A 72,089-nucleotide genomic window follows, 5' to 3' on the forward strand; every position below is an offset into this window, starting at 1 on the left:
AGAAGATAATCTACTACGACAGCGATGCCTCTTCATCTTCACCGAAGGACGACGACGACGATTCCTCTTTAAAGAAAAAGATGATTAACCAAAACTATTCTTTTGATTATTATCATATTCCATACAACTCCAATGCTCATTTATTATCTATTCCTCTTGGCAATCCCCCTCAATTTGATGGGAAAGATTATTCTTTTTTGAGTAATAAAATGCGTAGTCGTTTATTTTCTCTTCATCCTAGTATTTGGGAAGTAGTAGAAAACGAAATGCATTTTGATAGTAATGATAATTCCATATTTATTAATGAGCAAATCCATAAAACTGCCCAAGCTACTACTGTTCTTTTAGCATATCTATGTAGTGATGAATACAACAAAGTTAGTGGTTTGGACAATGCCAAGCAAATATGGGACGCCCTCAAAATCTCTTGTTGGTTACTTGTTCTCAAATGCTGTGAGTTAAGAACAAGGCAACACAATTGTTAATCGTTAAGGACCTTCGTCCCTCGAAGCATTATCTCCTTATGGGTATAATGCTTCTCGGACGAAGGTCAAGAAGGACCCACCTTCATCATATTAATACAAGGATAGGAATGTGAAGGAATGAATATGATAGTCATATTATAATCATTCATTTATTCTTTCATTCCATAAAACATATATGAATATAAACAATGTTAATATTACATTGATACCTTCGGCTTGCTCGAAGGCGAGAATGCGAGAGAGTGAGTACAATCCAGCGTGAACAGTACAGGGGTACTGTTCATCTATTTATATGCACGGGACGTAGCCCAAGTAAAATTACATCCATGTCATTGAACATTAGTTTATAAGCAATTTAAACTAAGGTCTAACTAGTCCTTTTTTACTTCTTTGCTTTGTCTCAACCGAAGCTACCGAGCTTCAGCATTCCGCATTGTAACTTCTACAAAAGATCTTCGTCTTGAGGACATTCGGTAGAGTAGAAGACCCCCAACAGTAGCCCTTCACGGTGCTAGATTGTTCTTTTCGTAACGAGCTCGATCCGCGAAAAGCACAAAGGCTTCGGAATGCCGAAGGTCCGAAAACACCTTCCCTGAGCTCATTATCAAAAAATGATTAAAATATTCCGAGCGCCGAACGGTCCACTGCTCAGCCAGTGTGGACGGACTAGCGGTACACCTTCTTCCCCTGTAGCACTATATAAGCAGACAGGTTGGTGAGGAGTTACCACAGCATTCATTGACATCGCACTGTTGTGCTGTTAAAATTTTTAACCAAAGCCAAAGCTTTCCGGTTTGCTCTTTCCAGACACACTGTTCATCATTCGAAGTTAGCTCATTTTAAGAGACCGCGATACTTGAAATGGCCCGAGTGAGATCCACTGCTACGGTATCCCGTGAGGGGGATGATGCTGAAATGAAAGAGACGACGTCAATATCAGAAATGATGAGGCGATCGGGTTTAGTTGTGCCGGAAGAGCCGTTGCCGAAGGTGACATTGTCGAAGCTGAGCAAATTGTAGCTGAGGATGGGAGCGATGATGAGTATGAAGAGGACAACATTATCTTGAGCCCATCGAAACCAAGCCACATTGAATTTGGAAAGTCTACCGTGTCAGCGGAAGACCTAGATATGATGAAGAAGCTGGGCTATTTTGGGGAAGCTGAGAGTAAGCTTATTCGTTTTGCTGCCGAGGAGGTGATTCTGGAGCCGAAGGAGGATGTAGTTGTTGTCTTTAAAAGCTTCTTCAGAGCAGGGCTTCGGTTCCCTCTATACGATGTAATAGGAGAGGTTTTGAAGAAGTTTGAAATATACCTTCATCAACTAACGCCAAATGTCATTGTTAGGCTAAGTGTTTATATATGGGCTCTCCGAAGCCAAGGCATGAGCGCCAATGCCGAAGGCTTCTGTCAAGTGCACGATTTGCACTGTCAGACGAAGGTTAGGGTGGATGGCCTTCACAAAAACTTTGGATGGTATAACTTCGCGTACCAAAAAGACACCAAAGCCCGGTAATCGGCTACCGCACCAAGTGGCCAACCGGGTAGACAAATGAGTGGTTCTACGTGAAGATTGACAAGAAGAAAAGGGAGAAATTGATGACCATGGTTATGAGTCCTATGTGATTAAGCTTCGGAATGACAAGGTCATTGTGCCATATGCAACTCGGCTCCCCATGCCAGCTGGCCGAGGTTTAATTCAGAGTGGTGGCTGTCGAAATCAGCACCAGGGATTTAGTACAAGAGTACTTGGCAAACAAGACTTTTCCGACCTCTAGCAGCTGGGGGATGCCAAAGAAGAAAGAAGGGGGAAAGAAATATGAGCTTGTCCGGCTCCCCTATCGTTTTAAATTTGAGAAGCAATTCAAGAAACCATGCATTGAATGGCTAAAGATGATCGAAACTATGTGCAACGAGATTCTTGGCAATTATACGAAGAAAGAGGATCAACTAATGACTGCTACCTTCGGCACCCGACCGAAATGAAGGCTAAACCGAGTAATGGATGCATTGAACTTTGAATATCCAGATTATGAGAGACTTGACAAATGGGTCGAGGGAGCGAAGAGGAAAAGGGTTGCCAGCATTCTAAGCAGGGAAGTTGCCCGGTCCGTAAAGGCAGACGAAAGGGCTCTGAAGAGAGTGAAAGTAGCATCGTAGCCGAAGGTGCAAGCCCCTAAAAAAAGAAAACTTTGATGAAATACCTTCTGCCGAACCAAAGGTAGATGAAGCGTCGAAGGAGACCTTGAACCCTTCGTCGCCCACTGCTGTCGAGGTGGCGGAAATTTTGAAGGTAATGACTGAATCCTCACCATTCAAGCTGATAAGTCCTCTGAGATCGGAACTAACCAACCTTTTACAGAAGATGAAGGTGCCTTCGGCTGCGGAGCAGAAGGCTGGAGGGCAAAAGAAATGGTGGATTGTGAACGTAATGCAAGCAATTGAGCAAACGCCACCTTCAGCTTCGGCGGTGAAACCAGCAATTCCTATGGATACCGAAGATGTTGGCGGAGCCAAAGCTGAAGAACTCGCAACCACAATGTCAGAAATTGACAAGCTTATATCAGATGTGGTTGCGTAGGAGATAGATGTGGCTGCGGAGGAAAGCATGGCCTCAGTGCCTAACAAAGGGAAGAAAATTGATGATACTCCTTCGAAAGAGAAAAGTTTTGACCTTTAGCACTTGGGTGGCCAGGAACTTTCGGAGGAAGATAAACTAGAGCTGAAAGAATTTGCTATGGCTTGCGGTTACCAACCGGGGTCCGTGCTCTTCTGCGGGCTCGATGAAGAAATCTTATGATGCATTCGCGACCGCGCCGGGGTGAAGATTGTGGGCACTTTATCCAAGAGTGTTGGATTCCTGAAGTTGGAGTCTGACATTAGCTGTTACAGACGACAACATATTGTCGGCAGCTTGTTTTATTCCAATTTCAAGGTAAGGCTTTTTTCTAAACTCTCTTTTTTATATTACCTTCGTAACGGTTTGAGTATTCTAATTTTCACTTGTTTTGCAGAGTATGTATTAAGCAAGGCATTGAAAATGCAGCAGGATACCGAAGATAGAAAAAACGAAGTTATTATTGAAGGCTTAGAAGTTAAGATTAAGAAACTTGAAGATTCTTTAAGAGAAAAAGACATCCTGCTGCAATCGGTCGAAGGCTCTCTCGCAGAAGCAAGATCTCAGAATGATAAGCTGAACAGAGAGCTAGACAAAGCTCGAGCAGCCTTGAAGGAAAGGTCAGAGCGCTTCGACCTTGAGACAAAGGAGCTCAAAGCGAAGGTCGAAGCCGAAGCTGAAAGGAATGCGAAGTTAAACGAAACTGTTAAGAAACTTCGGGACAAATGCTCCGGCTTTGCTGCCTGATGCATCAATCGGTTGAAGGAAATATTTAACTCAGTCGGAGCCACTTCTGAAGAGATCACCCCTTCTGCCGAAGACATCCCCAGGGCCTTCGATCATATCGAAAATGAAGTTGAAGCCCTTGATGAAGTTATAACCGGGCATGGAGATTTCTGTGCTCTGGTGGCTTCATGCGACATAGCTGCAACTTTTATGAAGGCCGGGTGCAATCACGTGAGGGCCATCAACAAGCCAAATTTCAATCTTTCATCATCAGACTTGGTTGACGTTCCAACCGAGGCCTGAAGCATAGGAAATAGATTTATTACCCAAATTTGGGCAAAGGACGGGCGTGAATTGGCTGGGGATCAAGCACGAAATCTGCTTAACTCAGTATGAAACTTTACCTTTGTCTTTTTACCTTGATTTTTCCTTTTTAAATTTTCGATTACCTTATACCTTGTCTTGTCTATAGGATGGTGGCGCCGAAGGTTGCTAAGTCGAAGCTTGTGTCGAAGTACCGAAGACTTTAGAATCTCCCTTTGCACTTATCTGTAGAAAGTCTTAGGAACTCTCTGTATCATATGGCTAAGAATTGTAATTGACAATTGGACAAAATATTGTACATATTTGTTAATACCTTGTAATACCATTTTACCTTTCGCTCATGTGTGAATTGCTTTGTTGTGGACGAAATCAATACTTGTAATCTTTTGAGCCCAAGGCGAAAAACACCTTCCCTTCTTTTTGTTCGCATCAAAGCATTTCATTGAAGACGAAGCATCTTCGTATGTAATGAAGTGTTTTCTCATCAAGGACAGGCATTTCCTGTTTTCCCTGTTAATGTCTATGCTTTATGCCATGATAATGAGCCTACGAATGTCTAATGTATGTTCACATGAATGCAAATGATGATGTGATGAAATATGCAAATGTTATGCCAAAAACACACCCAGACTCTACATCCCCTTAGGAACATCTTTTGAGTCTCTTCACCTTTTTACTTAGGTGGTATTTCCGCTCTGCATCCCCTTAGGAACGACTTTTGAGCTAAGCTCTGCATCCCCTTGGGAATGACTTTGGAGCTTCTTCACCCTTTACTTATGTGGCATTTAAGCTCTACATCCCCTTAGGAACGACTTTTGAGCTTCTTCACCTTTGATTTAGGTGGTATTTTAGATCTGCATTCCCTTAGGAACGACTTTGGAGCTTCGTGACTTACTCTGCGTCCCTTTAGGAACGACTTTGTAGCTTCTCCATGGCCTCTTGCACTCAATGGTGCATTCCTTTTTGTTACATTTTACATGTGGGGGAATTTGGCCCTTGTATTGCATAGGGCTAAACAAAAAAATGAAAATTGCAACCTATGGCCCCATTAAAAACATTTCTCCCCTCTTGAAAGGAAAAGGGTGTCATAGGAAAAAAAATAAGAAAATAACATTGTTTACACATAATATCGACGAAGCTCATCCGCATTCCAAGACCTTGGTATGTCGTTACCATCCATGTCTTTAAATCTGTAAGATCCAGGTCTTGACGAAGACACCACCAAAAAGAGACCTTCCCACTTGAGCTAAAGCTTCCCCACTGTATCAGGGTTGGCCACTCTTCGAAGCACCAAATGTCCTGGTTTAATATTCTTCAATTTTACCTTTCTGTCACGCCATTTGATTGTTTCGGTCTGGTACTTATTGATGTGCTCTATTGCTTGTAGTCTGGTCCCCTTCTATGGTGTCTTTTGTTACTTGGCAATCACCTTCATCCTCTGTCAAGGCTAAGGTTCTTATTGAACCCGTTCTTGCTTCTTCCGATGTTATTGCTTCGTCACTGAACAGAAGCTTGAACGGAGTAAACCCTGTTGACCTTGAAACAACAGTGTTGTGGTTCCACACTACCTTTATTAATTCGTCTGGCCACTTCCCTCTGGGTTGATTGAAGATTGACTTCATTATTCCTGTTATTATGATTTCGTTTGCCCTTTCTACTAGTCCATTTGACTCCGGATGCCTCACTGATGTGAAGTGTATTTTTGTACCAATATGGTTACAAAAGGTTTTGAAGGTTTCAGCATCGAACTGAGTTCTGTTATCAACGGTGATAGCCTTCGGCACACCGAAGCGACAAACAATATTCTGCCAGAAGAATTTCTGTACTATTGCCAAAGTTATTGTAGCTAAGGGCTTTGCCTCAATCCACTTAGAAAAGTACTCCACTGCCACCACAACATACTTCAAGTTACCTTGCGCTGGTGGAAGTGGACCTAACAGATCCAAGCCCCATCTTTGCAAAGGCCAAGTTGGATGTATTAGCTGGGTTAGAGACGAAGGTTGCTTCTGGTCTCTGGCGCATCTTTGGCAATTTTCACATTTTTGAACCAAATCTGCTGCATCCGAAGCTGCCTTCGGCCAGTAAAAACCTTGTCTGAAAACCTTCCCCAGCAGAGGCCTAGACCCAATATGAACCCCACATAATCCTCCATGTATTTCCTTCATCAATTCTTGACCTTCGGCTCTGGACAAGCACTTGAGCAATGGAGAGCAGACTCCATGCTTGTGTAACTCTCCTTCTATGATTACATATAGTCTTGTCCTTGCTTCCATTCTTTTATTGTAAACTTCATCATCCGAAAGACAGTTGCCTTGGAGGAAAGATACAGTCTCAGTCCTCCAATCTTCACTATGTACTGGTGAAATTGTGAGCACCGCTCTTTCCATGAGCTCAACCGAAGGTGCTTTTATTGTTTCGAAGAAGAGCCCATGTGCCGCTGATTTAGCTAGCAAATCTGTGTGCTCGTTTTCTCCTCTCGGAATATTTTTTACAGAAAAACCTTCGAAGGAGGCTTCCAACCTTCGGACTGCATCCAGATATTTTTCTAGCTTTGGATCTCTTGCTCTGCTGCTTTTATAAACATGGCCTGTGATGACCTGTGAGTCAGATTTGAGAACTGCCCTTCTTATTCCCATCGCCTTAAGCTTTCGAAGCCCCAAAAGAAGGGCTTCGTACTCTGCAATATTATTTGTGCAATTGAAGTCCAATCTTGCTGCATAGCAAGTTTCAATTTTTGATGGTGAAATCAAGACAGTTGTTGCTCTTGCGCCGAAGGTTCCCCAAGGCCCATCACAAAATATTGTCCAGGCTTCGGCATCGGTTATGTTCTCTTCGTCCTGAGCCCCTGGAGTCCAATCAGCAATGAAGTTTGCTAACGCCTGGGATTGGATCGAAGACCTATGAACAAAATCAATAGTGAATTCGTTCAGTTCTGCAGCCCATTTTCCAACTCTTATTGTGGCCTCTCTATTCCTCATTATGTCCTTGAGAGGTTGCGAAGAAGGTACTATGATGTGGTATGCTTGAAAATAATGCCGAAGCTTCCTTGAAGCCATTAGTACAGCATATAGTACCTTCTCTATCTCTGTGTAATTTTTCTTTGATGCACTGAGCACTTCGGAAATGAAGTAAACTGGCACTTGTTTTCTTGCCTGGCCCTCCAGCTTCTCTTGCACCAATGCTGCACTAAATCCAGCATGAGAAGCAGCTACATACAACAGCAATGGAGTTCCTGACGAAGGTGGAGTTAAGGTTGTCAGCTCTATTAAGTATTATTTCAGTTCTTCGAAGGCCTTCTGCACTTCGAAGAATGGCAAATTCCTCTCTGCACTTCGAAGAATGGCAAATTCCTCTCTGCTGACCTTGAAATGAATTTGTTCAATGATGCCAGCCTCCCTGTCAATCTTTGGGCACCCTTCCTTGACTTCGATGGCTCCATTCGTAGTATGGCTTCTATTTTACTTGGATTAGATTCGATACCCTTTGTTGATACCAAACAACCAAGAAACTTGCCCTTCACTCCAAAGACGCATTTTTCTGGATTTAATTTAAGACACGCCAGTTTGAAGTTGGCAAATGTCTCTTGCAAATCAGCAACATGATTTTCTTGCTTTGTGCTCTTTACTATGATATCATCAACATATGTCAGCACATTTCTGCCAATTTGGGAGTGAAGAACTTTGGCAGTCATCCTGCTGAAGCTTCCTCCAGCATTCTTGAGCCCCCCGGGCATCCGAAGGTAACAATAGGTTCCACTAGGAGTTATGAAGTAGCTGCTGCATCCATAAGGGAATCTATTCTTGGCAATGGGAAATCATCCTTCGGGCATTCCTTATTGAGATCTATAAAGTCAATGCACATTCTCCATTTTCCATTGGCTTTCTTTACCATGACAATATTAGCTAGCCACTCTGGGTATGTCACTTCTCTGATAACATCGGCACTATGAAGTCTTTTCACCTCATTTCGTGCACCTTCGGCTTTGTCATCGGACATTTTCCGAAGCCTTTTCTTTCTTGGTCTGAAGGTCGGGTCTACGTTGAGTGAGTGCTCAATGATATCTCTATTGACACCATATAGATCATTGGCCGACCAAGCAAAAACATCTTTGTTGTTGAACAGAAATCTCAACAAGGTCTTCTCTTGTTCATCAGATAATTGAGATCCCAATAGCACTTTTTGCTCGGCTATGTCTTCACACAAAGCATGGCTTTGGTTGATCTGCTGAAGCAGCCTTTTCTCTTTTATGCTTATATTGCTGATGAGATTCGGCTTCATCTATATTATGGATGGCCTTCGAATCCGTCTAGCTTCCTTCGGCTCTCCTAGCAGGCTCTTGGCTTCCATGCACAGCAATGGGCCCTTGTTTTGAATGTATCTTCATGCAAAGATATGTTAGATGAAGTATTGCTTCAAAGGCATTCAACGTCCCTCGACCAATGATTGCATTGTAGGGATACTCCATATCAACAATGTCAAAGACAACCTATTCTGTCCTTGTGTTGTGAACATAGCCGAAGGTGATTGGCATAGTTATCTTGCCGAGCGCCACAATCTGTCTTCCTCCAAAGCTACAAAGGGGATGTATTGCATCATGTATCTTGTCATCCGGCTCTTGCATTTGCCTGAAAGCCTTCGCGAAGATGATATATGTCATACTGCCCGTGTCCACTAAGACATTATGGACCAGAAATCCCTTGATGACACAAGATATGACCATTGCATCGTTGTGGGGATAACCCTTCAGCTGAAGATCTTCCTGGGAGAAGGTAATTGGTATATGAGACCATTTCGACTTGATGAAGGGTCCTTGCACTCCAACATGTTGCACCCTTCTATGTGCTTCCTTCTTCTGCTTCTTGTTGGCTGGTTTAGAACTTGAGCCACCTGTGATTGGGAGCACCAGCTTCGTAGCCGAAGGTGCCACAACTTGGTTGACTTGCGAAGCCATTATCGCAGTTGTGGAAGTGAGATTCACCAGAGGTGGGCGCCAATGTTGGTTACTTGTTCTCAAATGCTGTGAGTTAAGAACAAGGCAACACAATTGTTAATCGTTAATGACATTTGTCCCTCGAAGCATTATCTCCTTATGGGTATAATGCTTCTCGGACGAAGGTCAAGAAGGACACACCTTCATCATATTAATACAAGGATAGGAATGTGAGGGAATGAATATGATAGTCATATTATAATCATTCATTTATTATTTCATTCCATAAAACATATATGAATATAAACATTGTTAATATTATATTGATACCTTCGGCTTGTTTGAAGGCGAGAATGCGAGAGAGTGAATACAATCCAGCGTGAACAGTACGGGGTCCTATTCATCTATTTATAGGCACGGGACGCAACCCGGGTAAAATTACATCCATGTCGTCCTTGAACATTAGTTTACAAGCAATTTAAACTAAGAAGGTCTAACTAGTCCTTTTTCCTTCTTTGCTTGGTCTGAACCGAAGCTACCGAGCTTCGGCATTCCGCATTGTAACTTCTACACAAGATCTTCGTCTTGGGGACCTTCGGTAGAGTAGAAGACCCCCAACATCTCTCATGAGGGTAATGATGCCACAATGATCACCAAGATGGAGTTGGTGGAAGGCGAGCTAGGGATGTTCACCATGAAGAGGGGAGAAGAGCCAGCTGAAACGTACAATAGGCTCAAGACCCTGGTGAACAAAATTTGAAGTTATGGAAGCACAAGATGGACGGATCATGATGTTGTGGGCCTCATGTTAAGGTCATTTACTATTGTTGATCCTCATCTTATTAATCATAATCGTGAAAACCCCACGTATGCCAATGTCGCTCGAACAACTGGGGTACCCTTCGGGGTCCACCATTTTTGGAGCGCGGGCAAGATGATTATCTGTACTACTGCTCGGACAATGGGGAAACAGATGTATGCCGTTGCATGGCCGATAATGTTGGCTTCCCGAAGCCGGAAGCAATGTTGTAAACAATATCTGATGAAGACTTTTTTATTGTCTGGCCTCAAGGTAATTTTGTTAACCTTCGTTTTTTTAGGTTCAGGTTGTTTCGACAAAAGATCTCATCTTTTGCATCTTTGTAGGGCCGTTATTAGGCAAAGCCTTGAAGAATAAGAGAAAAGTTGGGAACTGTTGGAACTTGCTCTCTGCCGCAAGGGGATCCAACGGGGGTGTGTAGTGACGTAAATAGGGTTCTCGCGCAAGATGGCAATAGCTCTGTTAATCTAGCCTCTTACGGGCACTGTGCGGGGGTATTTATAGGTGTCTGAGTGCCCAGCGTCCTGGGCTAAGGACGCATGTGCCCTCAGACACCTAGATTATCCCCGGAATATTCACATAAAGCGGGGTTACAGACTGTAATTATAGGGATGCCTTTACAAATTAGGCCTGTAACACGCAGCGGCCACGCAGAGCCTGTTACAATGGGTCGGAACACACGTGGGCCTCCATGCTGGACAAGGCCGCACGGTAGGGTGACCTCGTCACAGGTCTTCGTCCGATGTTGTATCTGGCGAAGGGTGTCCCTGCCCGTTGTCTTGTCTCCATTGGACCAACAACCACGGCGAAGGCTTCGAGCGACGGGTGGCGTCTTTGCCTTCGCCCCAACATTTGCCCTCCGAGGGACCAGTTCGACTAAGTCATCTGGTGCCGAAGACGTCGCTAGATGGCAGAGATGCTGCCCTCGCTCGAAGTGGTTCCGCGGGGGTTTTTGACATGACCGTTGATTGACACCGTACTGTTGGACTGCGGGTTTCCCGAAGCGCCGCGCCCTGTGTATAAAAGGGGGCGGGGGGCGGTGCGTTTTGAACTTCACTTTCCGCGCTCCGTGAAAACCCTAGCCGCCTTTTCCAGCGTCTTGCTGCTCGTCTATCCTCCTTGCTCTTGTTCACCGGAGATCTGGCTCGAGTGAAGCAAACCGCCCGCCGCCGCCGACGGTACGTAGCGATGCCGACCTCTTCTTCTTCCGCTGCCGCTACGCCGCCGGCCGACGCGTCGTCTGAGGAAACGCTGAGTACTTTGGCGGTGGAGGAGTTGCGCGCCGGCGACACGGTTGATTTTGGTGTGTCGCGGATGTCGTCGGCCCGCGTGCAAGATATGCAGCGATTGGGTTACTTTGGCGGCGGAGTCGCTCGTGTCCCGGGGACGGAGGAAGTCCCCGAGCCGGAGGGCGAGTTGGTTGTGTTCGAGGCGTTCTTCACCGCCGGTCTCCGCCTGCCTGCGCACCGATTTGTTGGAGAAGTCCTGCGCAGATTTAACGTTCAGATCCATCAGCTGACCCCGAATGCCGTGGTGGCTCTGTCGAAGTATGTCTGGGCGACGACTTCGTACGGCGGACGGCCATCAGTCGAAGTCTTCGTGAAGTATTATTGTCTGCACTGGCAGAAGAGGATGATTGGAGATGAAGTTGCCCAGTTTGGGTCCTGTACATTTACGCCGAAGACCGGCAAGACAACGATGCAGGTGGTTGAGTTAGTTCCTTGCGCCCGCAACAAGTGGGGCAATTGGCACGAGTTTTGGTTCTACGTTGCGGAGGGTACTGTCGAAGACCATCCGAGGCTCCCCGTGTCCGAGATGTGCTCGCATTTTTACTCAGCGTACCCGCCTTTTGAAGTGGTGGAGGAGGATGCGGACGAAGGGGCCCTTCGGTGCGCTGTCGGCCTGAGCAGTGGGCGCGATTTAGTTGAGGAGTACGTGGCGTACGGGGTATGGCCCTTGGCGCATGGCTGGGCGTTGGGTGAAGTGTGCCCTCGCCGGATGCCTTCCCATGGTGGGAAGCTGGTGCGAAGCCCTGTCTTCGCGCTGGATCTGCAGAGCCGCGATCCGGCCGCCTTTGTGTGTGAGGCGGAGGATGGGGCGGTGCGGATCGTTAGTCGGTACGTGCCGAGGACAGAGGGTCAGCGCAGCTAGGATATCTGCGGGTCGAATGACCGTTTGAACTGGGTTTTTGAATTGAATGGACTGTCGTATGGCGGTTATCCCGGCCAATACGATGTGGATCGTCGCGGGAAGAAACTGGTGGTAGAGTCTGGGGACGACCCCGCGCCGGCGGCTGCCCCGTCCTCTAAGAAGAGGAAACTAGGTACTGCTATGGGAGGACTTGGGGTTTCCGATGGTTTTGCTAGAGAGTTGATGGGGACATGCGCGGCCCCGGGAGGAAGGATGTCTTCGCCCGAGCTCCGGGAGTCTTCGGCGCGGATGCTGAGGGTTACCAGGGGTTGGTGGCCTAGGAATGTTCCTATCCCCCGCGCGGCCGGCGAAGACTTATTTACATCTCGCATGGTTCGTGAATGGAAAGTGTTTCCTTACGAGCGGAATATTGCTGCTGTTGTGTCAGCAGTGATGGACAAGGATCGCCAAGGAGCTGCACAGAAGCGCCAGGCGGTTGTCAGGCTTCATGAAGCTAGGCCAAAGAGGCAGCGGGGGGCTGCGAAGGCTGCTGCCCCCGGCGGAAGACAGCCGCCGCTGGCGGCGAAGACGGCCGTCCCTGCATCCGGCAGGGCGCCGGAAGTTGCGGCTGCCGCCGGTGGCTCCAAGTCTGCGAAGGCTGCACCGGCTTCCAGCAGGGTGCCGGAGGCCACGAAGGCGGCCCGAGGGTTGCCGCCGGCGGGCAAGCGCGTCGCCGACTTCGCCACCGACATTAGTGTGGAAGACTATTTTGTCGGTAAGCCGTTGGCTCAATTTTTTTTTAATTTGTTGATACGTCGCAGGGTCGGACGATGGCCAACTTGTCGTTGTTTCGCCTGCCGCGGCGACCACGGCGGCTGCCGTAGTGCCAAAGGCGAAGGGCGGTTCTCTTAGTGCCGGTGGCGAGATGCCGGCACTCACTGCTGTGAGGGACGAGGCGGGTGCTGTGTCCCGCCGGCTGAGTGAGATGAAGGAGGCGCTAAATCAGGTACGTTGAGCTAGTTTTTTTTGGGTTGTGGTCTTATGTGTGTTTTGCAGGCGGCTGACTTCGCGGACCGCGCGGCGTCGGGGGCCCTCACGGCAGTTGTGTCTGCCGAAGTTGAGAGACTTCGGACGCAACATGCCGACGCCGTCCGGGAAAAATCGGCCGCCGACAGCAAGTGCCGCAAGCTGGCGGACAAGGTGGCCGCGCTGGAGGGGAAGAAGACTGACCTCCGGCGCCAACTGGCGGAGGAGAGGAGGGAGGCCAATGAGGCCCTTGCCAAGGCGCAGGCTGCGCAGGCGAAGGCTAATTTGGCGCGGGTGGAGGGCGGTCTTGCCAGGGAGCGCGCCGAGCAGTTGGAGGAGCGGCTCCGCGCCCTGCAGAGCCGTGTGGAGAGGGCCGAAGCCGCGACGCGCACGGAGGCTGAGCGGACTCGCAAACAGCTTATGGATTCATACCATGAGCTGGGCGCGCGGACTGCTGAGTTCGAAGTGCTGGACCAAGAGCCCGGACTTTGCTGCCTGGAGTGGGTGCAGGCGGAGTTGCAGGCGCTCCCCACCATCGTGGAGGGGTTTATGTCTTATGCTTCCCTGGTCACCTGCGAGGGGGCGATGAACGCGCTCTCTCGCGAAGGGTGCCGGCACTATGAAGTCTTCGACCAGGCTGATGAAGATTTCGAGCGTGATATCTACAAGGTCGAGGACTCTGTAGTGAAGGAATCCGCTGGAGCCCTCTACGACCGGATGTGGGGCCCCCACGGTCGAGAGGTGGTCAGGGAACGGGTCGAGAGGCGAGGGGTCAGGTAATGTCTGGCCTTTGTTTCGTGTTTGTTGGATGTGGGCTATGTATGGGTTTGCTGAATTTGAGTGTTGTGTCTCAGGCGGCGCGTGGTGAGAGGGTGGATGACTTTGGGGCTTTGAACAGCACGCTGCCTGACCCGGAGTCGAACCCGGCGGAGGCCGCCCTGGAGCCGCTCCCGGAGACCGCCGAAGGCGCCCCTGAAGCCCCCGCAGCCGCTGCAGCCGGCGAAGGCCCACCCCCGGAGACCACCGAAGGCGTTTCTGATGCCCCCACAGCCGCTGCAGCCGGCGAAGGCCCGCCGCCAACTACTGCGCCGAGGGTTGAAGATCCTGCGACGGTGGCGGCGGAGGCGACGGCGGAGGCTCCCGCGACGGCTGGGTCTTCGCAGGTGGCGTAGTGGGTGTGGGTAGTTAGGGAATTTTGGATATGTTGCTGAATCTTGGTTGCTGCGCAGGTTCAAGATTTTGGCCCTGCGCACGCAACCGCCACTACTAATTTTTTGGCGGCTTCGACCGTGGATGATGGTAATAAATCGGATGGGTCTACATCTAAGTTTTCTGATTTTGGTGACTCTGGGAGCTCGGTTGAGTGGACTGAGGAGTCGTCGGATGAGGACTTGGACTACTTTGCGGCCTTGGATGTGGCAGCGACGGAGGCTTCACCGCGCGCTGCAGATGCAGAAGATGTGCCTGGTCCGAGTACTGGGTGTAGGCGGCGAAGGGCGGTTGCAAAGCGTAGAGTGAGTGGGGCGGACGGCGGTCGACTTCGTGTGAATAGGGCCGGCCGGCAGGAACTCTTGTCCTTGCCGGCCGCCGTGAGTACAGGTGAGGGGGAATTGCGGAGTCTTTTTGCAGGTGAGGAGCTTAGGATAATGTTATTTAACTATAGGGAGATGAAAATTATTCCGAAGGCTGAGCCGATGTAGAATGTGATGCCCTCGCTTGTACATGTGTAATGGCTTGTATGATGAAGTTGTGTGCCCTCGCACATTCGGCTGTGCTAGCGAAGGCGTTACGTACTTGGTCAGGTGTAATTGTTATGCTGGACTGGTGTGCGTGTGGTCGGTCTTTGCGCGGACTGTTGCTCGGACAGGTGTAATTGTTATTGAGCTAGCCCGGCTGCACCCGTAGGCGACTTCTGCACGGATAGTCTCCGCGGTAGACTTTGGTTTTTTGCACATGTTGTGCTAGTCCGGCTGCACCCTTAGGCGACTTCTGCACGGTAAGTCTTTGCGGTAGACTTCGAATTTTCGCACTTATTGTGCTAATCCGGCTGCACCCTTAGGCGACTTCTGCACGGTAAGTCTTCGCGGTAGACTTTGATTTTTCGCACTTATTGTGCTAATCCGGCTGCACCCTTATGCGACTTCTGCATGGTAAGTCTTCGCGGTAGACTTCGGTTTTTCGCACTTATTATGCTAATCCGGCTGCACCCTTAGGCGACTTCTACACGGTAAGTCTTCGCGGTAGACGTCGGTTTTTTGCACTTATTGTGCTGATCCGGCTGCACCCTTAGGCGACTTCTGCACGGTAAGTCTTCGCGGTAGACTTTGGTTTTTCGCACTTATTGTGCTAATCCGGCTGCACCCTTGGGCGACTTCTGCACGGAGTTGTCGCACGCGAGGGTGGCTAGCGCTGAGCCTCGCGGTGACTTCGTATTGGTCGAATGTCGAAGACCGTCGTCGCGGTCTTTTTTCGACGCATGTTTTTGCGGGGGATTTTGCACTTGTATATTACATGGCTCCGCCTCGTTAAAAACCTCACCCCCCGGGAGGAAAAGAGTGCGGGCCAGAATAAAATTGTTTTTGCGAATTACAAGGGCGAATCAGCCCTGATGAGTTAAACAAAAAATTTGCGGACGTTGTCGATGTTCTAGGAGTGCTCCAAGTCTTCGCCGCTTGGCGTTGTGAGCCTGTAAGCGCTGGGGGAAGCTTTCGTCTTGACTATGAAGGGGCCCTCCCACCTGGGCTCCAGCTTGCCCCTGGACTCTGTCCGAGCTGTTTGGACGAGTACGAGGTCCCCTTCGCTGAATTCCCTTGGGATGACTGCATGGTCACGCCATGCTTTTGTCTGGGCTTGGTATTTGTTTAGAGCCTGTAGGGCGAAGACTCGGTCTCCATCGATGAGATCCTTTGAAGTGGGCTCGTCCACGTCGGGGACAACTGAAGGGACTGTTCGCGGGGACCCATGTTTTATTTCTTGTGGGGTCATGGCCTCTGATCCGTATAGAAGGCGGAAGGGAGTGAACCCAGTCACCCTGCACTCAGTCGTGTTTAGTGCCCAAACCGCCTTGGGTAACAAATCGGCCCACTTGCCCTTTTTTCGTCGAGGAGCATCTTTTTGACAGCTGTGAAGATTTTTCCATTGGCACGTTCCACAACTCCGTTGGACTGCGGGTGATAGACTGAGGCGAAGGCAAGCTTGGTGCCGATGGAGAAGCAAAAATCCTTGAAATCTTGGCTGTCAAACTGCTTGCCGTTGTCGACTGTTAGCTCGGACGGTACTCCGAAGCGGCAAACAATGTTTTGCCAAAAGAATATTTGGGCAGTCTTTGATGTTGTTGTGGAGATAGCCCTTGCCTCGATCCATTTGGTGAAGTATTCGACAGCGACGAAGGCGAACTTAAGGTTCCCCTGAGCCGTGGGTAGGGGCCCGACGATGTCTAGGCCCCAGCGCTGGAGAGGCCATGTGTGGGCGATCAGCTTTGTAAATTGCGAAGGGCTGCCTGATCGAGGGGAAAACTTCTGGTAGGCTTCGCAGGACCTTGTGACCTGATTTGCGGCGCAGATCATTGCGGGCCAGTAGAAACCTTGGCGGATCACCTTAGCAGCTAGGGCCCTTGGCCCTGCGTGAGAGCCGCAGGTACCACTGTGGACTTCGCGTAGGATCTGGACACCTTCGGTTTCGGTGACGCATTTGAGCATTGGCTGACTGACCCCCTTCTTGTAGAGTTGGCCCTCAATCAGTGCGATGTCCCGGCTTCGATGTTTGAGGCGCTTGGCCTCGTTGATGTCGGTTGGGTGATAATACCCTTGTAGGAACAGAGTTATTGGTGCCCGCCAGTCTTCAGTCATGATAAGGTTGACTATGCGGTGACCCTCGTTGTCATTGGTTATTTGAAGCCCTTCGGGGCTCCGGACGGCTGGTGTGCCGATGACGTGGTAGAACACGTCGGAGGGCAGGGGCTCGCCTCTGGCGGCAGCTTTGGCCAATGCGTCGGCCTCTTCATTCTTGGCCCGGTCCACATGCTGCAAAGTGAATCCCTTGAATTGTCTCTCGAGACTTCAGATGGCCGTGAGGTATTGCATGAGTGCGGGGTCCTTTGCTGCATAGTCTTTCTCGACCTGGCCGGCGACTACCTTGGAGTCTGTTTTGATGATGCAAGTGGTGACCCCGAGGGCCCTCAGCTTGCGGAGACCGAGGATGACTGCTTCGTATTCTGCTATGTTATTTGTGCATCTGTCGGATTCCAGAGCGAAGCTGAGGCGAGCCGCATATCTGTGTTTGACTCCGGTTGGTGAGGTGATGACTGTCGCGGCGCCTGCCCCCGCATGGCACCATGCACCGTCGCAATGGATCGTCCAAACCTTCTCTGCGGACGGGTCCGGCTGTGTTATTGGCCCAGTCCAGTCGACGACGAAGTCTGCCAGGACTTGTGACTTGATGGCTGTCCTGGGCTCGAAATTGATGTGGTAGCCGGAGAGTTCGGCCGCCCACTTGGCAATCCTCACCGATGCTTCCGGGTTTCTGAACAATTCGCCGAGTCCCCTGTCTGAGGTGACCCGGACCTTGAATGCTTCAAAATAATGGCGCAATTTGCGCGAAGACATAACGACTGCGTAGGCAATCTTCTCCAGCTCTGTCATGTTACATTTGGATGGCGTCAGCACTTCGGAGACGTAATAAATTGGGCACTGCCTGATCACGCCCTCAACTGTCTGCTCCTGCACCAGTGCTGCGCTGACTGCATGCGGCGAAGCCGCAACATAGAGCAACAGAGGTAGTGAAGAGTCGGGGCTTGTAAGGACTGCCAACTCCGATAGGTACTGTTTTAATGAGGCGAAGGCCGCTGCCTGCTCTGGTCCCCAAGCGAAGTCTTTTGCGCCACAGAGAGTTTTGAGGAAGGGGAGACTTCGCTTAGCGGACCTGGAGATGAATCTGTTGAGGGCGGCCAATCTCCCCGTCAAGCGCTGGACGTCTCTGGCGGACTGCGGAGGCGTCATGTTTATGATGGCTTGAATTTTGGTTGGGTTGGCCTCGATGCCGCGGTGTGATACCAGGTAGCCCAATATTTTGCCTTGGCGAACGCCGAAGACGCACTTTTCCGGGTTTAGGCGGAGTCGTGCGTCTCGCATGTTCGCGAATGTCTCGGCGAGGTCAGTGAGATGGTCCGTCTTGCTCTTGCTGGCGACGACGATGTCGTCCACATATGTGAATATATTTCTGCCAACTTGCCCTTCGAGCACTGTCTTGGTAAGCCTGGAGAAGGTGGACCCGGCGTTCTTGAGTCCCTCCGGCATTCTGATGAAGCAATATGTGCCGAAGGGTGTTATAAAGCTGGTGCTAGCCTTGTCTTCCTCCTTCATGTATATCTGGTGGTAACCGGAGAAGCAGTCGAGGAGTGACATGACCTCGCATCCGGCCGCGCTATCGACTATTTTGTCGATCCGCGGCAATGGGAAATTGTCCTTCGGGCAGGCCTTATTGAGACTGGTGAAGTCGATGCACATTCGCCACTTCCCGCTCTTTTTCTGCACCATCACAACGTTGGAGAGCCACGTGGGGTAAGCCACCGGCTCGATGAATTTGGCTTCCAGGAGGCGGTGCACTTCTGCTTTGGCGGCCTCTGTCTTCTCGTCGGACATCTTGCGAAGCCGCTGCTTTTTCGGCCTCACCGAAGGGTCGATTCCCAAGCTGTGCTCAATTATGGATCGGCTGACCCCGACCAGGTCGAGGGCTGACCAGGCGAAGACATCTTTATTCTTGGACAGGTAGCAGAGGAGCTTCTCCTCTTCATGCGAAGTGAGGTCTTCGCTGATAGTGACTGTCTGCTTAGGCGTGGCCTGGTCGAGGGGGACAGTCTTGGTCTCGTCGTTGCTCTGCATCTGTGCCTTGTCGTGCTGTTTATCGGTTGGGCTGGCGGGCGCGGGGACCTCGCGCTGGGCCGTTAGGCAGTGCACGTTTCTTTGACCGGGCACGAAGTCCCGCTCTATGTTGTGCGCAGTCTGTTGATTGCCGTAGACTGTAATAACGCCTAGCGGACCTGATATCTTCATACATAGGTACAGTCCGTGAATGGCTGCTTCGAACTTATTGATGGAGCCCCGGCCCATGATGGCGTTGTACGGATATACCATGTCCACAATATCAAAGGTCACTTGCTCACTTCGGGCATTGGGTGCTACACCGAAGGAGAGAGGCAGCTCTATTTTTCCGACAGGAAAGGTGCCCTTGCCGCCGAAGCCATACAACGGGTTGTCCGAAGGCTTGAGCAGGCTGTGGCTTATGCCCATGCGATCGAAGGCGTGGAGGAAGATGATGTCCGCCTGACTGCCATTGTCGACTAGGACTTTGTGCAGGTCCCAGCCTGCCACGCTGCAATTGATAACCATGGCGTCGCAGTGGGGGGCGCTGCGCAGGTCGACGTCTCGTGCGTCGAAGGTGAGCGGTATGTGGGACCACTTTGTCTGCACGACTGGGCCAGTGATGGCGACGTGGTTGATGCTGCGGTAGTGGTCCCGCTTCTGCCGCTTTGTGTCGAAGTCAGTGCTGGACCCCCCAGTTATCATGTGAATGACTCCGTGATACGGCTGATCGGCGAAGTCTTCCTGCTTTGGGGTGTGGGGGATGTTTTGATGTTGCTGGTGTGGTGGTGGGGGTGGGGGAGGTACGATTTGTACTTCCTGATGGTGTTGGTAAGCGTGGTGCGGTGGATGCGGGGCGGGGGCGTGGATATATGGTGGAGGGGGTTGCTGGTAAGTGTGCGCGACAACTCTGGGGTTGTCGGCTGGCTGCGCCCGTGCCATCCTGTCTTTGGTGGCCTTCGTTTCTGGGCAGTCTTTGGTTTGGTGGGCGCAGTCTTCGCCATGGAAGAGGCAGTAGAACCGGCGTGGCGGCTACGCACGCCCCCGACCCCTACCGCGAGCTCCATTTCCGCGGCCCTGGGGGGGATATTCCTGGCGACGAGGGGCGTCAGCAGCTGGGTGCTGGTTGGCGATGTTGTGCACTTGCTGTTGATTGCGGACGTCTCGACCGGCGTCTTGCTGCGGAGTCCTCGTCCACGTGCGGCTGGACTGTGGAGCATCTTTGGGCTTCCTTTGGGACTCAACCTTGCGCTGGTGGAGCTCTTCGGATTTGGCGTATTTTTCAAACAGCCGATATAATTCCTGGAGGTTCTTGGGCGGATCTCTGATGCAGTGGCTATAGAGGACGCCGGCGCGAAGGCCACTGATAGCGTAGTGTATAGCGATCTGGTCATCGACTGAGGGCAGCTGTGACTTGAGTGTTAAAAATTTGCGGTAATATTCCCGCAGAGTCTCCTTTTCCAGCTGCTTGCAGAGCGAGAGCTCGGCCAAGGCGTCGGTGTCTGGGCGGTACCCTTGGAAGTTGAGCAGGAACTTGTCCCGGAGGCTTCTCCAGGAATCAATGGACAGCGGAGGCAACCTGGTGAACCAGGTGAGAGCTGGGCCTTCGAGGGCGATGATGAAAGACTTGGCCATTGTGGCGTCGTCCCCTCCGGAAGATGCAACGACGACCTGATAACTCATTATGTATTGTGCTGGGTCGGTGCTGCCGTTGTATTTGGGATGGGTCCCTGCCCGGAAGTTGGCGGGCCAAGGCATCACTTGCAGGTGTGGCGCCAGGGGACTTCGCTCGTCGAGGTAGTTGACCCCTTGGAATGGCGCGGCGTGCGGGAAGGCGTGGTCGCGCTGGGGGAAACGCGGGTCTTCCGGTTGTGCGCGCTATTGCAGGGGTGGCCCATGCTGCAGTCCGAGGGGGCCTTCGCGCGTGTCTTCCAGTTGTGCGCGCTGCTGCAGGGGTGGCCCGTGCTGTAGGCCAAGGTGGCCTTCGCGCTGCATCAGCGCGATCTCCCGCTCGAGGTCCTGGGCCTTCTGCTCTTCGTCGCGTATCATTTGCCGCACCTTGGCTAGTGCGGACACGCTGGCGCTTGGCCTCCAGTATCTCTTTCTGCCTCTGGAGATTGCGGTTCTTGAGGCGCAGGGCGCGCAGCTGTAGCTGTTCTTCCGCTGAGACGCCGAGGACTTCACCGTCCTCGGTGAGGTCCGCGCCCTCCAGTGAGGCGAAGCCTTGGGGTGGCTGCGATTGTCCTTCAGGGCCGCAGGTGCGGAGAGTGTCGTCTTCGCGGGTGCGGATAACGTCGTCTTCAGTGGCCTCTTGGTGGGTGGATTGGGTGAGGGCGAGGGCCTTGCCTTTTCTCGCGGCGAGTAGTGCTGCCTTCGCAGCCTCGTCAGCCTTCGAGCTAGCTTTCTTGGGTGCCATCGCGGGTGGTTCTTTCGTAGCACGAACGGTGGGCACCAAATGTTGGAACTTGCTCTCTGCCGCAAGGGGATCCAACGGGGGTGTGTAGTGACGTAAACAGGGTTCTCGCGCAAGATGGCAATAGCTCTGTTAATCTAGCCTCTTACGGGCACTGTGCGGGGGTATTTATAGGTGTCTGAGTGCCCAGCGTCCTGGGCTAAGGACGCATGTGCCCTCAGACACCTAGATTATCCCCGAAATATTCACATAAAGCGGGGTTACAGACTGTAATTACAGGGATGCCTTTACAGGGCGTGTTCGGCTGGCTACAAGCCGACACTGTTGCAGCTGTTTGGACTGCTGCAGCTGCAATCCATAGAGAGAAAAATACTGTAGAAGCCGCAGCCGCAGCCGGATTGCAGCCGCAGCAAGCCGCAGCGAACAAGTTGACAAATTAGGCCTGTAACACGCAGCGGCCACGCAGGGCCCGTTACAATGGGCCGGAACACACGTGGGCCTCCATGCTGGACGAGGCCGCACGGTAGGGTGACCTCGTCACAGGTCTTCGTCCGATGTTGTATCTGGCGAAGGGTGTCCCTGCCCGTTGTCTTGTCTCCATTGGACCAACAACCACGGCGAAGGCTTCGAGCGACGGGTGGCGTCTTTGCCTTCGCCCCAACAGGAACGAGGTTGTTTAGAAAGAAATTTTAAAGCTTAGATCTAAAGTGTCTGGGCTTCAGTTTGATTGTGCAGAAAAAGGGAAATCTTTCAAGATACTAGAAAAGGACTTTATTGAGAGTGGGACCAAAGTCCAGAGGCTCGAAACTTCAAATGCTGAACAGAAGAAGCACATCACATCGCTCGAAGTTGAGATGGAGCAGATGAAAAAGAAGTATGAACTTGAAATGACAAAGTTGAGGCAATCGTGAAATGACAAAGCTGAGGCAATCGTCTGTCGAAGTGGTTGGCGGTGCTCAAGTGAAGATGGATGACGTGAAGGCCAGAATAAACCACGTAAGGAGCCAGAATGAGAATTATCGGATCTTAGTGGCTAACTGCCATACTCTAGGCAACAGATGCCATAGAGAAATGTTGAAGATTTTCTCAGCAGCCAGAGCTTCGTCGAAAGAAAGAAATTTTTTAAATTTTGACTTAGGGCTTGTTCGCTGCGGCTTGCTGCGGCTGCAATCCGGCTGCGGCTGCGGCTTCTACAGTATTTTTCTCTCTATGGATTGCAGCTGCAGCAGTCCAAACAGCTGCAACAGTGTCGGCTTGCAGCCTGCCGAACACGCCCTTAGAAGGCTTGATGCAGTGGGTACTTAGCGAGACTCGGTCGTTGAAAGACGTGCTCGCTCGAGAAGACTACTGACGTCCGAAGCACTACTTCGGTTCTGCTGAAGCCCGGATGCAAACACGTAAGGCTATCCATAACCGTTACCTCTAAATTTTTCTCTCTATATCACTTTTTCCCCTATTTTTTCATCTCTCGCAACGGTTCCCCCTAAATACTCCCCCTATATCCCACTACCACTATAAAATATCATTTTCTATACCAACTATCAATTTTTTATCTACTAACAATTACTCGTGGACCCACAACACAGTGTTTGGGGAATGAATAGTGACACGCTATATCTGGGGAGAGAAAATGGGCCCGGCGCGTAGGGGGCGCCATAGGGGCACCGCTGCGGCCGTAGAGTGCCCCTACGCGCCGCATGCAAGGGGAGGGGGCTGCCAGGGGGCAGCCTTGCGCATGGCCTAAAGACTCTTTACTTGTACAGATCCAGATTTCAAAGAACTGAAGCACTACTTCGGTTCTGCGCTTGGATAGGCGCTTGCACTGGGCGAAGAGCTAGCTAGCCTAGCTAGCCTTTTGCGTGTCTGGCCAGTTCCCGCTTGTTGGCTGTTGCTTCGTGAGTAAGGCTGGGGAAAAAAATCTGGCCCTGGTTGTGCCGCGGCCACGCGCGGGTGACGAACCGAAGGCGACGATGGATATCTTCGATCGTGGAGGAGGGGGAGCAGGGGCGCTAGATAGACCACGTACGTACGTGTCCAGTTTCCTCCCAAAGCGCCCAGCAGACTGGCCGCCGGCTACAATATCATGATGTAGGGGATTGCGACCGGTCATGGAAAAATCGCCCAAAAGTAGCACGCAGAGCGGAAGCAAAGGCTGGCTGCAAAAGCCCGGCCACTCTCCTTCCCTTCCGATCTCCGCCCCCGCCAGCCAAGTGGTGGCTCTCTTGGCGGTGGCCGGAGGCAGCTGACAACAAAAAAAAACGCGGACGGGGCTGCTGCAGACTGGGGTCCGGCGTCGGCGGGCGGATGAGGACGATCGATCCCGTCGCACCTGTTTTTTTTTTATTTTATTTTTCCTGTTCTTAGCGTGCGGGCCCATCATGCGGTCTGATGAGGACGTCCAGTCACCACTGGCGGGCAAGGTTGATCTGATCGTCGTGGTGCAGTGCAATGCAACAAGCCACGCGGTCCAGAACCATCCGGAACGACCAGGACCAGACCAGTGCAGTACCCCTGTATCAAGAGCAAAGCCCACCTGCCTGCACCCCTGACTTTCTTCTCACCCCTGAGTCCTGACATAGCAGGTACGTGTACAGTGTACGATAGCTGTCCGTTGCGCTTACCCCAGGCTTCGGAAACCAAACAGTCTCATGGACCACACAGTTCCATCATTAGGCACACTACTGACGACGTAGATGTACGTTTGTTTTTTTCTGCGCATCGTTCGACCCTGCCGTCCGCACATCAGAATTAATCGCACTCTAAGACCACTGTGCGGATTTATGGATGGATTTATATGTCTGGATATCGAATTATCCGTATTCGCTTAAAATACTAATATAAATATTTGTATTCGATTTTAATATAGATATTAAATAGATGTATCCAAATTCGATTTCTAATTTTTTTCTCTATCCGAATCTAAATTCATATTCGACAAAACCGTGAAATATCCGATACTATCCGATTCGAGAAAAAAAATATTCCATAAAACCATTAAAATTTATTTTTTATTCCAAATTACAAATTACAAATGATTTTATTTTTCATAATATGCTAGAAAAATTATGTACACCATTTAATAAATTTAAATATTTATAATAAAATCTTTAGATCCAAAGTGGAAAAGGGAGGGAGGTTTTAAGAATGGGTATTGTTCTGTTCTAGAAAATGAACTCAAAGCAAGGCTACCAGGGTGTGGTCTCAGTGCTATTCCACACATTGAGTCTAGAGTGAGGCATTTTAGGACCAAGTATGGTGCTATTGAGGTCATGCTTGCTAAGAGTGGTTTTATTTGGGATGATAACAGAAAAATGGTGCAATGTGAGAAACAACAATATGAAGCCCATTGTAAGGTAACAACATCTCCTATGTTTGTTTCTGAATTTTACACAATTGGGTTTGGCAGCCACTGTTGTCTTCTATTACCATGCATTTTACATGAATGTACACTGTTTTTGGCTAGTCTGAGGATTTTTTAGATGTTGTTATTGGCTGCCAGCTTACAGTTCATAGATGAATTGCATGCTCATGCTACCTATGGAGACACATATGCATCTGTTATGTTAAAGTTTATTTTTTTTCACATATGCATCTGGATACACGTGTTTAAACTTCCAGATGCATGCTGTTCTGTTCTATTCTTAATAGACATGTTATGCTATGTTCTGTCTAAACTTCCATATTGTTATCGTGTTTATACTACACATGTTCTGTTCTCATACACATGTTCTGGATACACAGGTTCATACTGAAAGGGAAATAGGCTTACACCTTTCCCTAATTGATTATGGTGGTTGAATTGCCCAACACAAACAATTGGAGTAACTAGTTTGCTCTAGATTATAAGTTTTACAGGTGCCAAAGATCACAACAAACCAATAAAAAGACCAAGAAATGGTTCAAACATAGATAGCAAAAGACTACCAAAGTGTGCCCTGGTCTGGCGCACCGGACAGTGTCCGGTGCACCAGGGAATTCCAGTCTGAACTTGCCACCTTCGGGAATTCTGGGAGGCGCTCCACTATAATTCACCGGACTGTCCGGTGCGCTAGCGGAGTAACGGCTACACAGCGCCAACGGTCGTCTGCAACGAACAATAAATGTGCTACAGTGCGCGACTGCACGCGCAGAAGTCAGAGCAGCGCTAGAAGGCGCACCGGACAGTTAATAGTGACTGTCCGGTGCACCACCGGACTGTCCGGTGGCCCAGGAGTCAGAAGCTCCAACGGTCGAACCCTAACGGTCGGGTGACGTGGCTGGCGCACTAGACAGTGTCCGGTGGCGCACCGGATTGTCCGGTGCGCCATGCGACAGCAGCCTTCACCAACGGCTATTTTGGTGGTTGGGGTTATAAATACCCCCAACCACCCACCATTCATGGATCCAAGTTTTCAGCCTTCAAACCACATATAAGATCTATAGCATTCAATACAAGACACAAACAAGAGATCAAATCCTCTCCCAAGTCCAAAGATCATTCCAATCAAATAGTGACTAGTGAGAGAGACAATTGTGTTCTTTTGAGCTCTTGCGCTTGGATTGCTTTTCTTCTTCCTCTATTCTTGTGTTCAATTCACTTGTAATCAAAACAAGAGACACCAAGTTGTGGTGGTCCTTGTAGTGGACTGAGTGTCCCATTTGATTGAAGAGAAAGGCTCACTCGGTCTAGGTGACCATTTGAGAGAGAGAAAGGGTTGAAGAGACCCGGTCTTTGTGACCACCTCAACAGGGAGTAGGTTTGCAAGAACCGAACCTCGGTAAAACAAATCACCGTGTCATCCGCCTTTGTTCGCTTGTGATTTGTTTTTGCCCTCTCTTTCGAACTCATTTATATTTCTAACGCTAACCCCGGCTTGTAGTGTGTGCATAAGTTTATAAATTTCAGATTTGCCTATTCACCCTCCCCCTCTAGGTGACTTTCAATTGGTATCGGAGTCCGGTACTTCATTAGAGCCTAACCGCTCGAAGTGATGTCGGGAGATCACGCCAAGAAGGAGATGGTGACCGGCGAGAAGCCCGCCACAAGCCATGGGAAGGCTCCATCCAGGGAGTCCGACAACAAGATGAAGGGATCCCCTTCACACGACAAGTCGTGTCAGAGCGGCGAGAAGAAAAAGATGATGAAGAAAGTTGTCTACTACGAGACCGACTCTTCATCGCCATCCACCTCCGGCTCTGACACGCCGTCCGTCACTTCTAAGCGCCATGAGCGCAAGAAGTTTAGTAAGATTCCCCTACGCTATCCTCGCATTTCAAAACGTACTCCTTTACTTTCCGTCCCATTAGGCAAACCACCCATGTTTGATGGTGAACATTATAATATGTGGAGTGACAAAATGAGGCACCATCTAACCTCACTCCACACTAGTATTTGGGATGTTGTTGAGATTGGGGTATAGGTACCATCGCCGGGGGATGAACACTATGACACAGATGAAGTTGCCCAAATCCGGCACTTCAACTCCCAAGCCACCACTATACTCCTCGCCTCTCTAAGTCGAGAGGAGTATAACAAGGTGCAAGGGTTGAAGAGCGCCAAGGAGATTTGGGATGTGCTCAAAACCGCGCACGAAGGAGACGAGGTGACCATGATCACCAAGAGGGAAACGATCGAGGGGGAGCTCGGTCGCTTCATGCTTCACCCAGGGGAGGAGCCACAAGCAATGTACAACCGGCTCAAGACATTGGTGAACCAAGTGCGCAACCTCGGGAGCACCAAATGGGATGACCATGAGATGGTCAAGGTTATTCTTAGATCACTCGTATTTCTTAACCCTACTCAAGTTCAATTAATTCATGGTGATCCAAGATATAAACTAATGTCTCCCAAGGAAGTAATAGGAAAATTTGTGAACTTTGAATTGATGATCAAAGGCTCCAAAAAGATCATCGAGCAAGGCGCCTCCTCCTCCGTACCCGAGGCACAACCCGTTGCATTCAAGGCAACGGAGGAGAAGAAAGAAGACTCTACACCGAGTAGGGTCCCCATCGACGCCTCCAAGCTCGACAACGAGGAAATGGCGCTCATCATCAAGAGCTTTCACCAAATTCTCAAGCAAAGGAGAGGGAAGGACTACAAGCCCCGCTCCAAGAAAGTTTGCTACAAGTGTGGTAAGCCCGGTCATTTTATTGCAAAATGTCCATTATCTAGTGATACTGACAGGGGCGACGACAAGAAGGGAAAGAGAAGAGAAAAGAAGAGGTACTACAAGAAGAAGGGCGGCGATGCCCATGTTTGCCGGGAGTGGGACTCCGACGAGAGCTCCACCGACTCCTCCTCCGACGAGGACGCCGCAAACATCGCCGCCACCAAAGGCCTTCTCTTCCCCAACGTCGGGCACAAGTGCCTCATGGCAAAGGATGGCAAGAAGAAGAAGGTAAAATCTAGATCCTCCACTAAGTATGCAACATCTAGTGATGAGGCTAGCTCTAGTGATGATGAGGATGATTTATTGACACTTTTTGCCAACCTAAACATGCAACAAAAGGAGAAATTAAATGAATTGATTAGTGCTATTCATGATAAGATGAACTCTTGGATAGCCAAGAGGACTTTCTCATTAAGGAAAACAAAAAGCATGTTAAGGTTAAAAATGCTTATGCTCTAGAGGTAGAAAAATGTGAAAAATTAACTAGTGAGCTAAGCACTTGCCATAACACTATTTCTAGCCTTAGAAATGAAAATGGAAAATTAATTTCTAAGGTTGAGAAATCAAATGTTTGTGATGATTCACTTGTTAATCTTAGAAATGATAATGCTAGTTTAACTGCTAAGATTGACAAATTGAATGTATCTCTTTCTAGCCTTAAGATTGAAAATGTAAAATTAATTGCTAAGGCTAAAGATTTAAATGTTTGCAATGATGCTATTTCCAATCTTAGAGATGAGAATGCTATTTTACATGCTAAAATTGTTGAACTAAAAGATTGCAAACCCTCTACATCTACCGTTGAGCATGTTTCTATTTGCACTAGATGTAGAGATATTAATATAGATGCTATTCATGATCACCTTGCTATGATTCAACAACAAAATGATCAAATAGCAAAATTAGATGCTAAAATTGCTGAGCATGAATTAGAGAATGAAAAATTTAAATTTGCTCGTAGTATGCTTTATAGTGGGAGACGCCCTAGCATTAAGGATGGCATTGGCTTCCAACAGGGAGACAATGTCAAGCTTAATGCCCCTCCTAAAAGATTGTCTAACTTTGTTAAGGGCAAGGCTCCCATGGTTCAGGATAACGAGGGTTACATTTTATACCCTGTCGGTTATCCCGAACACAAAATTAGGAGAATTCACTCTAGGAAGTCTCACTCTGGCCCTAATCATGCTTTTATGTATAAGAGTGAGGCATCTAGTTCTAGGCAATCAACCCATGCTAAATTGCCTAAGAAGAAAACTCCTATAGAATCAAATGAACCTAATATTTCATTTAAGACTTTTGATGCTTCTTATGTGCTCACTAACAAATCAGGCAAAGTAGTTGCCAAATATGTTGGGGGCAAACACAAGGGGTCAAAGACTTGTGTTTGGGTACCCAAGGTGCTTGTTTCTAATGTCAAAGGACCCAAGACCGTTTGGGTACCTAAGAACAAGGCCTAAACTTGTTTTGTAGGTTTATGCATCCGGGGCTCAAGTTGGATCATCGATAGCGGGTGCACAAATCACATGACTGGGGAGAAAAAGATGTTCTCCTCATATGAGAAAAACCAAGATCCCCAACGAGCTATCACATTCGGGGATGGAAATCAAGGGTTGGTCAAAGGATTGGGTAAAATTGCTATATCACCTGACCATTCTATTTCCAATGTTTTTTCTTGTAGGTTCATTAGATTACAATTTGCTTTCTGTTTCTCAATTATGTAAAATGGGCTACAATTGTCTTTTTACGGATGTAGGTGTTACTGTCTTTAGAAGAAGTGATGATTCAGTAGCTTTTAAGGGAGTGTTAGAGGGTCAGCTATACTTAGTTGATTTCAATAGAGCTGAACTCGACACTTTCTTAATTGCTAAGACTAACATGGGTTGGCTCTGGCATTGCCGACTAGCCCACGTTGGAATGAAGAATCTTCACAAGCTTCTAAAGAGAGAGCACATTTTGGGACTAACCAATGTCATTTTGAGAAAGGCAGGATTTGTAGCGCATGTCAAGCAGGAAAGGAAGTTGGTGTTCATCATCCACACAAGAACATCATGACGACTGACAGGCCGCTTGAGCTACTCCACATAGACCTATTCGGCCCGATAGCTTACATAAGCATCAGTGGGAGTAATTACTATCTAGTTATTGTGGATGATTATTCTCACTTCACTTGGGTGTTGTTTTTGCAGGAAAAATCTCAAACCCAAGAGACTTTAAAGGGATTCTTGAGACGGGCTCAAAATGAGTTCGGCTTGAGGATCAAGAAAATAAGAAGCGACAACGGGACGGAGTTCAAGAACTCTCAAATTGAAGGCTTTCTTGAGGAGGAGGGCATCAAGCATGAGTTCTCTTCTCCCTACATGCCACAACAAAATGGTGTAGTGGAGAGGAAGAATAAAACTCTATTGGACATGGTAAGGACCATGCTTGATGAGTACAAAACTTTGGATCGGTTTTGGGCCGAGGCGGTTAACACCGCTTGCTACGCCATCAACTGGTTATACCTACATTGAATCCTCAAGAAGACATCTTATGAACTCCTCACCGGTAAAAAGCCCAATGTTTCATATTTTAGAGTCTTTGGTAGCAAATGCTTTATACTTGTTAAAAGAGGTACCTAAGGCTGTAGAAGGCTTTTTACTTGGTTATGATTCAAACACAAGGGCATATAAAGTCTTTAACAAGTCCATTGGACTAGTTGAAGTCTCTTGTGACATTGTGTTTGATGAGACTAACGGCTCTCAAGTAGAGCAAGTTGATCTTGATGAGCTAGATGATGAAGAGGCTCCATGCGTCGCGCTAAGGAATATGTCCATTGGGGATGTATGCCCTAAGGAATCCGAGGAGCCTCCACAAGCACAAGATCAACCATCTTCCTCAATGCAAGCATCTCCACTAACCCAAGATGAGGATCAAGCTCAAGAGGATGAAAATGAAGATCAAGAAGATGAGCCACCTCAAGAGGAGAACAATGATCAAGGGGGAGATGCTAATGATCAAGACAAGGAAGATGATGAGGGTCCAAGACCGCCACACCCAAGAGTCCACCAAGCAATCCAATGAGATCACCCCGTGAACACCATCCTCGGCGATATTCATAAGGGGGTAACCACTCAATCTCGTGTCGCTCATTTTTGTGAACATTACTCCTTTGTGTCTTCTATTGAGCCGTACAGGGTAGAAGACGCATTAAGGGATTCGGATTGGGTGTTGGCAATGCAAGAGGAGCTCAACAACTTCACGAGAAATGAGGTATGGCATTTAGTTTCACGTCCTAATCAAAATATTGTAGGAACCAAGTGGGTCTTCGCAACAAGCAATATGAGCATGGTGTGGTGACAAGGAACAAAGCCCAACTTGTGGCTAAGGGGTATTCACAAGTCGAAGGTTTGGATTTCGGTGAAACCTATGCACCCGTAGCTAGGCTTGAGTCAATTCGTATATTACTTGCCTATGCTACTTACCATGGCTTTAAGCTATATCAAATGGATGTGAAAAGTGCCTTCCTCAATGGACCAATCAAGGAAGAAGTCTATGTTGAGCAACCTCCCGACTTTGAAGATAGTGAGTATCCTAACCATGTCTATAAACTCTCTAAGGCGTTTTATGGGCTCAAGCAAGCCCCAAGAGCATGGTATGAATGCCTAAGAGATTTTCTTATAGCTAATGGCTTCAAAGTCGGAAAAGCCGATCCTACTCTTTTCACTAAAACAATTGCAAATGATTTGTTTGTATGCCAAATTTATGTTGATTATCATATTTGGGTCTACTAACAAATCTACATGTGAATAGTTTAGTAGGATTATGATTCAAAAATTCGAGATGTCAATGATGGGGGAGTTGAAGTATTTTCTAGGATTTCAAGTCAAGCAACTCCAAGAGGGCACCTTCATTAGCCAAACGAAGTACACTCAAGACATATTCACCAAGTTCAGGATGAAGGATGCCAAGCCCATCAAGACACCCATGGGAACCAATGGGCATCTCGACCTCAACATGGGAGGTAAATCCGTAGATCAAAAGGTATACTGGTCGATGATAGGTTCTTTACTCTATTTATGTGCTTCACGACCGGATATTATGCTTTCTGTATGCATGTGTGCAAGATTCCAAGCCGATCCTAAGGAAGTTCACCTTAGGGCCATTAAATGAATCTTGAGATATTTAGTTTACACTCCTAAGTTTGGTCTTTGGTACCCCAGGGGATCCACTTTTGATTTAATTGGTTATTCAGATGCTGATTGGGCAGGGTGTAAGATTGATAGAAAGAGCACATCAGGGACTTGTCAGTTCTTGGGAAGATCCCTGGTGTCTTGGGCTTCAAAGAAGCAAAATTCTGTCGCTCTTTCTACCGCCGAAGCCGAGTACATTGCCGCAGGGCATTGTTGCGCGCAATTACTTTGGATGAGGCAAACCCTTAGGGACTATGGTTACAAATTAACCAAAGTTCCTCTCCTATGTGATAATGAGAGTGCAATCCGCATGGCGGATAATCCCGTTGAGCACAGCCGCACTAAGCACATAGCCATTCAGTATCACTTTTTGAGGGATCACCAACAACGGGGAGATATCGAGATTGCTTACATTAACACTAAAGAACAATTAGCCGATATCTTTACCAAACCATTAGATGAGAAAACTTTTACCAAACTTAGGCATGAGCTAAATATTCTTGATTCTAGGAATTTGATTGATGTTTTGCACACATAGCTCATTTATATACCTTTGATTATCTCTTTCATTTGCTATGACTAATGTGTTCTTCAAGTGCATTTCATGCTAAGTCATAGATTGAAAAGGAAAATGGAGTCTTCGGCGAAGACAAGGCTTCCACTCCACTCCATCGAATTATTCATCCTTCGCCGTCACTCCGCACCGCTCTCCAATTTGGTATAATCTTCACTCATATATTATTTGCCAAAGGGGGAGAGAAAGTTGACAAAGGGCTTGTATTTCACTCACAAGTATCCGTTTTTGGCGATTCATGACAAAGGGGAGACAGTATGAGCCCAAAGCAAAAGGACCGCACCATCACTAATTTCAAAAATGTAGTCTTTCAAATTTGTGTTAAAAAAAGATTTTTTTTTTTCAATTGGTATCTTATTTTGATATAATTTCAAATTGGTATACCCTCTTCAAAATTAATATCTAAAACCCTCTTGAGCACTAAGAGGAGGATTTTATTAAGGGGGAGTTTTGTTTAGTCAAAGGAAAAGTATTTGAAACAAGGGGAGAAAATTTCATATCTTGAAAATGCTTCTCAAAATCTTATTCATATACCTTTGACTATTTGCAAAAGACTTGAAAAAGAATTTCCAAAACTTTGCAAAACAAAACAAGTGGTGCAAGCGTGGTCCAAAATTTTAAATAAAAATAAAACCATCCATGCATATCTTATGAAATGAATATTGGTTTAATTCCAAGCAACCTTTGCACTTACCTTATGCAAACTAGTTCAATTCTGCACTTTTATATTTGCTTTGGTTTGTGTTGGCATCAATCACCAAAAAGGGGGAGATTGAAAGGGAAATAGGCTTACACCTTTCCCTAATTGATTTAGGTGGTTGAATTGCCCAACACAAACAATTGGACTAACTAGTTTGCTCTAGATTATAAGTTTTACAGGTGCCAAAGGTTCACAACAAACCAATAAAAAGACCAAGAAAGGGTTCAAACATAGATAGCAAAAGACTACCAAAGTGTGCCCTGGTCTGGCGCACCGGACTGTCCGGTGTGCCACCGGACAGTGTCCGGTGCACCAAGTGAAAGGGAAATGTGCCCTTGGGCCATTTCTAAGTATTTTGGTGATTGAGTGCCAACACAAGTGCTTAAATGTGAATTCATGCTTATGGATGGACAAAGTGCAAAACAAGAGCAAAGGTATGTTTCTAAGTCTTAGTACATTGGTTTTGTGTACTAATATACTTGTCTAAGTATTAGAAACAGAAAGAAGAAGAAAAGAGAAGAGTTGGCTGGGTACAGCCAAAAGGCTGTTTCGGTCTGGGGCACCGGACTGTCCGGTGGTGCACCGGACAGTGTCCGGTGCGCCAGGCTGCCTCGAGCGAAGTGGCCACTCTCGGGAATTCGCCGACGGCGTACGGCTAAAATTCACCGGACTGTCCGGTGTGCACCGAACTGTCCGGTGAGCCAACGGTCGGACGGGCCAACGGTCGGCCGCGGAATCCGCGCACGACACGCGGCCGAGCCAACGGTCGGAAGGGGGCACCGGACTGTCCGGTGTGCACCGGACATGTCCGGTGCGCCAACGGCTCCCAGATCTGCAACGGTCGACTGCGCCATTTTTGGAAGGAAATCGGGCACCGGACAGTGTCCGGTGTGCACCGAACTGTCCGGTGCGCCCGATGACAGAAGGCAAGAATGGCCTTCCAGATTTGCTCTCAACGGCTCCTAGCTGCCTTGGGGCTATAAAAGGGACCCCTAGGCGCATGGAGAAGTAGACCAAGCAACCTCAGAGCATTCTTGATCATCCACACTCAGTCTTTGCGCATTCGTTTGTCATTCTCAGTGATTGGAGCTTCGTTCTAGTGAGAGCTTTGAGATAGTCTTTTGAGCTCGATTCTTGGCCGTGTGTGTGCACATTTTGCTGTGGATTTGTGTGTGTTGCTTCCCTCCCTTACTCCGTGTTTCTTTGTGAACTTCAAGTGTAAGGGTGAGAGACTCCAAGTTGTGGAGATTCCTCGCAAACGGGATTGAGAAAAAGCAAGCAAAACACCGTGGTATTCAAGTGGGTCTTTGGACCACTTGAGAGGGGTTGATTGCAACCCTCGTCCGTTGGGACGCCACAACGTGGAGTAGGCAAGCGTTGGTCTTGGCAGAACCACGGGATAAACCACTGTGTCATCTCTGTGTTTGATCTCTTGTGGTATTGTGTTTTGTTGAGACTCCTCTCTAGCCACTTGGCGATTATTGTGCTAATCCTTAACAAGTTTTTGTGGCTATAAGTTTAAGTTTCACAGGATCACCTATTCACCCCCCCTCTAGGTGCTCTCAATTGGTATTGGAGCAGTTCTCTTCACAAAGGGACTAACCGCCCGAAGAGATGGATCCTAAAGGGAAGGGAATCGTGATCAACGACAAGGAGAAGGAGTCCTTCGTCAACGAGCCAAGGGATGACAAGTCCAACGACTCAGGCTCGGGCCACAGACACAAAGATGGGAAGAAGAAGAAGACAAGACGCATCAAGGAGATCGTCTACTACGACAGCGATGAGTCTACTTCCTCCCAAAAGGACGACGACGACTACGATAGACGAAAGACGGTTAACTCAAACTTTTCTTTCGATTATTCGCGCATCCCGCATAGCTCAAATGCTCAATTACTCCCCATTCCACTTGGCAAGCCCCCTCACTTTGATGGAGAGGATTACGGATTTTTGAGCCACAAAATGCGTACTCACTTGTTTTCTCTCCATCCAAGCATTTGGGAGATTGTGGAAAGTGGAATGAAATTTGATAGCTCGGATAGCCCTGTGTTTATTAATGAACAGATTCATAAAAATGCACAAGCTACTACTATGTTGCTAGCCTCTTTGTGCAGGGACGAGTATCACAAGGTGAGCGGCTTGGACAATGCCAAGCAGATCTGGGACACCCTCAAGATCTCTCATGAGGGAAACAACGTCACCTTGCTCACCAAAATGGAGTTGGTGGAGGGCGAGCTTGGACGGTTCACGATGATAAGGGGCGAGGAGCCGACACAAACATACAACCGGCTCAAGACCCTTATCAACAAAATAAGGAGCTACGGGATCACACGATGGACGGACCACGACGTCGTCCGCCTAATGGTAAGGTCATTTACCGTTCTTGATCCTCATTTGGTGAACAATATTCATGAAAATCCCAGGTACACCAAGATGTCGCCCGAAGAAGTCCTTGGGAAATTCGTTAGCGGGCGAATGATGATCAAGGAGGCGAGGTACGTGGACGACGCCTTGAATGGTCCGATCAACGAGCCGCAACCCCTTGCTCTCAAGGCAACACGAAGCAAGGAGGCGCTACCTAGCAAGGTGGCACAGATTGAGGTGACCAGACTTAATGATGAAGAGATGGCTCTCATCATCAAAAGATTCAAGACGGTGCTTAAAGGTCGCAAGGGACAGCCAAGCAAGACCAAAGCCAAGGGGAAGTGCTCATGCTTCAAATGCGGTAAGCTTGGTCATTTTATTGCTAACTGTCCCGACAATGATAGTGATCAGGATCAAGGAAACAAGAGGGAGAAAAAGAAGAACTATAAGAAGGCAAAGGGCGAGGCTCATCTTGGCAAGGAGTGGGATTCGGACTGCTCTTCGTCTGACTCCGACAATGAAGGACTCGCCGCCACCGCCTTCAACAAGTCATCCCTCTTCCCCAACGAGCGTCACACTTGCCTCATGGCAAGGGAGAAGAAAGTAAGCACGCATAATACTTATGCTTCTTCAAGTGAGGATGAGTCTAGTGATGATGATGAGATAGATTACTCATGCTTATTCAAGGGATTAGATAGAACCAAGGTAGACAAAATTAATGAATTAATTGATGCCTTGAATGATAGGAATATACTTTTAGAAAAACAAGAGGATTTGTTGTATGAAGAGCATGATAAATTTGTAGAAGCTCAGAAATCTCTTGCTCTAGAAATTAAGAGGAATGAAATGCTCTCTAGTGAATTATCTTCTTGTCACGAAACTATTGCTAAGTTAAAAAGTTCTAATGATGATTTAAATGCTAAACTAGAAGTAGCTAGTAAATCTAATTCTTGTGTAGAAATTGTTGAAACTTGTAATAGGTGTAAAGATTTGGACATTGATGCTTGTAGTGATCATTTAGTTTCAATTTCCAAATTAAATGATGAATTAGCCTGTCTTAATGCCCAACTTAAGACTAGCAAGAATGAATTTGACAAGCTAAAATTTGCAAGGGATGCCTACACGATTGGTAGACACCCCTCAATTAAGGATGGACTTGGCTACAAGAGGGAAGCCAAGAACTTGACAAGCCATAAGGCTCCCATCTCCGCCAAGTTAAAAGGGAAGGCCCCTATGGCTAGTAGTGTGCAAAAGAACCATGCCTTTATGTACCATGATAGAAGACAACCTAGAAATGCGTATAGGAGTTGTAATGCATATAATGTCTTTGATTCTCATGCCATGTTTGCTTCTAGTTCTTCTTATGTGCATGATAGAAATGTTGGTAGGAGAAATGTTATTCATAATATGCCTAGGAAAAATGTTGTTAAAAAGGTAAATGAACCTTCTACAATTTATCATGCTTTAAATGCTTCCTTTGCTATTTGTAGAAAGGATAGGAAGATAGTTGCTAGAAAATTAGGGGCAAGATGCAAGGGAGACAAAACTTGCATTTGGGTCCCTAAGGATATTTGTGCTAACCTTGTAGGACCCAACATGAGTTGGGTACCTAAGACCCAAGCCTAAATTTGCCTTGCAGGTTTATGCATCCGGGGGTTCAAGCTGGATTATTGACAGCGGATGCACAAACCATATGACGGGGGAGAAGAAGATGTTCACCTCCTACGTCAAAAACAAAGATTCCCAAGATTCAATAATATTTGGTGATGGGAATCAAGGCAAGGTAAAAGGGCTAGGTAAAATTGCAATCTCCAATGAGCACTCTATCTCTAATGTGTTTTTAGTAGAGTCTCTTGGATATAATTTACTATCTGTTAGTCAATTGTGCAATATGGGATATAACTGTTTATTCACAAATATAGATGTGTCTGTCTTTAGAAGATGTGATGGTTCACTAGCTTTTAAGGGTGTACTAGACGACAAACTGTACTTAGTTGATTTTGCAAAAGAAGAGGCCGGTCTAGATGCATGCTTAATGGCTAAGACTTGCATGGGCTGGTTGTGGCATCGCCGCTTAGCACATGTGGGGATGAAGAACCTCCACAAGCTTCTAAAGGGAGAACACGTGATAGGTCTAACCAATGTCCATTTCGAAAAAGATAGACCTTGTGCAGCTTGTCAAGCAGGTAAACAAGTGGGAGGAGCACATCACAGCAAGAATGTGATGACCACGTCAAGACCTCTGGAGCTGCTGCATATGGACCTCTTCAGACCCGTTGCCTATCTGAGCATAGGGGGAAGTAAGTATGGTCTAGTCATTGTTGATGACTTTTCCCGCTTCACTTGGGTGTTCTTTTTGCAGGATAAGTCTGAAACCCAAGGGACCCTCAAGCGCTTCCTAAGGAGAGCTCAAAATGAGTTTGAGCTCAAGGTGAAGAAGATAAGGAGCGACAACGGGTCCGAATTCAAGAACCTTCAAGTGGAGGAGTTTCTTGAGGAGGAGGGGATGAAGCACGAGTTCTCCGCTCCCTACACACCTCAGCAAAATGGTGTGGTAGAGAGGAAGAACAGGACGCTCATCGATATGGCAAGGACGATGCTAGGAGAGTTCAAGACCCCCGAGTGCTTTTGGTCGGAAGCAGTGAACACGGCTTGCCACGCCATCAACAGGGTCTACCTTCATCGTCTCCTCAAGAAGACGTCGTATGAGCTACTAACCGGTAACAAACCAAATGTATCATACTTTCGTGTATTTGGGAGTAAATGCTACATTCTAGTGAAGAAGGGTAGAAATTCTAAGTTTGCTCCCAAAGCTGTAGAAGGGTTTTTGTTAGGTTATGACTCAAATACAAAGGCGTATAGAGTCTTCAACAAATCATCGGGTCTGGTTGAAGTCTCTAGCGACGTGGTATTTGATGAGACTAATGGCTCTCCCAGAGAGCAAGTTGTTAATTGTGATGATGTAGATGAAGAAGATGTTCCGACGGCTGCTATACGAACCATGGCGATTGGAGAAGTGCGGCCACAGGAACAAGATGAACGAGATCAACCGTCTTCCTCAACTATGGTGCTTCCTCCAACTCAAGACGATGAACAGGTTCATCAACAGGAGGCGTGTGATCAAGGGGGAGCACAAGATGATCATGTGATGGAGGAAGAAGCGCAACCAGCACCTCCAACCCAAGTTCGAGCGGTGATTCAAAGGGATCATCCCGTCGACCAAATTTTGGGTGACATTAGTAAGGGAGTAACTACTCGATCTCGATTAGTTAATTTTTGTGAGGATTACTCCTTTGTCTCTTCTATTGAGCCTTTCAGGGTAGAGGAGGCCTTGCTAGATCCGGATTGGGTATTGGCCATGCAGGAGGAACTCAACAACTTCAAGCGCAATGAAGTTTGGACACTGGTGCCTCGTCCCAAGCAAAATGTTGTGGGAACCAAGTGGGTGTTCCGCAACAAACAGGACGAGCACGGGGTGGTGACGAGGAACAAGGCTCGACTTGTGGCAAAAGGTTATGCCCAAGTCGCAGGTTTGGACTTTGAGGAGACTTTTGCTCCTGTGGCTAGGCTAGAATCAATTCGTATCTTGCTAGCATATGCCGCTCACCATTCTTTCAGGTTGTACCAAATGGATGTGAAGAGCGCGTTCCTGTCACACCCGGATTTTAGGGGTCCAAAGCCCGGGCGCGAACATAAACACCAGGTGTGCTGGGACCAAGTCTCACACATATGATGCATAGTGGCACAGGATCGAATGTCACATCTTTATATATAACAGGAGTTCTATACAAAATAAATAATTACATTATAAGGAGACAACGGTCCAGCAACCCAAAGTTGACTGGGAGACGACGACCTAGACCTCTCACGAACACATCGCAGCATCCTCCATGCGCCTCATCCTGCGGTACCTGCTCTTGACCTGTGGGGGGGTGTGAGACAGCAAGAGTGAGCTCACATACGTTCATCGCTCAACAAGTTGTGGGGAATAATGTGCATGAACTCGCCAAAAGTGAGAGCTCACGTGAAGTGTAAGGCTTACCAACAGAGATGGTTGAAGCTGAGCATTGCTTTTAAAGTTGGTCAAAATTTTATTAGCAATTACTAAGTATAAGTAAATACCAACCCAATTAAATAGTAGAACAGAAGTAACAACATCACATGCGATGCAATGCATATGACAAATTGAATTTAGTTCCATAAGTTAATCATGTGAGGGTCCGAGCTGCTCATGACCGTGAGCACGGCTAGTATACCAGTTTTACACTCTGCAGAGGTGGCGCATCTTTACCCACAAGTCATGTTACCCATCTGCCAAGGGATCGCGACTTCCCATACACCTCTACCGAGGAGGCGAGGCAGGGTAACACTACGAGGCCTTTACAAAGTTCCACTAGCTTCAGAAAACCCGCTACAGTTTATAGGAAGCTCCAATGCAGGAATTCCCTTGCAGGACCGCCATCGCAGCAAAATCCTCCCGAGGGCCTCCCTACACTGACCACTCCCCTACTGCCCTTGCCCCTTTCGGGTAAGGTAGTCCTCCACTAGCTTTCCTAATTAATCAGCCAAGGGCGTCCCATTATACCCTTGTGGTAGCACTGTTTTCCCGGGTGGTCGCTCCATGTTCCAATTAACATAATGATCTTATCATGAACGATAAATAACAACGGATAACAAAAGTATAATCATGTGTAATGTATCTTCATACCCAAAACCACATAAAGCACTAGCAAGTACTACCCAAAAAGGTCAGTGGTAACAAGGTATAAAGATAATCAAACTAGGGTAACCTATTGGGTCCCATCAAAATTAACCTATGCAGATCATTATGATTAATGAGAACATGGCTGGGTAAAAAGAAGTGATCAAGGGCACAACTTGCCTGGGACTTGAGATTCCAGGTACCAGGATGATTCTTCAGATCCTCGAAACCTCACTGCTAGTCGTAGCAATACAAACAAACATGGTATAGACAAAATTAACATCACACCAAACATAAGTACAAATTGAATAAGAATATTCTACACGTTGCTACGAGATCGCGGAATCGAGAACTACTAACATCGGAGTTACGATTAAGGAGTTATGATTTTATAGAAGATCTGTGTGAATAATTATCTCAACTTTAATCTAAGTTATAAATTGACCACTGATCATAGTTTAGTAAATAATGATGAACGCATTAACGAGACTAACCAACATAAGTTAAATAAAGATCTAATCATAAAATAATGAGACATGGTATAATAAATATTGCTATTGTGTAATAGATATTTTTACGAGACTAACGCAACTGGAATGAGTCAAATCGGAATTAAAATGAGGAAGTTATGAATTTTCCAATATTAAGGCATTCTTTTTGTACTAAAAATGATTTCTGCCCTTAATTAATTCAATTTCCTCAGTGAACTGTACTGCGCGCACAAAACTGGAAAATTCCAGGGTCAGTCTGCAAAACTGACCCAGACTCAGCATACTCTACGCAGGACTGCGGGTTTGTTTCTCTAAAACTTAGGGCCTCATCTGCAAAAGCGACGCAACGAAGGGGGTACCATGCGCTCAGATCCACACGATTCCCTATCAGCGGTCCAGATTAGACTCTGTTATCTACGAAACAGTACGCCACGCTGGCCGATGGATCTCCCATCGATGGTGCAGAGTTTAAACGAGAGCGCCTGGTCGGATCCGTTCGATCGCAATCTAACGGTTCCTGTTATCTCTATCCGAAGCGTTACGCGGCAACCAAATCTGGGCCATCAAAAGAATATCCAACGGCACCAGGCCTTCTTCTATCTCTGTGGGCCACGGCGAACAGCACGCACCGCGCGACGGCGAGGCCACCGGAGCAACACCCGGCCAACCCCACGGTGATTCTATGGTTTATTACCCAGACTAATCAAACCTAGACTAAGCGGCAACCAACATGAATCCAGGGGAGACATCCATACCTTGAGTTGCGTGCCCAACATCCCTGGCCACGGGACGCCACAGCCCTGCGGCGGCAAAAGAGCGACGACGAGAAATTCGCACTGCACCCAGGCGTCCCGGAGATGCTCCCAGCCCGGTTCCGCGAACTCGGCCCTGCTCAAATCTCTGAATCGACCGCGGCCGTCCCGCCGAAACCCGCTCCCGATGAACGCTCAAAATGCCACCTTCGCGAATCCGCCCAACGGCCGACTGCAGTCGCAGAGGAATCCCGACGGCGGCGGTGGTCAACCCGAGCTCAGATCCCGCCGGTTCGAGCTCGCGATTTCCCAACGTTGCCGGTGCCGTGAGGGGGTTTACGTGATTGGGTTCGAGGGCACGAGAGAGGGATTTCCCCGTCATATAACCAGGAGCCTAGGGAGTCGCCATGCAAGTCCGGCATGCCCGGCCGGTGGTTACGGAGGTAGTTGGTAGGTGGGCAGATGCGGGCGAGTTTGTTGCGCAGCGGAAGGTGGGAGAAAGTCCCCTGGCACCACGGAGTCCGCGCGAGGTGGCGATGGATCCGCCTGGCGCGACGCTTTCCGCGCGGCGACGAAGACCGAGAGGTGGAAGACGGGTCCTCAACCAGTCTACCAGGCCGAGGCGCGAGATGGGGCCCGCGTGGCAGTGGCACGAGCGAGGGGCGCACAGCGCGGCGTGAGACACCGAGGACCCAGGCCCGCACGTCAGTGACTTCACAGAAAAGAAAAAAGGAAACGAGGAAATGGGCTGCCGTGGGTGAGTTTGTGTATTGGGTTGAAAGTGAGGTCAGGGCCCGGTTAGGTTAGGTTTGTTTTATTCTTTTCTGTTTTATTTTTTTTTCTTTTCATTTTTTCAAATTTCAAATTTGAATATGGATCTTGTTATGAATTTCGCCATTGGCCAAATGTTCAACTTCATTTCTCCAGTGTAACAATAGTATTTGTTTTTATATACTTATTTTTATCAACAAAATATTTTATTTCTCCTCCTTTCCAATTTCTAGAATTTCTTTTAGGATTTAATTTTCCCATTGGGGTATTAACATAATTATTTTTTTTGTTTACCATATTTTTATATCATCACAAAATGCACACAAAGTAAGATCCAGCATGATGCACAGGTTGTTTATGTGCCACTTGTTAATTATTCACTTTTCAATGTGGTTATTCACATGTACCAATGAGTAAAGGCAACACATATAGGGAGAATAATCTTAGTTCTTATGCTTTTACAAATTTGGGTATTACAAATCCTACCCCCTTAAAAATAATCTCGTCCCCGAGATTTAGGAGGAAAGAGGATACAAGTCTATCTTGTAGTCTAGATTTCATTTTCTAATTAGTTCTAGTACGAAAAGAATTTTTTTTTATAGTCTATATCAAATTATCAGGTGATTAGGAAGGCATATGTATGGCCACCTTATTATGTAGGATAAAAGATGTCCTAGAAGTATGAGTAGGTGTTGGTAAGAAAGAGTGGGGTAAGGGAAAGACTCCGCCCCAGATTGTGGATCTTGATTCCTTTGGAGGTATGGCTTGAATATTATCATTCCTCAACGAGTTTGATCTTGTTCTTCTCGAATCTTGGGGTCTTCTTCCGGATTAGGGACAAGAGGTCAATATGAGTTTCTAAGACCATGGTAGAATCTTTTGAGATTAGTTAGATCTATTAGGATAAGATGAGAATCTTTTCGAGACGAGATGAATCTATTAATGTAAGAGAGTATCTTTTAAGACAAGATGGATCTTATTAAGAGAGAGTCTTTTAAGATAAGAGGGATATATATGAAATAGGTACACTTTTATGGAGGATAATCTAAGTTGTCTAGTTACCTTATGAATTCTATTTATGCCTATATGTATATGCAGATGTAATTGTGGACATTACTCCACCACTCATCACACTCAATCAAAGATCCAAATCAGACAAATATCATAAGAACAAACATTCAAGCATACAAATACCTATAAAAATAGTTTTGTTTTTGTTCCTAAGAGTAGGTCTCCTATTCCTAAAGTCACTTTAGGCACAGGATTTCAAAGTGTGAAATCCACATTTGTCTTTAGAATGAAAAGGTAAGAATAATCAGAGTAAAGCGGAAATAGATGAGAAAAGATTAAGAAAAGTTTAGAAAAGAATCAGAGTAGCAAGGTTAAGTAAAGAATGCTTGTCCAGTTCTATCTAGGTTTCGTCCTACAGTCAACATTCCTCTGATACCACTTCTATCACACCCGGATTTTAGGGGTCCAAAGCCCGGGCGCGAACATAAACACCAGGTGTGCTGGGACCAAGTCTCACACATATGATGCATAGTGGCACAGGATCGAATGTCACATCTTTATATATAACAGGAGTTCTATACAAAATAAATAATTACATTATAAGGAGACAACGGTCCAGCAACCCAAAGTTGACTGGGAGACGACGACCTAGACCTCTCACGAACACATCGCAGCATCCTCCATGCGCCTCATCCTGCGGTACCTGCTCTTGACCTGTGGGGGGGTGTGAGACAGCAAGAGTGAGCTCACATACGTTCATCGCTCAACAAGTTGTGGGGAATAATGTGCATGAACTCGCCAAAAGTGAGAGCTCACGTGAAGTGTAAGGCTTACCAACGGAGATGGTTGAAGCTGAGCATTGCTTTTAAAGTTGGTCAAAATTTTATTAGCAATTACTAAGTATAAGTAAATACCAACCCAATTAAATAGTAGAACAGAAGTAACAACATCACATGCGATGCAATGCATATGACAAATTGAATTTAGTTCCATAAGTTAATCATGTGAGGGTCCGAGCTGCTCATGACCGTGAGCACGGCTAGTATACCAGTTTTACACTCTGCAGAGGTGGCGCATCTTTACCCACAAGTCATGTTACCCATCTGCCAAGGGATCGCGACTTCCCATACACCTCTACCGAGGAGGCGAGGCAGGGTAACACTACGAGGCCTTTACAAAGTTCCACTAGCTTCAGAAAACCCGCTACAGTTTATAGGAAGCTCCAATGCAGGAATTCCCTTGCAGGACCGCCATCGCAGCAAAATCCTCCCGAGGGCCTCCCTACACTGACCACTCCCCTACTGCCCTTGCCCCTTTCGGGTAAGGTAGTCCTCCACTAGCTTTCCTAATTAATCAGCCAAGGGCGTCCCATTATACCCTTGTGGTAGCACTGTTTTCCCGGGTGGTCGCTCCATGTTCCAATTAACATAATGATCTTATCATGAACGATAAATAACAACAGATAACAAAAGTATAATCATGTGTAATGTATCTTCATACCCAAAACCACATAAAGCACTAGCAAGTACTACCCAAAAAGGTCAGTGGTAACAAGGTATAAAGATAATCAAACTAGGGTAACCTATTGGGTCCCATCAAAATTAACCTATGCAGATCATTATGATTAATCAGAACATGGCTGGGTAAAAAGAAGTGATCAAGGGCACAACTTGCCTGGGACTTGAGATTCCAGGTACCAGGATGATTCTTCAGATCCTCGAAACCTCACTGCTAGTCGTAGCAATACAAACAAACATGGTATAGACAAAATTAACATCACACCAAACATAAGTACAAATTGAATAAGAATATTCTACACGCTGCTACGAGATCGCGGAATCGAGAACTACTAACATCGGAGTTACGATTAAGGAGTTATGATTTTATAGAAGATCTGTGTGAATAATTATCTCAACTTTAATCTAAGTTATAAATTGACCACTGATCATAGTTTAGTAAATAATGATGAACGCATTAACGAGACTAACCAACATAAGTTAAATAAAGATCTAATCATAAAATAATGAGACATGGTATAATAAATATTGCTATTGTGTAATAGATATTTTTACGAGACTAACGCAACTGGAATGAGTCAAATCGGAATTAAAATGAGGAAGTTATGAATTTTCCAATATTAAGGCATTCTTTTTGTACTAAAAATGATTTCTGCCCTTAATTAATTCAATTTCCTCAGTGAACTGTACTGCGCGCACAAAACTGGAAAATTCCAGGGTCAGTCTGCAAAACTGACCCAGACTCAGCATACTCTACGCAGGACTGCGGGTTTGTTTCTCTAAAACTTAGGGCCTCATCTGCAAAAGCGACGCAACGAAGGGGGTACCATGCGCTCAGATCCACACGATTCCCTATCAGCGGTCCAGATTAGACTCTGTTATCTACGAAACAGTACGCCACGCTGGCCGATGGATCTCCCATCGATGGTGCAGAGTTTAAACGAGAGCGCCTGGTCGGATCCGTTCGATCGCAATCTAACGGTTCCTGTTATCTCTATCCGAAGCGTTACGCGGCAACCAAATCTGGGCCATCAAAAGAATATCCAACGGCACCAGGCCTTCTTCTATCTCTGTGGGCCACGGCGAACAGCACGCACCGCGCGACGGCGAGGCCACCGGAGCAACACCCGGCCAACCCCACGGTGATTCTATGGTTTATTACCCAGACTAATCAAACCTAGACTAAGCGGCGACCAACATGAATCCAGGGGAGACATCCATACCTTGAGTTGCGTGCCCAACATCCCTGGCCACGGGACGCCACAGCCCTGCGGCGGCAAAAGAGCGACGACGAGAAATTCGCACTGCACCCAGGCGTCCCGGAGATGCTCCCAGCCCGGTTCCGCGAACTCGGCCCTGCTCAAATCTCTGAATCGACCGCGGCCGTCCCGCCGAAACCCGCTCCCGATGAACGCTCAAAATGCCACCTTCGCGAATCCGCCCAACGGCCGACTGCAGTCGCAGAGGAATCCCGACGGCGGCGGTGGTCAACCCGAGCTCAGATCCCGCCGGTTCGAGCTCGCGATTTCCCAACGTTGCCGGTGCCGTGAGGGGGTTTACGTGATTGGGTTCGAGGGCACGAGAGAGGGATTTCCCCGTCATATAACCAGGAGCCTAGGGAGTCGCCATGCAAGTCCGGCATGCCCGGCCGGTGGTTACGGAGGTAGTTGGTAGGTGGGCAGATGCGGGCGAGTTTGTTGCGCAGCGGAAGGTGGGAGAAAGTCCCCTGGCACCACGGAGTCCGCGCGAGGTGGCGATGGATCCGCCTGGCGCGACGCTTTCCGCGCGGCGACGAAGACCGAGAGGTGGAAGACGGGTCCTCAACCAGTCTACCAGGCCGAGGCGCGAGATGGGGCCCGCGTGGCAGTGGCACGAGCGAGGGGCGCACAGCGCGGCGTGAGACACCGAGGACCCAGGCCCGCACGTCAGTGACTTCACAGAAAAGAAAAAAGGAAACGAGGAAATGGGCTGCCGTGGGTGAGTTTGTGTATTGGGCTGAAAGTGAGGTCAGGGCCCGGTTAGGTTAGTTTTGTTTTATTCTTTTCTGTTTTATTTTTTTTTCTTTTCATTTTTTCAAATTTCAAATTTGAATATGGATCTTGTTATGAATTTCGCCATTGGCCAAATGTTCAACTTCATTTCTCCAGTGTAACAATAGTATTTGTTTTTATATACTTATTTTTATCAACAAAATATTTTATTTCTCCTCCTTTCCAATTTCTAGAATTTCTTTTAGGATTTAATTTTCCCATTGGGGTATTAACATAATTATTTTTTTTTGTTTACCATATTTTTATATCATCACAAAATGCACACAAAGTAAGATCCAGCATGATGCACAGGTTGTTTATGTGCCACTTGTTAATTATTCACTTTTCAATGTGGTTATTCACATGTACCAATGAGTAAAGGCAACACATATAGGGAGAATAATCTTAGTTCTTATGCTTTTACAAATTTGGGTATTACAGTTCCTCAATGGGCCGATCAAGGAGGAGGTGTACGTAGAGCAACCCCTGGCTTCGAGGATGAACGGTACCCCGACCATGTGTGTAAGCTCTCTAAGGCGCTCTATGGACTTAAGCAAGCCCCAAGAGCATGGTATGAATGCCTTAGAGACTTTTTAATTGCCAATGCTTTCAAGGTTGGGAAAGCCGATCCAACTCTTTTTACTAAGACTTGCAATGGTGATCTTTTTGTGTGCCAAATTTATGTCGATGACATAATATTTTGTTCTACTAATCAAAAGTCTTGTGAAGAGTTTAGCAGGGTGATGACGCAGAAATTTGAGATGTCGATGATGGGCGAGTTGAACTACTTTCTTGGGATCCAAGTAAAGCAATTCAAGGACGGCACCTTCATCTCCCAAACAAAGTACACGCAAGACTTGCTGAAGCGGTTTGGGATGAAGGACGCCAAGCCCGCAAAGACTCCGATGGGGACCGACGGACACACCGACCTCAACAAAGGAGGTAAGTCCGTTGATCAAAAAGCATACCGGTCAATGATAGGGTCTTTACTTTATTTATGTGCTAGTAGACCGGATATTATGCTTAGCGTATGCATGTGTGCTAGATTTCAATCCGATCCTAAGGAGTGTCACTTAGTGGCGGTGAAGCGAATTCTTAGATATTTGGTTGCTACGCCTTGCTTCGGGCTCTGGTATCCAAAGGGGTCTACCTTTGACTTGGTTGGATACTCAGATTCCGACTATGCTGGATGTAAGGTCGATAGGAAGAGTACATCGGGGACGTGCCAATTCTTAGGAAGGTCCCTGGTGTCGTGGAACTCTAAGAAACAAACTTCCGTTGCCCTATCCACCGCTGAGGCCGAGTACGTTGCCGCAGGACAGTGTTGCGCGCAACTACTTTGGATGAGGCAAACCCTCCGGGACTTTGGCTACAATCTGAGCAAAGTCCCACTCCTATGTAACAATGAGAGTGCTATCCGCATGGCGGAAAATCCTGTTGAACACAGCCGCACAAAGCACATAGACATCCGGCATCACTTTTTGAGAGACCACCAGCAAAAGGGAGATATCGAAGTGTTTCATGTTAGCACCGAGAACCAGCTAGCCGATATCTTTACCAAGCCTCTAGATGAGAAGACCTTTTGCAGGTTGCGTAGTGAGCTAAATGTCTTAGATTCGCGGAACTTGGATTGATTTATAGCATACATGTGTTTATGTCCTTGATCATGTTCATTCTGCATTTTGTTGCTTATTGTGGTGCTCAAGTTGTACAAACATTCCCCGGACCTCACAAGTCCTTGTGTAAGTGATGCACATATTTAGGGGGAGTTGTGCTACAACTTGACCCTTTGAGACTAACCATATGCTTGAGTTTGGTTGTTTTAGTCTCCAAGGAGGATTGAAAGGGAAAAGGTGGACTTGGACCATGCAAGACTTCCACTGCACTCCGATGAAAAGAGTAACTTTTCCAAGTTCATCTTTATACTCTTATTGCCTTTGTGTTCTTATTTGAAGATTTTGGTGAGGCAATGGGGTTAAAGGGCCAAGATTGATCCCGTTTTGGTGCTTGATGCCAAAGGGGGAGAAAATAAAGGCCAAAGTGATAAATGGATCAGCTACCACTTGAGAAATTTTGAAAATAGTAGAATAGAGCTTTTGGTTTGTCAAAACTCTTGCATTGTCTCTTTTGTCAAAAGTTGGCCTCTTGTGGGGAGAAGTGTTGATTATGGGAAATAGGGGCTTTTGGTTTGTCAAAACTCTTGCATTGTCTCTTTTGTCAAAAGTTGGCCTCTTGTGGGGAGAAGTGTTGATTATGGGAAATAGGGGGAGTTTTTGAAATCTTTGATCAATCTCTTTTGGAATGACTCTCTTTATGCTTCAACATGTGTGTTTGACTTAGAGATAGAGATTTGAGTTTGATTTGCAAAAACAAACCAAGTGGTGGCAAAGGATGATCCATATATGCCAAAAATGAATCAAAATAAATTTGAGTTTTATTTGAAGTGATTTTGCACTTATTCTAGTTGCTTTATGTTGTGTTGGCACAAATCACCAAAAAGGGGGAGATTGAAAGGGAAATGTGCCCTTGGGCCATTTCTAAGTATTTTGGTGATTGAGTGCCAACACAAGTGCTTAAATGTGAATTCATGCTTATGGATGGACAAAGTGCAAAACAAGAGCAAAGGTATGTTTCTAAGTCTTAGTACATTGGTTTTGTGTACTAATATACTTGTCTAAGTATTAGAAACAGAAAGAAGAAGAAAAGAGAAGAGTTGGCTGGGTACAGCCAAAAGGCTGTTTCGGTCTGGGGCACCGGACTGTCCGGTGGTGCACCGGACAGTGTCCGGTGCGCCAGGCTGCCTCGAGCGAAGTGGCCGCTCTCGGGAATTCGCCGACGGCGTACGGCTAAAATTCACCGGACTGTCCGGTGTGCACCGGACTGTCCGGTGAGCCAACGGTCGGCCGGGCCAACGGTCGGCCGCGGAATCCGCGCACGACACGTGGCCGAGCCAACGGTCGGAAGGGGGCACCGGACTGTCCGGTGTGCACCGGACATGTCCGGTGCGCCAACGGCTCCCAGATCTGCAACGGTCGACTGCGCCATTTTTGGAAGGAAATCGGGCACCGGACAGTGTCCGGTGTGCACCGGACTGTCCGGTGCGCCCGATGACAGAAGGCAAGAATGGCCTTCCAGATTTGCTCTCAACGACTCCTAGCTGCCTTGGGGCTATAAAAGGGACCCCTAGGCGCATGGAGAAGTAGACCAAGCAACCTCAGAGCATTCTTGATCATCCACACTCAGTCTTTGCGCATTCGTTTGTCATTCTCAGTGATTGGAGCTCCGTTCTAGTGAGAACTTTGAGATAGTCTTTTGAGCTCGATTCTTGGCCGTGTGTGTGCACATTTTGCTGTGGATTTGTGTGTGTTGCTTCCCTCCCTTACTCCGTGTTTCTTTGTGAACTTCAAGTGTAAGGGTGAGAGACTCCAAGTTGTGGAGATTCCTCGCAAACGGGATTGAGAAAAAGCAAGCAAAACACCGTGGTATTCAAGTGGGTCTTTGGACCACTTGAGAGGGGTTGATTGCAACCCTCGTCCGTTGGGACGCCACAACGTGGAGTAGGCAAGCGTTGGTCTTGGCCGAACCACGGGATAAACCACTGTGTCATCTCTGTGTTTGATCTCTTGTGGTATTGTGTTTTGTTGAGACTCCTCTCTAGCCACTTGGCGATTATTGTGCTAATCCTTAACAAGTTTTTGTGGCTATAAGTTTAAGTTTCACAAGATCACCTATTCACCCCCCTCTAGGTGCTCTCACCAAGGAATTCCACTCTGAACTTGCTGTTGGGGCGAAGGCAGAGACGCCACCCTTCGCTCGTCGCCTCTCGCTGCAGTCGCTGGTTTGACGAAGACAAAACGGGCAGGGACACCCTTCGCTTCATTCAGCACCAGACGAAGGCCTGCGGTGACGTCTCCCCGCAGCACGGCCTCGTCCTGCTCTGAGGCCCACGTGTGATCTGGCCCATTGTAACGGGCCCCGCGTGACCGCCTTTGTGTTACGGGCCTAGTTTGTAAAGGCATTCTTGTAAGTACAGCTTGTAACCCTGCTTTATGGGAATATTCTGGGGATAAACCAGGTGTCCGAGGGCACATGCGTCCTTAACACAAGGCGCTGGGCACTCAGATACCTATAAATACCCCCGCACAGTGCCCGTGAGAGGCTAGACATTAACAGAGCTATTTGCCCCCGTGCACGTATCCCTGTCGACACCACCGTTCATCCTTGTTGGCCTCTTTACTACTGAGAGCAAGTTCCAACACTTGCCACCTTCGGGAATTCTGGGAGGCGCTCCGCTATAATTCACCGGACTGTCAGGTGTAGCACCGGACTGTTCGGTGCACCAGCGGAGTAACGGCTACACAGCGCCAACGGTCGTCTGCAACGAACAATAAATGCGCTACAGTGCGCGACTGCGCGCGCAGAAGTCAGACAAGCGCCAGAAGGCGCACCGGACATTGAATAGTGACTGTCCGGTGCACCACCGGACTGTCTGGTGGCCCAGAAGTCAGAAGCTCCAATGGTCGAACCCTAACGGTCGGGTGACGTGGCTGGCGCACCGGACAGTGTCCGGTGGCGCACCGGACTGTCCGGTGTGCCATGCGACAGCAGCCTTCACCAACGGCTTTTTTGGTGGTTGGGGTTATAAATACCCCCAACCACCCACCATTCATGGATCCAAGTTTTCAGCCTTCAAACTTCATACAAGAGCTATAGCATTCAATACAAGACACAAACAAGAGATCAAATCCTCTCCCAAGTCCAAGGATCATTCCAATCAAATAGTGACTAGTGAGAGAGACAATTGTGTTCTTTTGAGCTCTTGCGCTTGGATTGCTTTTCTTCTTCCTCTATTCTTGTGTTCAATTCACTTGTAATCAAAACAAGAGACACCAAGTTGTGGTGGTCCTTGTAGTGGACTGAGTGTCCCATTTGATTGAAGAGAAAGGCTCACTCGGTCTAGGTGACCGTTTGAGAGAGGGAAAGGGTTGAAAGAGACCCGGTCTTTTTGACCACCTCAACGGGGAGTAGGTTTGCAAGAACCGAACCTCGGTAAAACAAATCATTGTGTCATTCGCCTTGTTCGCTTGTGATTTGTTTTCGCCCTCTCTTTCGGACTCATTTATATTTCTAACGCTAACCCCGGCTTGTAGTGTGTGCTTAAGTTTATAAATTTCAGATTTGCCTATTCACCCCCCCTCTAGGCGACTTTCACATACACAATTCGGTCTATTGTATTATTGATGAAAAGTTTGTTTCTTTATAGGATAATCCTGATGCAAAGGGACTTTATGGTATTGCATTTCCACATTTCGATACCTTGGCTGCTATATATGGCAAGGACATAGCTACTGGAGAAGGGGCTGAGGGCTTGGTGAGGTTGTAACTAACATGGAGAAAGAAATAGCTACGGGAGAAGATTGTCAAGTAGTGTAAGAAGATAGGATTTCTATGGATACACCACAATGTTCTTTGGATAATAGGAACTCAGATCATTCAACTTCATCGAGCAGCAAAAGAAGGAAGAAACACAAAGATAGCATGTCAAGTGACCCATTCTTGGATTTAGCAAGTGGAATCCGTGGTGATCTTAACAAAGCCTCACAACACTTTGGAAGGATGGTAGAAGTGATGGAGATGGAAGCAAAAAAGGATCAAATGCAAGAGTTACAAGAGAAGTCTGTTGTTGAGTTGACTAGACTTGGTTTTGGGGGTAGTGAACTGCTCAAAGTCGTTGCTGTTTTTGTGAAGGTCCCTAATCAGATGACGATACTTTTCACGCTTCCTGAGACTCTTAGGAGAGAATTCATCCTGAACATGATTGCAGATAATAACTAATTGAATTTCAGAATAAATCTCTTATACTAGTTGATGCATGCATGATCCAGTAAGATATGTTAATAAAGAGTCACTAGCTTGCTTATAGTCTCGCATGTACTCATGTTTATAGACATGTATGTTCTCATGTTTATAGACCTGTATGCACTCCCAAATGATCTTGTATGTACTGATGTATATAGACCTATATCCTTTCTTCAGATGAAGCTCAAATGAAGTGACTTGTCAAATTATCAATGAAGAATGTCATGAGCATTTGGTGAAGAGTGATCGACATATCAACTTCTGGAAGTTGAATTTTGAAGACGTTTGAAGTCCTAAGTCATTTCTAGAACTTTTTTGTTTGGACATTTGAATTCGTGAAAATTTTTAATTTTTATGACTAGCTTTATTGGGTGTCTGTGTTGTTAACTGTGTGTGAAAATAACCAATATAAAGTTGCTGTTGAAACCTGTTATGTTTGAAAATTTTGAATTCCTAAGACTAGCACATGTTTGCTCCTATGTGCGGCTGCTAGGCTTCATTACTTTCAGGACTATCCAAACAATATAAAGGGAATGAAAAACGTTACCAGTTTTATCCAAACAATTGGTGCCTTTTATTTCCATGATAATAGGTACCACTGTTATTTAATTACATTAATGTTACCCTTACAAGTGCTCAACCAAACGTCATCTTATTATTCTTCTTCTACATTCAATAAGTGTGTTTTGATGATTAGGTGTCCGTTGCACTCGCCCCGGGCTTCGAGAACCAAACAGCATAATCTCATTGGACCACACAATTCCATCATTAGACACACCACTGACTTACGTACATGTACGTATGCTTTTCTGCGCATCGTTCGTTCCAACCGTGGGAGGCAGAGATAGAAGAGTGACCCGTCCTGTGCTGTGCACCCATAAGCTTCATTACAGTAAAGACGTGGCATCTAATCGCTTAGACTTTCATTTATTACACATAAGTAGGAGTAAAGCTATCAGCAACGGAGGACGGATGGATCGTAAGGACGAAGGCGATGAACGACATGTCGTTGCTGAAGCTGATGAAGCGACGCCAAAGAAACCGGAGCGCGCCAAGCGAACCCATCATCGTAACGTTTAAATAAGTGGGACAGAGTCGGCTGTGTAGCAGTAGGTGGTCCTGGGCCGCAGGCATAGCGTATGCTTCAGTATAAATGGAACCGTGTATCATGTACCAGGAATTATCGAAGAAAATAGAAATAACAATCCATCGCCTTCGTCTCTATCCTTCTCCATATTCTCTCTTCTTCCTTGGTGCCGGGTATCTCATTAGCTCGACGTTCATCTATGGTCGACGCTAACAAAAGCACACAGGAGCCATCGTGTCCACCCCTCGCTTGTCGCTATCAACAAAGGCAGAGGGGGCTTGAAATGCGACGGCCACCGTACCAACGCACTATTCGCAAGGACCTCATCACACAGCCACACACGCGTGCTGTTGTTCTCTCCCAGATACTATTTGGTATACCACAAGGGGAAAAAAGAGTCCTTTTTGTGCGAGCACTGGCCGTTTGACCCTGCCGTCCGCACATCAGAATTAAATCGCACTCGAAGACCATTACGCGGGTTTCTTCTCACCGTCGCCACTGAAGATGTGAGTGGATACCCGATACATAAAAACCCCATTAAAGTATAGATATTTGAATGTTCCTTTTAGTATACATACGATCTGGATATCGCCTAGAGAGAGGTAAAAAGATGAATAAAAACTTTAACTCAAATATGAACTTTTCTTACTCTAATATAAGTGTTGATCGCAACAGAATTAAGTCAAGTTGGGTAGGTTGCAACAAAATAGAAATCCTTGTCTCAAAAGGTCCTGCACTTCACAAACAACTTATACCAAAGATAAGTATAGAAGTATAAATAAGAAATTGAAGCAAGAGACAAAGGACATAAGCGATTTTTTCTGTGGGTCGTTCAAGACTGAAATACTTGCCTACATCCACAGTATAGTTAGCCAACTTGGATTGCAGTCTATTTCAACTCTTTCCTTCGGCCGCTCCGATTTATCATTAAGCTGATAAAAAGAGTCTTCCCTTATATCTATCGGTGTTGCGGTACAGTAGACCCACGAAGCACCAAAACATTTCATGGGGGATAGATAATAGTTGCATAATAATACTACACTTGCTTGCTACCTTCTTGTACTCCTTGGGGTCGTGGGGGCTCCTTTATATAGCGCAACACCCCTTATAGCCATTGGAAACCAAACCAGGATACTAGTCTGTGCAGGGGTTACCGGACCGAGTAATACTACACAACTCTTTTCTCACTAGCTTGCATTTAATTGTTCATGTGCTTATGCTAGTGAGTATTCTTTTCTTTTGTCTCTTGTATATCTAGTCCTACTTGTTGTAAGATAGATGCTCTCTTGTTGTTAGCTTATGTAGCTAATCCGTATTGCTTAGCTAGTGTAGCTAAAATAGTTGTTTCTCTCTAGTTGTGCTTGTGTAGTGCAACTAGTGAGTTTGTACTAGTGATGATTGTGCTTTGTGTGCTTTGCTTATTATTGTGTCTAGGAGCTCTCAGTGTGCTTATAATTATAGTTGCATAAGTTTGTGTGACCTTGATATCTAGACTTGTGTAGAAGAGCTCTCTCTAGCTCTACACCTTAGTTGCTTTAATTAGGATCTTTTGTAAGGGCTTGTGATAGATAGAGGAGTGTGGTCTTATATAACTGAATAGTTTTAATTCCGCACTTGTTTCTGTTAGACAGCGTAATTAGTTTTTAGAAAGGGCTATTCACCCCCTCTAGTCCACCATCTCAACCCTACACCAGTGCGCCACCAGACCTGTCCGGTGAGTCCTATACAACAATAGTTAAGTCGTTTTCTTCCAAATCTTGTTTCATTTGACTTGGCCTTTCCTGTGAGCTTTCCTACAACTTAGAAAAAAAGATTAGATTATAATCAATTGAACTAAGTCTAGGAAACTCACCACTTTCTCAGATTTTCATCAGAGTTCCTGTTTTGGCCCAAACTAAGTCCAAAAGGCACTTTTCTCTATAAAATGAGTTAGAGTGCAAACACAAGTGCTAGAAACATTGCAATAGACATATGCAACTTATCTATAGGTTCAAATCTCATAGTTTTACCCTTTTTCACAAATTTGAATTTCTATGCCTCTGTTCAACTCATTTGGACTTAGAATCTTCAAATTGCAGTAGAGTGAACCTATACTCATACACTTAGCAAACAAGTTAGTCCAAAACATTGTGTTGGTAATTTAATCACCAAAACTTATATAAATGTCTTAATTTCCCATTTCCCTTTCACTCCAACATGATACACGGACTAACATCCCAACAGACAATGTTGCAGCTCGGAACAAAATCAAGATGCAGACTTGTTTCGATGATTCCCTTTGACTCCAAAGGAATTTTTAGATGAGACTAGTTGGGTTGGAAAGCTTATCTCCTTAGCTTTCCAACCATATAAAGAGCATCAAAAATGGAGTCCATATACGTTCTGGCATTAGTTTGAGTGCGAACTGGTCCAGGATTCTGATATGGAGTCGAAGTCGAGTTGGACTTGGACTCCCTCTTGTTGTGGATGTCCTAGCTTATCCTCTTTGACAACTTGACCCTTTCCACATCCTTGTTGGTCCTGTCCAAGGTTCCTAATCATCAAAACATGCATGACACCAAGCGTAGACTCTAAAACACAATTGACTAAGTTAGAATGAACCTAGAGATTCAACTAAATTTAGACTTGTAGATTTGAGATATATTGTCCTATCGATTCTTGGTGCAACTCTTATGAAAAGTTTTTTGATTGGCAACAAACTTGGTTTTAATCTTCTAACGAATCTCATGAATTAAGGTGAAAGGGAAATGACTTTAATCATTTTCTATAAATTGATTTTGGTGCTTGACGACCATCACAAATCTTATGGACTAACTAGTTTGCCTAGTTGATTATTTCTCATGTACATAAGTTCATCTATATCAATTCTAAGTCGACTGTCCGGAATACGGTATATTATTCTGGACAGGAGAAGCTTTTTAGAAATTACACCTATGCGCGGACCGTTCACGACACCAAAGTGTGCCTCGGACAGGAACTATGAAAAACACACATTTATACTGCGGACTGTCCGAAGGAGAAGAGAGCACCATTCGGGACCAAGCTCGGGCCATCTGGCCTCAGGCGTGGACCGTCCGCTCGTTGAAAAACCAGAAAAACCCGAAGGTGACGGGTTCGGTAAAATGCATTTTTAGCGTCGTCGCGGATCGTCCGGGGTGCACAGTCGAACTGTCCGTGACTACTTTATCTGACATCTGACGACACATTTAATGCACTTGTAGCCGTTGATATAGCTCTTACTGCTGACCGTTGCGATTTCAGCCATTAATGTGCAGGGGCAGACCGTCCGCGGTTGCTAGAAAAGAGACAACGACTAGTAAGTGGTTGGTGGCTATAAATATAACCCCAACCACCTCCATTCATTTCATCCAAGCCTCTCATTCACTCTCATTCAATACAAGAGCAAGCACTTCATCCCAAGACACATTCATGCTTCCAAATCTAGAGAGATTGTGATCTTGTGTCTAGTGATCATTAGTTATTAGTGACTTGAGAGAGTGTGATCTTGTGTCTTTTCTTGTTGCTTGGTTTTTAATCATGATTTCTTCATCTCCTTCTAAACTCTCTAGTGACTTGTAAAGCTAGCAAGAGACACCTAAGTGTGTGGTGGTCCTTGCGGGGTCTTAGTGATCCTTGAAATTAAGAAGAAGCACTCAACCGGTCTAAGTGATCGTTTGAGAGAAGGAAAGGGTTGAAAAAGACTTGGCCTCCATGTTCTCCTCAACGGGGAGTAGGTTCATTGGAACTGAACCTCGGGAAACAAATCGTTGTGTTCATTTGTGTTGATCATTACCTTACGATTTGATTCTTTCTCTCCCCTTTCTCTAAGTTCTCTTACTTACAATCTTTTTGAGTTAGCTCCCAAAGTCATCCGCATCAATTGAGCAACTCATTGCAAGAAGAACTCTCTTCGCACTCCGAATTTGTTATTACTTATTTCTAATCCTAACCCCAGGTGAAGTTCATGTTCAAGTTTATAATTTTTAGGTTTCGCCTATTTACCCCTCTCTAGGCGACTTTCAATTGGTACCAGAACCTAGTACTTCATTAGAGTCTAATAACTCGAAGTGATGTCGAGAGAACACGCCAAAAAGGAGTTGATCACCAGGGAAAAGCCTGGATCTTCGGGGAAGAAGAATGAAGGCAAGACTCCATCAAAGGAGGCTGACAACAAACACAAGAAGGACAAGGAAGAATCCGCCGGCTCCATCAAATCACATAAGAAGGGCGGCAAGAAGAAAAAGAAGATGAAGAAGGTGGTCTACTACGAGACCAACTCATCCACGCCCTCAACCTCCGATGTCGAGTCGACATCTTCAAATCGCCAAGAGCGCAAGAGGTATAGTAAGATCCCTTTTCGCTATCCTCGAATTCCTAAATGCACTCCTTTACTTTTCGTTGCCTTAGGCAAACCACCATTCTTTGACGGTGAATATTATTGTATGTGGAGTGATAAAATGAGGCACCATCTAACCTCACTCCACAAAAGTATTTGGGATATTGTTGAGTTTGGAGCAGCAGGCACCACAAGTGGGCGATGAGGACTACGACTCCGATGAGGCCGCTCAAGTGAGGCACTTCAACTCCCAAGCCACCTCCATACTCCTCGCTTCCTTGTGTAGAGAGGAGTACAACAAGCTGCAGGGATTAAAGAGTGCCAAATAAATTTGGGACGTACTAAAGATGGCGCATGAAGGGGACGAAGTAACTAAGATCATCAAGCGGGAAACAATCGAGGGAGAACTCGATTAGTTCGTCCTCAACAAAGGAGAAGATCCACAAGTCATGTACAACCGACTCAAGACCATGGTGAATCAAGTCCGCAACCTCGGGAGCACCAAGTGGAATGACCATGAAATGGTCAAGGTTATTCTAAGATCTCTTATTAACCCCACTCAAGTGCAATTAATTGGTGAGAATCCTAGGTATAAGAAAATGTCTCTCGAGGAGGTGATTGGCAAGTTTGTGAGTTTTGAACTTATGGTCAAAGACTCCAAACACATTGTCAACTTGGAGTAAGGTGTCACCTCCACACCTGAGGTGCAACTCGTTGCATTCAAGGTAACAGAAGAAAAGAAGGAAGAGTCTACACCAACCAAAAGGCTCCCAATTGATGCTGCCAAGCTTGACAATGAGGAAATGGCTCTTATCATTAAGAGCTTCCGGCAAATCCTCAAGCAAAGGAAAGGAAAGGAGTACAAACCCCGCTCCAAGAGGATTTGCTATCGGTATGGTAAGTCCGGTCACTATATTGCTAAATGTACATATGCAAGTGATAGTGACAAGGATGACGATAACAAAGAGAAGAAGAAGTACTACAACGAGAAGAAGGGTGGCGAGGCGCACATAGGAAGGGAGTGGGACTCCGATGAGAGCTCCACCGACTCCTCCTCCGATGAGGATGCTGCCAACATCGCCATCAACAGGGGTATTCTCTTCCCCAATGTCGGACACAAGTGTCTTATGGCCAAGGAGGGCAAAAAGAATAAGGTATACTCTAGAGTCACCCCCAAATATACTACTTCCGATGATTATGGTAGCTCTAGTGAAAAGAATGATGATTTGTCTTCTCTTTTTGCAAACCTTACCATAGAATAAAAGGAGAAAATCAATGAATTGATAAAATCCATTAATGACAAGGATGAAATCTTGGAATGCCAAGAAGATCTACTCATTAAGGAGAACAAAAAATTTGTTAAGCTTAAAGATGCTTTTGCTCTTGAAGTTGAAAAATGCAAAAACTTGACTAAAGAGCTAAAACAAGCAATGATTCAATTTCTTGTCTCAAAACTGAAAAGTTTAATTGCTAAGATTGAGGAACTGAATGCTTGACATGTCTCTACATCTACCATTGAGCATGTTACTATTTGGACTAGATGTAGAGATGTTGATGTTAATGCTATGGATGATCACGTTGCTATGATTATAGAACAAAATCATCACATAGCTAAGTTGAATGCCCAAATTGCCGAGCATGAGCTTGAAAATGAAAAATTTAAATTTGCTCGTAGTATGATTTACAATGGAAGACGCCCTGGCATTAAGGACGGGGTTGGCTTCCAACCTGGGAGCCAAAATAACATCAAACTTACTGCCCATAGAAACAAGATTTCCAACTTTGTTAAGGGCAAGGCTCCCAGGTACAAGATAGAGAAGGCTACATTTTATATCCTGAGAACTATCCTGAGCATAAGATTAGAAAAATTCATGCTAAGAAATCTCATCATGTTGCTCATCATGCTTATATTTACAAAAGTGAGGCTTCTAGTTCTAGGCATACAAATGTTAAGATGCCTAGGAAAATATTGTTGATGCTTCAAATGAACATAGCATTTCATATAAGACCTTTGATGTATCCTTTGTTCTTACTAACAAATCCAGCAAAGTAGTTGCCAAATATGTTGGGGGCAAGCACAAGAGTCCAAAGACTTGTGTTTGGGTACCCAAGGTGCTTGTTTCTAATGTGAGAGGACCCAAGACCGTTTGGGTAACTAAGGACAAGGCCTAAATTTGTGTTGTAGGTTTATGCATCCGGAGGAACAAGTTAGATAATCGACAGCGGATGCACAAACCACATGATAGGGGAGAAAAGAATGTTCTCCTCATTGAGAAAAATAATGATCCTCAAAGAGCAATCACATTCGGGGATGGGAATCAAGGTTTGGTCAAAGGTTTGGGTAAAATTGCTATATCACATGACCATTCCATTTCTAATGTATTTCTTGTAGAATCTCTAGGTTACAACTTGCTTTCTGTATCTCAATTATGCAAAATGAGCTACAACTGTTTATTTACTGATGTTGATGTTACCGTCTTTAGAAGAAATGATGACTCACTAGCTTTTAAGGGAGTGTTAGATGGTCAGCTATATTTAGTTGATTTCACTAATAACAATGTTGAACTAGATACTTGCCTAATTGCTAAGACTAATATGGGCTGGCTTTGGCATCGCTAACTTGCTCATGTTGGGATGAAGAATCTTCACAAGCTTCTAAAGGGGAACACATTTTAGGACTAATCAATGTTTATTTTGAGAAACACAGGATTTGTAGTGCATGTCAAGTAGGGAAGCCAGTTGGAGTTTGTCATCCACATAAGAACATCATGATGACCGAGAGGCCACTTGAGCTACTCCACATGGATCTATTTGGCCCGATTGCTTACATAAGCATCAGCGGGACTAAGTATTGTCTTGTAATTGTGGATGACTATTCTCGCTTCACTTGGGTATTCTTTTGTAGGAAAAATCACAAACCTAAGAAACCTTAAATAAATTCCTGAGACGGGCTCAAAATGAGTTCGGATTGAGAATTAAAAAGATTAGACGCAGCAATGGAACGGAGTTCAAGAACTCTCAAATTGAAGGATTTCTTGAAAAGGAGGGCATCAAGGATGAGTTCTCTTCTCCCTACACACCTCAACGAAACGGTATTGTGGCGAGAAAGAATAGAACTCTTTTGGATATGGCAAGGATCATGCTTGAGGAATACAAGATATCAGATCGGTTTTGGGTGGATGCGATTAACACCGCCTGTTACTCCATCAACTAGCTCTACCTTCACCGAATCCTCAAGAAAACATCATATGAACCCCTCACCGATAAAATGTCCAATGTTTCTTATTTTAGATTTTTTGGGAGCAAGTGCTTTATTCTTGTTAAGAGAGGTAGAAATTCAAAATTTGCTCCTAAAGCAGTAGAAGGCTTTTTACTTGGTTATGACTCAAACACAAGGGCTTATAGTCTTCAACAAGTCCATTGGATTAGTTGAAGTTTCTTGTGACATTATGTTTGATGAGACTAATGGCTCTCAAGTAGAGCAAGTTGATCTTGATGAGTTAGATGATGAAGAGGCTCTATGCATCGCGCTAAGAAACATGTCCATTGGAGATGTGTATCCACAAGAACCCGAAGCGCCTACACAAGCACAAGATCAACCATCATCTTCCATACAAGCATCTCCACTAACTCAAGATGAGGAACTGACTCAAGAAGAAGAAGATCAAGTTCAATACTATGAGCCACCTCAAGAAGAAAGCATTGATCAAGGGGGAGACGAAGTTGATCAAGAAAAGGAGGATGAACAAGAGATTCAAGATCAAAGACCACCTCACCAAGAGTCCACCAAGCAATTCAATGAGATCACCCCGTCAACTCCATACTTGGTGACATTCAAAAGGGGGTAACCACTCACTCTCAAGTTGCTCATTTTTGTGAACATTACTCTTTTATGTCTTCTATTGATCCATATACATGATATAGGATGCACTTAGAGATCCAAACTGGGTGGTGGCAATGCAAGAGGAGCTCAATAACTTCACAAGGAATGAGGTCTAACATTTAGTTCCATGTCCTAACCAAAATGTTGTAGGTACCAAGTGGGTATTCCACAACAAATAAGATGAGCATGGTGTGGTGACTAGGAACAAAGCACGACTTGTTGCAAAGGGATATTCACAAGTCGAAGGTTTGGATTTCAATTAAACCTATGCACCCGTAGCAAGGCTTGGGTCAATTCAAATATTACTTGCCTATGCTACTTACCATGGCTTTAAGTTGTATCAAATGGATGTGAAAAGTTCCTTTCTCAATGGTCCTATCAAGGAAGAGGTGTATGTTGGGAACCTCCCGGCTTTGAAGATAGTGAGTATCCTTCACACATCTATAAGCTCTCAAAGGCGCTTTATGGGCTCAAACAAGCCCCAAGAGCATGGTATGAATGCCCTAGAGACTTTATTATCACTAATGGTTTTAAAGTCAGAAAAGCTGACTCTACTCTCTTCACTAAAACAATTGACAAAGACTTGTTTATATGCCAAGCCCATCAAGACTCCTATGGGAACAAATGGGCATCTTGACCTCGACACTGGAGGTAAATCTATAGATCAAAAGGTATACTGGTCGATGATAGAATGTTTACTCTATTTATGTGCTTCATGACTGGATATTATGCTTTCAGTATGCATGTGTGCTCGATTCCAAGCTAGCCCTAAGGAAATCCACCTAAGGGCTGTGAAAAAGAATCATGAGATATTTAGTTTACACTCCTAAGTTTGGGCTATGGTACCCAAGGGATCTACCTTTGATCTAATCGGATATTCTGATACTGATTATGCCGGATGTAAGATTGATAGAAAGAGTACATTAGGGACTTGTCAGTTTCTAGGAAGATCTCTGGTGTCTTGGGCTTCAAAGAAACAAAATTCAGTAGCTCTATCCACCGCCGAAGCTGAGTATATTACTGCAGGGCACTGTTGTGCACAATTACTCTGGATGAGGCAAACACTTAGAGACTATGGCTACAAATTGAGCAAAGTCCCTCTCCTATGTGACAATGAGAGTGCAATCCTCATGGCAGACAATCCTGTTGAACACAGCCGCACAAAGCACATAGACATTCGGTATCACTTCCAGAGAGATCACCAACAATGGGGAGATATCACAATTAATTATGTAAGCACCCACAACCAGTTAGCCGATATCTTCACCAAGCCCCTAGATGAAAAGACTTTTAAAAAGCTTAGGAATGAACTAAATGTCTTAGATTCTCGAAATTTTGATTGAAATCTTGCACACATTGCTCATTTTATAACTTCGAATCATGGCATGTCTCTTTCATTTGGTACAAATACATATTTCTTATTCTTTTTGTGCCAAGCTAAGACTAATGTGCTTCCAAGTGTATTTCTATATTTAGTCTTAGATTAAAAGGGAAATGAAGTTGAAGGCAAAGGCAAGGCTTCCACTACATTTTCGCCAGTATCGCATACCCTTTGTCCTACTCATGTATTTGCATTAATATCTTTCTAGTTAAAGGTCTCCAGATTTCTTCGTTTTTGGCGCTTAATGCCAAAGGGGGAGAAATTAATAGGCCAAAGCAAAAGGACCGCACCACCACCCTGTTTTCTAAGAACTTTTTTCTTCCAAATTAGAACTATTGCGTTTGCAAAAACCCTCTTGACAGCTAAGGGGAGAAATTTTTTAGGGGAGCTTTTATTTAGTCAAAGGAAAAGAAATTGAAAAAGGGAGAGAATCTTTCAAAACTTAAAAATTCCTTTGAAAATTATATTCTTATGCTATTGGCTAATTGCAAAAGAATTTGAAAAGACTTTTCCAAAAGATTTGCAAAAACAAGCTACGTGGAGCAAATGTGGTCCAAAATTTTAACTATATCAAAACATTCATATATAATTAGAATTGCTTTCATTTCAAAGTAACTTATGCACACCTGTCAAAATGCAAACTAGCTACATTTCTACACTTTATATTTGCTTTGATTTGTGCTGGCATCAATCACCAAAAAGGGGGAGATTGAAAGGGAAATGGCCTTAACCATTTTCTATAAATTGATTTTGGTGCTTGACGACCATCATAAATCTTATGGACTAACTAGTTTGCCTAGTTGATTATTTCTCAGGTACATAAGTTCATATATATCAATTCTAAGTCGGTGTCTTGAATACCGTAGATTATTCCGGACAGGAGAAGCTTTTTGGAAATTACACCTGTGTGCGGACAATATGGGTCCTTCCAGCGGACCATCCGCGACACCAAGGTGTGCCTCGGACAGGAACTATGCAAAACATGCATTTACACTGCGGACTGTCCAAAGGAGAAGAGAGCACCGTCCGGGTCCAAGCTTGGACCGTTCGACCTCAGGCATGGACCATCCGAAAATCCAGAAAAAACCCAAAGGCGATGGGTTCGATAAAATGCATTTTTAGCATCCTCACGAACCGTCCGGGTTGCACGATCGGACTGACCATGACTGCTTTAACTGACATCTGACGACGCATTTAATGCACTTGTAGTCGTTGATATAGTCGTTATCGCTGACCGTTGCGATTTCAGCCGTTGATGTGCAGGGGCGGACCGTCCGGACCAGGGGCGCGGACCATCCATGGTTAGCAGAAAAGAGGCAATGGCTAGGAAGTGGTTTGTGGCTATAAATACAACCCCAACCACCCCATTCATTTCATCCAAGCCTCTCATTCACTCTTATTCAATACAAGAGCAAACACTTCATCCCAAGACACATTCAAGCTTCCAAATCTCTCCAAGTGCAATAATTGTGACTAGTGATCATTAGCGATTAGTGACTTGAGAGAGTGTGATATTGTGTCTTTTCTTGTTGCTTGGTTTTTAATCTTGCTTTCTTCATCTCCTTCTAAACACTCTAGTGACTTGTAAAGCTAGCAAGAGACACCTAAGTGTGTGGTGGTCCTTGCAGGGTCTTAGTGATCCTTGAGATTAAGGAGAAGCACTCAACCGGTATAAGTGATTGTTTGAGAGAGGGAAATGGTTGAAAAAGACCCGGCCTCTGTGGCCTCCTCAACGGAGAGTAGGTTCATTGAAACCGAACCTCGGGAAACAAATCGTTGTGTTCATTTGTGTTAATTATTAACTTACGATTTGATTCTTCCTCTCCCCTCTCTCTAAGTTCTCTTGCTTACAATCTTTTTGAGTTAGCTCCCAAAGTCATCAGCATCAATTGAGAAACTCATTGCAAGAACTCTCTTCCACACTCCGAATTCGTTATTACTTATTTCTAATTCTAACCCCGGGTGAAGTTCATGTTCCAATTTTATAATTTTTCAGGTTTCGCCTATTCACCCCCTCTAGGCGACTTTCATAAGTTCATATAGTTGATGTTTTTTTGGATTGAAGGGATTAGTATGACTCTCTTCTCCTTGGTCTTATTATCGTTAGACATATTTCTAATAGAATGGATCTTATTATTATTCTTCTGCACCAATGTAGTGGCCATTAAATGTGTTGGTGCCATTTAGGGTCACATGGCAGCTAGGGCTAGCATGTCTAAGGCCACACAAGACCTAACACGCATTGGAGGTAGATCAAAATAGCATGTCTAAGCTAGCAGGAGAGTTGTCAGAACTTAATGCTTGACCTTCATCTAAAAAACTCATGAACACTTCTCAGGAAGACCGATAGGGTAGGGGCAGGAAGAGGTTGTTCTAGGATTAGCGAGGCCACATAGAATGCCCACGAATCCTATTGTGAGATGTGTTGAACAATAGAAGGCTAAAAGAGTAAAGGGTAGGGAGGGTCATTAGAATTTTTTTGATCGATTATGTGTTATATACCTCAATCGACCATATTCCTTTAATACATATAGAGAGGATGGTCTTATCCTAGAGGGAAGTCTTTCAAAGATATATTTTTCATCTTTTCCACAAGTCTAGAATAGTTTGGATCGAAATCTAAATGGCTAGATCCAAACATGGTCTTTTATTAATTTTTTTGAAAGTTTCGACTCCTATTGGAACTTCTAACATGGGGATGACCTCAGGCACCAAGGCGAGTTTTATAGGTTTTATTGAAGTTCTATCTTTCGGCATTGGAACTACCGACATGGATTGAGACTTTGATGCTAGAGCATCTTTTTGAGAGTGTAACTACATCGTCTGCACTATGAACTAGATGTTCCATATATCTTTTTGACCATATCGATGAGTGGAATACAATGGTGTGGTCCATTTAGCAGTTTGACAATTTATAAAAGAGATATTATTGTCAATAGGAATGTGTGTGGCTAGGATGGTTTATGAGATTGATTCTTGGGACACCCTTGTGTGGGTCAACATATGATGCTAATTAGTGTGTGAACCAATCACCATAAGACTTGCCACAATGGAAACTAAGTTATCGACAAGCAACAAATCCTCAAGAGGAGAATTTATTGTGTCATTTATCTTGTCTAGTTTAATATAATAAGCTCTATACCTTCATTACGTTCATATCCATACTTGTGTAGTGCTTGTTTCTTGAGTAGTTGAGTAGTGTTAGCTGGCTTGTTATTTGTTGCCTGGTGTAGATAATAGATATTGTTAGTACTAATTAGTTGGTAGTTGCCCTCATTTCTAGCTTTCTAGTGCTCTCAAATGTAGTATATTCGCTAGTAGCTTTACATGGTCAAGTGTTTTTGCTAGTAACTAACTTCTACTAGAACTAGTATGGTGCCCGTGCGTTGCTACGGTTTTTCTTTGTTCATATACGAAGGAGTATTGCTATGGTTTTTCTTTGTTCATATACAAAGGAGCATTGCTCAATCTAAATCGCATCAACTTTCAAATTGCCGTTGTAAGATTGGTAGAAAGCATAAATATTTTATAGCAAGTATACATGTGCATTCTGGCTTTTACATGTTGAATTTATGGACATCTACTACATATGAGATTGCTCAACCTATCCGAGCATGTAACTAGAAAACAACTTCCTGCAATCATCAATTAAGAGATTCAAGTATACACCACACTCCACTGCACTAATATTCTTAGCAGCATCAATTGAACACAATCACAAAAGGACTGGCAAGAAGATGCAGAGTAAGATAACTGTTGGGGACTTGTTCTCAAATACTATGAATTAAGAACAAGGCAACACAAGATGTTAAATGTTAATGCCCTTCGTCCTTTGAAGCATTATTTCCCTTAGGATATAATGATCTTCAGACGAAGGTTATGAAGGACATACCTTCATCATTGTAATATACGTTAAATAAAAGAAGGAGCATATGACATATGAAACAACATAAACTGTCATATAACATTATTAACTCATTATTATTCATTATATCATCATGTAAAAGCAGGGACAATATTGAATTACAAAGGTACCTTCGGCTTGTTAGAAGGCAAAAAGCACAAGCGTGAAGCAAAAGCAGGTATAAGTCAGCGTGAACAGTATGGGGTACTGTTCACCTATTTATAGGCGCAGGACACAACCTATGAGAAATTACAGTCATGCCCTTTACATTTACTATTAGCTTATAGAAAAATCTATGAGGACTAGATAGCCTTTTCCCCTTTAAGTCGGTTCCTTTTCCTGTGATTGAGCCGAAGCTCCTTTGTGCATAGCTTCGGAGCGGCGACAACCTTCGTCACGATCATGTCCTCATCCTATATGCCTTTTAATCCTGAATCCGAAGGTACCTATTTATAAATCAAACTTGACAAACACTATTAAATTACGTTTTCGAGGACCTTCGGAGAATGAAGGCCCCCAACAGTAGCCCCTCGCAGTATTAATTTGTTTTAGGATAACGAATTCAGACTGCGACATGGACGAAGGACTTAAGCCGAAGGTCCGAAAAAACATCTTCCTTTTGCTAGAATAGCAACAGTCAATGACAGTCGGGACCGTCCAATTTGGAATGCGCCGAGCGTATAAATAAGAACTCACCCTGACCACATTTGGTACGCTGTTTTTGCCAATTGCTTTGTTTGCTCAATTTTATAGCTCTTGCTCACCAACGCTTGCTTAGTTTATCAAGCTTTCTAAGCTTCGGTTTGGAGGATACATTTTCGCCATTTCCAAAGAAAAGATGTCTCAAGACAAGAAAGTTTCTGCTGAGACGAAGCTCACCGAAGAGGAGAAGCTCTTTGAGAAGAAGAAAATCGTTGATCCTTATATATATAGCTGGGTTTTTGGAATCAATGGCAAAATCAAATATAGAGAAGATTACAAAAGAGATATTGGAAGGCATGTCTGAAGATACTAGCGATAGTGACAGTTATGATGCTGAAAGTGGGGGTGATGATTCTGAGGACCGACCCTGGAGGTCAAGTCATGCGATTTTCGTAAAATCGATCATCAAACAAAATCACCTTGAGAGCATGAGAGGAAGATACTTTCGGGATATGTCTATTGTGAGAGCTGGCGGAGACAACAACGTCCCTGCCTCTAAGGAAAAGGAAGTTGTGATTTACCGAAGCTTCTTCAAAGCTGGGCTTTGGTTTCCATTAAGCAGGTTTGTGGTCGAAGTGTTGAAAATTTATCAGATCTTCCTTCATCAGATAACTCCCTAAGCTATTATTAGAATGGGAATTTTTGTCTGGGCTGTTAGAAGCCATGGAGTGGAACCAAGCGCGAAAAGTTTCTGCAGCATGCATGAACTTGCATATGAGATGAAGGCCATGGGCAAGGAACAATATCACAATAACTTTGGATGTTATGGATTTACTGCCCGCCCCAACGCAAGCTATCCGGTGCCAACATACCGAAAGAGGTGGCCTGGAGCCTGGATGGAGGAATGGTTTTACGTGAAGAATGACTTGAAGGCAAGAGAAGATATCAAAGAAGTTATTATGCGCCCCATTTGGTCCCCTTTGGCCTTCGAAGGTCAAAGGTTAAGATTGACGAAGCCGCCGAAGCATGCCAAAAAGATTTTGGTATTGTGTGCTTTTTTATTGGTACAAGAGATTTAATCCAGGAACATATAGCCTTTAGAGTATGGCCACTTGTAGAGAACTGGGAAATGCTGAAGGAGACTGTCACCAAGTCTGGCAAAGGTGAGCTGGTTCGACTAAAATACACCTTCAAGTACGAAGATAAATTTGATGAACCGAATGATGACTTGCTGAAAAGTATCGAAGCTATAAGTGATGAACTGCTTGGGCCGTATTCCAAAGCAGAAGATAATGCATTATCTGCATCCTTTGGTGGCCGGGGAAAAAAGAGATTGAATAGAGTTTTCGATGCCATTGGTTTTGTTTACCCCGACTACTGCTACCCGCTGTGGGGACGGGGAAAGAAGAGGAAGACTGCTGCTTCGACCAAGGCTGCTGCTTCGGCCACTCCAGATGAGCCTGCACCAAAGAGCAAGAAGTTGAAGGTTCTCACCCATCAGCCATGCTATATTGAGCCAGCCGTGGTGCCTGAGTTTGGCGGAGAGACTTCTTCAGCTGCTGAACCAAAGGAGCCCATTCCTCCTACGCAGAAGGTTGAAGAACTTGCTACCATGTCGAAGGCATCCTCAGCCGAACTAGCTGAGTCAAAGGCTGGTATGGATAAGGCCGAAGAACCAAAGACTGAAGAAACAAAAATATTAGAAATTTTAAGCCCTTCGGCGGAAGTAACAGTGCCGAAGGCACAAAAAAGTCTTGCGGCAACCCCGAAAAGAAAAAGGATCATAAATGTACTAGACGTGCTAGAAACAGTAAAGGCTTCAAGCTCTACTCCTTCAAGGAAAATTGCCGAGGCTTCGAAAATGCAAACCGAAGCTGAGATAGAGCCGGCCGAAATTGAAGCTGCAGTAGGCCAAGCTAGCGCCGAAGCTGGGCCTTCAGAGCCTACTGAGAAAAAACCTTCGGAAATTGAAGAGAAAGCAGCGGAGGAAGAGGCTATAGATCAAACTTTACCTGAAAAAGCTGCCGCTCCTTCTCCCGAAGTTTTAAAAGAAAGTATTGAATATATCATCTATCATGCTTCGGGAAAAAGACTCTCTAAAGAAGAAGAACGAGAAGCTCAACACTATGCCCAGAAGCTGAAATATCCAAAGGGGGCATTAGTGTTCAACGGCAGCAGAGAAGATGATTTTTTGTACTGTCTCCCGGATAGCAAAGAGATATTTGTTTGCTGGGAGATGGGTAGAAGCTTCGGATTCCCAATGTTAGAAGATGGCCTCTCAGTACTGTCGAAGGATGAATTAGCTGACAGTTTAGCATATAATAGCATAAAGGTATGAAAATCAATTTTTGTATTTGAAAACAAATTATTTATTTATACTTAATACTATACTCCTCTTGCAGGGCTTGATCCTTAGCAATGCCCTCAGGGCGCAGAAAAATATCGAAGATGAAGGATGGATAATGGCTCTGAACAATCTTCGTTCAGAGGTGATTGAACTAAGGAACGGAGGCGTTGAAAAGGATAAAATATTAATTTCATTGGTAAACAAGATAAAGGAATACGAAACTAGTTCCAAAGTTCAAGCTGAGGCCCAAAAGAGTGAAAATGAAGACCTTCGGAAGCAATTAGCTGAGGCCAAATTAAAATACGCTGTTGCGGAAGCTGATCGAGATGCCAGCAAATACTGGAAAAATTATTTTGAAAAAACAGTTGCAGAGCTTCGCGCATCCAAAGAAAAATGTTTTGAAAAATCTATGGAGTTTGTGAAAAAGCTAAAGACTAGCTTTGCCAACGTGGGCGCCTACTCAAACGAAGACAACTTCATATGGCGCGACCCTGAGGGCGTCATCGAGTGGACCAGTAGTGAAGCCGAAGCTTTTGAGGAGATTTTGAGTGACCGTGGGGACGTCTGCACATTCTCTGGCACGAGAGGAGTTGCAGCCGTCCTAAAGAAGGCGGGTTGCAAACATGTTAAAACCTTGGCCCAGGCCGAAGCTGCCTTTTCTGTTGACGACACGAAGGACCCTTCAGCCGAAACAAGTTTATTGGGCAGCAAATTTTTCACTGACATTTGGGACAATGGCGGCCGAGGAATGGCTCATGAAATAATAAAGAAGAATGAAAAAGATATCCACGACTCTCGAGAAGCATCGAAGAAAGCTGAGAAAGCTGCAGAATTTGAGAAACAGATAGGTATTGCTTATTGGCTTGTAGCTTCATCGTTTGTTTTCTCGAGACTTCGAACTAATTGATTTTTTCTATCGCAGCTGAGCTACCTCCTCCACCGGAGCCGTTCGACCCACTCGCCGACCCGTGAGACAAAGAAAACGATAGAAATTATTAATATGGCCGAAGCTATTGTCGACGAAGTTGTTACTAAACTGCTTAACGAAGCTGCAATATCAGTTTTGAAGGAAGAAGAGTAGTTATTATAAAAACATTTTTAGAATGTTAATGTAACATTTGCTGAACTAAGTTTGTAATATTTTATGTTTACAATTTTGAATCTAATATGTAAGTTGTTTGTAATTTAATTCTTTGCGATGCATGAAATTTTACATACATACCGTTTTTGAGCCTTCGGCGAAAAAACACCTTCCCTTCTTTCCATGCTTCGTAAAGAAGAACTTTTTATGCCTCGTAGGAACATCCACACTTCGTAAAAACATCAATGCTTCATAAACAACAGGTCCCTTCTTCCACATCGGAACTGATGAAGCTATAATCCTCAGTTCACTTTGTGCCTTAGAACTTTTTCATTTCTGTAAAGCATTCTCTGAAGATCGGCTTCGTTTCCAACTCATGTCATTGATATGATATGATGTATGATGTGATGCTATGTGATATGATGCGATGACATGATGCAAGGAATGATACTAATGACGAATGTTGGGGGCCTTCGGCTTCCGAAGGTCCTCAAAAACATGATTTAACAATGTTGCTGGAGTATAATACATGAGCAGGTACCTTCGAACTTGGACCTTTCGGACTTGAGTCAAAATCACAGTGTGAAGAAGCACAAGGGATACGAAGGATGGAACGAAGCCGAAGTTGTGCGCAAGGGAGCTTCGGCGTGATAACAGAAAAGGAAACCGGCTTAAAGGGGAAAAGGCTATCTAGACCCCGATGAATTACTATAGAATTATTAGCAAATGTAAAGGGCATGAGTGTAATTTTACATGGGCTGCGTCCCGTGCCTATAAATAGATGAACAATGCTCCTGGATTAAATCCCTTATCCCGATGAAAGAGCAAACTACGCCGAAGGCTCTCTCGCATTCTTCGGCTGCCTCGTCAATATCCACCTTCGGTTTCCGGAGGCCGAAGCGCTGCCAGATAGGGCGCATGATAATATCTTTAATATCTTCTCGTGCCTTCAAATCGTTTTTTACATAGAACCATTCCTTCATCCAATCTCCAGGCCATCTCTTCCGAAATGTCG

At 45.6% G+C, this 72,089-nt stretch overlaps 1 pseudogene; it reads left to right on the forward strand.

The window, feature by feature from the left end:
- The first annotated feature begins 24,437 nt into the window (after positions 1-24,437).
- On the forward strand, positions 24,438-52,389 carry LOC109942322 (uncharacterized; annotated as a pseudogene).
- Positions 52,390-72,089: the final 19,700 nt, after the last annotated feature.

The sequence above is a fragment of the Zea mays genome, chromosome 9 (assembly GCF_902167145.1).
Source record: "Zea mays cultivar B73 chromosome 9, Zm-B73-REFERENCE-NAM-5.0, whole genome shotgun sequence".
In the NCBI taxonomy this organism is placed as follows: Eukaryota; Viridiplantae; Streptophyta; class Magnoliopsida; order Poales; family Poaceae; genus Zea; species Zea mays.